This window comes from Urtica dioica, chromosome 4, assembly GCF_054948205.1.
Source record: "Urtica dioica subsp. dioica isolate 48M chromosome 4, U.dioica_male_clone48M_v1_H2, whole genome shotgun sequence".
Classification (NCBI taxonomy): domain Eukaryota; kingdom Viridiplantae; phylum Streptophyta; class Magnoliopsida; order Rosales; family Urticaceae; genus Urtica; species Urtica dioica.
Genome location: NC_142759.1, coordinates 14,228,171 through 14,296,074, shown reverse-complemented (window position 1 = coordinate 14,296,074; position 67,904 = coordinate 14,228,171). Strand labels below are relative to the sequence as shown.

Genomic DNA, 67,904 nt, shown 5'->3' with positions numbered 1-67,904 from the left:
AGAATTTATAGGAAACATACGAAGAAAATTTGGGAAAGAAAGAGCCACACCAAAACGCACCGCCATACAAGAAAAAGGAAAATAGAGAAAAAAAGCAACTTAAACGAAAAAGAATCGAAACTTACTTATTCATTTATATATTTTCAATAAATAAAAAAATGGGTTTGGGGAGTGAAGACGAAGACGAACACAAAGATGAGAGGAAGGAAGAGAAAGCAAAGGACTACAACCGAAGCCGTACCCAACGCCGACGCGGCCATGGATTTCACCAAGTTTCCGACAGCTCAGCCCCAGCCTCACACCGCGGCGTCGTTTCGCGACCGCTTAAAGGAGTTCCTCTCCACAAACGCGGTTCCCACGGCGTCGGAGACGATGACGTGGCAAGTCCCGCTCCGACATTTCCTCTCCGACGGCTCTCCGGTCGCCGTCCCGCTCTTCATCGTCGAGGAAGACGTCACCGTCTCCGACGGCTCTGTCTACTGCGACCACTGCCGCGTCATCGGTCAGTCTCTCTCTCTCTCTCTCCATTATTAAGAAAAAAAATTAATATTTATTTTATAATATTTATAGGGTGGAGTGGTCATCCGGTTTGCCGAATGCGATACCACTTCATAATAAGGCGGGAAAACGACAGCCATCGTTTCCTCCACGGCGTCGTGCACTCCAACGGCTTCGGTCACCTCGTGACCCTAAACGGCCGTCACGGCGGCTCCGTCCATCTCTCCGGCCGCCAAATCATGGACCTGTGGGACCGACTCTCTCTCTCCCTCTCCCTCAGGAAAGTCAGCGTCATGGACGTCTCCAGGAAGCACGGCGCCGAGTTTCGCCTCCTCCACGCGGTGGCGCGTGGCCGATCCTGGTACGGCGACTGGGGTTTCCACTTCGGCTCCGGAAGCTACGCGCTCACGCGCCAAGCCTACCTCGCCGCCCTCCGGTCCCTCTCCGCCTTTCCCCTCCGCGATTTCCTCGCTCCCCGGGCGCGGGACCCGCCACGTCAGCGGGCCCGCCTGAGCTCCCTGGTCTCGCTCTACCGGTCGCTCGCGGCCCCGGCCGAGCTCGCCTCTTTCGGGGACCTCTTCTCGTTCCTGATGGACCTCGCGACCGGGCCCGAGCGTGGGCCCGGGTCTGGCCCGCCGGGCGCGTGAAGGAGGCGATGGAGAGGGTGATGAGCGCGACCACGAATGGGTGGGTCTCGAGGCGGGCTCTTAAAGGGGCGGTTTTCAAGGCGGCCCCGTCGCTGCAGCTTCTCGATCGGTGTCTCAATCACTTTCCAGGGACGGTGACCTCTGACGGAGGCTCGGTGGTTCGGTCCCGGTTCGATTCCGCCTCGGGAGCCGTTGAATACAGGTACAAGGCCTAAACCTTGGGCGAATACCCTTTTACTTGTCTTGGTGGTTTACGTTTTATTTATGTTAGTTTTGGCGACCCGAGTGGGCTTTGGTCAGAATTTGATATTCGTTGACAGAGTCGCGGGCTGAGTGATTTGGTTTCGTGTAAGGATTTGAGACCCAAATCCAACCAGAAACACTCACAGATTTATAGTAGCTCACTCTCTAATCCAGAGCTACTATTATCCAAACTCGGTGGATTTTGTGTACAATTCTCTCTTTCGCTCTACGAAGAAAAATCGCGGCCCCTATATTATGTATGAAATTAGGGCGGACACAAAGCAACTCAACATAGTGTCGGCAATGAATTAGGATCCACAAACCACAGCTCAACATTTAGTTTTCCGAATTTTGTCTGGGGTTGAATAAATTTCCCTTTGTAGTTTCCGCCCTCTTTTGTACTCCTTAGAGTTGCAACTAGTTTTGGGCTTCTCACTTATATCTGTGTGTTCTATTATCGATTCATAACAACATTACTGCTGAATCACCTGCCAGGCTAGAGCCTTTGAATGGTCCGACTTCGAGCAGCGTCACCGTGGATTCGGTTTACCCGTCTGTAGAAGAAGTGACAACCGATCTAAAGTTCTTGTACGACTCTCTTCTTCACCCCGACACCGTAATGGACGACGTACCCCAAACTCTTCGAGACGCGGTCATCGACTCGGCCACCAAACTTCTCGACTGCAAGCAGTTCGTGAAGGTCTACACGCCCGAGAAACCGACAGAGGACGACAACACCACAGACTCGATCCGTCTATGGTGCTCTGTCGAGCTATCGGACCAGCCCAAGGGCGAGGAGGTCATTCCACCGGAGCTGCTCGTCTTACCATCAAACGCAACCGTCGGCGACCTCAAAGCCGCGGCCACCGCGGTGTTCCGAGAAGTGTACGTCATGCTGAAGAGCTTCCAGGCCGAGGCACTGACGGAATACGGGTCTCTGGTCGACGACTCGATGGCCCTGAAATTCTTGGTCGGGTCGGGCGGGTCGGTTCGGGTCGCCGGTAAATGCGGGTCGAAGCACGGGATGGGACGGTTTCGGATGGAGAGAGGTGTGGAGAGCTGGACGGTCAACTGCTCGTGCGGGGCCCGGGACGACGACGGGGAGAGAATGTTGGCCTGCGATGCTTGCGGCGTTTGGAAACACACGAGGTGTGTCGGGATCGCCGGCTCCGACTCGATCCCGGCGCAGTTTGTCTGCTCGATTTGCACGGAAACGTGTTTCGGCGGTACTAATGATGATATTATCCCTTTGGTTTCTGCGTCCACCGCGACTTGCAGAGGAAAAGCAACGGCCTTTGGCAGTCTAGGACTATCGGCTAATTTGGCCTTTGCGTCGGAGGTCCGTTAGTTGCTTTCTATATGGATTGATTGAAGTCATTGTACAGTTTTTAAGTTAGGTGTTTTAGGTTAGGATAGGACACTTTTCTTTCCATATCCTTTTGAGGAGAGTTACGGTAACACTATATTTTGTATTGCTTCGCAGTATAATGGAAATAGAGAAGAAAAAAAATGAGCATGTTTATTGCTTCTTGAGTTCCAACTTTGGTGTGCTTTTATGTTTATTCTATCACTCAATTTCAGTAGATTGGAAACTATTTCCCTCACTGATCGTCGTGCTTTGTACTTCCGGAACGTGTTTGACTGCGTTGCTCAAAGTTGTGTACTTGGCTACGATATCCTTGTACAAGCTTAGCAGTACTTGTACATCTTTGGCCGTTAAATCGCCCGCCTCTGCTTCCATGAAAGGATAGTTTAGCCCGCCTGCATTACAAGTATGTTATATTCCATGAAAGGGTATTTCTCAAGTTTAAGATTTTTAGTACCTGAACTTGTGTCGGAAATTAGTGCCATCTGACCATCATGGTCTGATGGTGATACCGATGATGGCTCCTCTGTTGTTGACTCGCTGGCTTGCCTTGCGGCTTCCATTCTATCCTCAAACTCAGCCTCGTCCATCGATAGAGATTTTGCAGTTAATTCCACAAGAAAGGTTTTCGACGAGACGAGATTTGTGAAATAATAGGCAGACTCGGAAGCAAGTTTTGCCTGCCTTCGGTACAACTGGATGAACCTGAGGTTCGAATGCAACTGTTGAGGATTGGCCTGTTGGAGGAGGTTTAGCCACTCAAAAACTTCAAATGATGTTTTTTTTTAATAATTATTTCTAGTACAAAATCTCAGTTCTTGTTCTGAATGGTGTATTACCAAGAAGAGCTTGCCTTGATGACGACATATATAAGAAGAGGAAGGAAATCATCAGCCCCGGCAACAAAATGCTTCTCTGAAATCGACGCGCTGAGCAACAGATTGTTGATGACTCTGCAACAATTCACGATGCATTTAAGCTTCTCGGCCGGGCATTTGAAAGTATTGATCTTGCGCAGCTCTTTCGCTGCAAGCTGAGGTAAAAAAGAACAAGAAAAATCTATCAAACATTTTATATACGGTTTCGTTTTCTTTTCTCGAATAAGTGACATGTACCAATAGGGAAGACTGTTCGAGAAGGTTTGCCGGGATGTCCAAATGGCCAGGCTTGAAAAAGGTCTGCAGAGATTTGATTTTGCGTAATATTTCGTGGTCCGAGTCCGAATCCTCTGAAGAAGAACCGAATGTGCGCGGAAACAGTTTCGTCATCACGTACTTTTCAAGTGCCTGCGCGAAATAAATTGCAAGTGATAATCTGATAAACCTAAATTATTTTTTTCATTTTTTTTTTGGTGTGGAAAAAGTGACCTCCATTGCAGAATCGATGTCTTGATCGGTGGCGGCGGCCCAAAGAGGATGATCGTTGAAAGCAACTTCCATGGCGGTGAAGAATTCTTGCACTCGTTTCCCGTCGTTTTCAGGATTCGCAGCGCAAAACGAGAAAGACACAATAAAGCTACAACACAAACAACGAGCAATTTTTTTTTTTTTTAGTTGTATTTAGTTTTCGTTGGTGATAAGAAATGAATGGTACCTCTTGATAGAGCGGACAAGATCGACGGAAGCAGGGTTTCTCATGCGATTCAGGAAATCGTAGAACGTTCTAGAATCTGTTGCCTCCATTGGATTCTGAATGTAGAATTTTTTTCTTTCTTCCTTACGAGTTCTGTTCGTTTGTATGTTTTGCTTGGGAGGTGAAAAGAGGAAGCAGAGAAGGTTAGGTTTTACTGATCATGTTTGACCGATCAAGACTGTTAGGTTTTGCACGTGATTTGTCTTCTTTGACTTTGCGTTTAGCTGAGCATTTCCATCTCATAGTATTAATAAGATACAAAGCTTTAAATTATGTGGATATATTGTGCTGTATATTTGTGTCTCTCTCTAAATTATGATGCTCTTCTCTACAAATGGTTTTGCCATTGTTGTTTTCGCTGGTAAACAAATTAGTTTGGATTTCGCTTAATTTGGTTTGGGGTTTCAAATTTGTTTTAGTTTGTTTATTTTCTTCGCTAGTTAGCGTTCTTGAACACTCGCGCAGATGTCTATTGCACCCTTATTTGGGACGAAGCTAGGAATTTCCAGACTGATATGCCATATATTTCATGACCTTCTAAAAAGAAGATGATGAAGATAGTTTAAGAGCTTGAGTTATATATGAGCTTTCATCAAATAGATTTTTTTTAATCAATAAATATCTCTAATATAAACATAAAAAATTTGAACTACATGTGGCTTCGTGCCTAGGCCTAAACCTACCATGCTATGATGTACCTGGATAGACTTGCAACACAAGCAATCTAATCACACTCTGTTAATACTTGGATTAAACAAGTGGATAATTTGTTTCTTCCATTTTAATAACCAGCAGGCCTAATTGATGGGCGAATGAGAATTCAATGAATCGTTTCATTAATTTCACTAATTTAACTTAGCAGTTGCAAATCATGGTACAAGCAATTCACTATAAATCAGCTCCATAGAAACAACTTTTTTGTTTTGGTTCGGCCACATTCTAAAAGTCCTCTTCATTGAATAAGTCTAACAACGCAAGTGCCTGCAGAACAGGATAAAATCCAAAGCAAGTCAAGCATCGTGTAAACTTAGTCTTGGACTAATTAATATATATATTATATATATATCTGGTAATATTGGCAAAAAAGGGTTAGATGAGGAAATTAATACCTCTGGAACAGAAAGCTGGAGGCGAAACTTGGGACCATCGTAGTGGTGCAAAATAGGCCTAAATGCATCTTCTTCTAGAGGTCTGCATTTCTTCTTTGTTTGAATTCGAACCTAACGCCAGTGTGTTATAAATTACAAGCACAGTTTTCAGTTTACAAGAATGTTGAAAACCCATGCAAAGATTTATAAATAAAAACAAATGTATAATCTTCTTCACACCTGTGCTGGGAACCTTGAACCCGCAAGTGGTGAGAACTTGTTGTCTTGCCAAGCCGTAGGGTCTATGTTCGAGCCACCGAAACTCAAAGCCTATTGGAAATAAAAGTACAAATTGTTAACTTTACACATTTTAGTCTCTAAACTAATTTTAGAAAACCAAAATACTTGAAGACATCAAACTCAGAATTATGACTTTACTCATACAGGCAACTTCATCTAGTTATTATTCCATTTATTTATTAGCTCGTAATATAAATTTTTCAAAAAGAACGTTATTTACTCAAGATGAGTAGTAAAAATTAATAAAAATTTCAGACTAAAATTGTAGGAGCTTCTCTTTTCAAGAAGAACCTCAAAAAATAAGAGTATGCCACTGATTGTGACAAGCACACGGTATTCTTTAGTAAAAGGCGAAAGAATAGTTCGCTTTGTGCTTATCACGTGGCTGCTTGATTTTGAAAATTGATAAGTTGTTGTATTTATCTTTCTTTTGTGTAGTGTAAAGCTCTCTATTGTTCCTATGTGGGATTGTTTCTCAGTAACAAAAGTTACAAAACCGAGCAATCCACTAAAGTCCTTTGTCTCTCTCTCTCTGCACTGGAAAGTACTTATGTGACATGTATCTTCCTTCTCATGGAAATTATTTGTAAAGAAAAAAAACATTTGCTGGATATCAGTTAATTCACACCGTAGTGACGAGAAGTTATTAACTTTTAAGCACATTTTAGTCTCTAAACTAATTTTAGTTTTCCAATTTGTAAATCATTTTCACATAAATACGTATAAATAAATTATGAAATCTATCACTTAAAGTAACTTAAACTATATTTAATTGAAACGAAATAAATTAAATTATATTCTACCCCTAAAATCACTATAAAATAAATTAAAACATATAATTTAAGAGTACAATATTGTTTTATCGATATTTTTGAAATTTTTGAGTTATTTAAGTTTGTAAATATATTTTACGTTTAATTTAGGCGTCGAATTTCATTTAAAAAAAAAAAAAGTAGTGTTTATGAAAATAATTAAAATACCACCAAAAAAAAAACTTTGAACATGACTCGTTAAAAAAAATAGTTAATATGGGATCAAAACGTAACTCGCGTTCAAAAACTATCTCTACCAAAAAAATCCAATGGTTTAAAGTTTAAACTTTAAATAACTTTAAAGCAAAAGACAAGGGATTGCATATATATATCATAAAAACGAATTGAGAAGGGATAAAAAAAAAATAAAAAATAAAAAACTCGGAATGAACCTGGAACACTCCATGAAGCTGGTGAGTTGTGTAATTATATAGAAAAAGTGGTAATCCTGGCACTATTGCCCGAACCGAGTCCTTGTACTTTGGAGGAAGCCCTGTCAAAATTTGCGGTAAATTAATAAAGTAATAATCCACACAAACATCATACATCTTATTAGTTATAACATTGAGATTAATTAATGAAACATAATACCAAAGAGTTGGCGGCGAAGATCGTCCTGCATGGTTTCGTTGTTGCACACGAAAATGTAGCCTCCCAATGCCACGTGTCTGGGCAGTATTTCCGAGGGAGGCAGTGTGGGCTTAGTATTATTAGCCACGTGTCGTCTGATCAAACCCACGCCTTTCCGGTGATCTTTATCAGCATCGTTGTTCAGTTCCAGACGATGACGACGATGATGATCATGATCTTTTTCAATCCATGAGGAGTTTTTAAATTCTGAGCTACTAGTATTGAAAAAGCCTTTGCTTGACATTAGACTCTTGTCTTGTCTATCAATACAATTTGGAGTGGTTACTGTATTTGCCCCTCTAATTTAGTCGATATATATACCTCGTCAGTTACGTACTTGCTTTTTGCCTTTCATTATTTCATATGCTTTCATTTATTACTTTTATTGAACTTATTTGAATGAATGTTGTCTATAAAATTTGAATGAAAAGACACCGCCATATATATGTCACAAAGTGGGCATAAAGTAAAAAACTAAACTCAATTATGATTCTCACTTACTCTCTCGCTTTTGTTTGAAATGTCTCCCTCCTATCTAGCACCTTTGTAACGGCCCACTTGAGTAAATAAAAAATATGGTTTCACTACTAGAAATCATGCTTTTCACAGCACATGTTTTCACGGCGTTTGACAAAAAAACGCCGTCAAAACATCATTTTATTTTATTGTCGAATCGTAAGATGACACGTGGCCTGTGAAAAGAAACGCTGTGGAAAACATAAGACAGCGCTTATATATAAGCGCTTTCATTTTATTCCCTCAAATTACAAGAAGCCATGTGGAGAAGAAGCGGTTTGAAAAAAAAAGTTTTGACAGCGTTTATATACAAACGCTGTGAAAAGTTAATTTACAATTATAACTTGACATGTGTAAGTTTCAAAATTTAATTTAATTGTATTTGTTTAGTTTTTGTTTCACAGCGTTTTCCCAATAAAAAATATGGCAGTTTATTCTTAATTTCATTCTATTTCTAAGTATAGAAAAAACCCCTAAATCTGAGTATCTTCTCCATTTCTCCAAATACTCACGTTCTACACGTTCTCCACGGACTCCACCCTCTTTGCTCACTCTTTGTCGAGTAATGTCAAGCCATTGACAACCATTACCGAATCCTCCACCTTGTCAACGACGCCTACGGCCTCTGGCTCACCGCCTCCTGGGTTCTCGACCAGTTCCCCAAGTGGTGCCCCATAGTCCGCGAGACCTATCTCGACCGCCTCTCGCTCAGGTCTCTCTCTCTCTCTCTCTCTCTCTCTCTCTCTCTCTCTCTCTCTCTCTCTCTCTCTCTCTCTCTCTCTCTCTCTTCCCTTCCCTTCCCTTCCCTCTCCGTGTCGTCATCGTCTGCCTCTTCTTCCACTACCGAATCCTCCACCCTGTCAACGACGCCTACGGCCTCTGGCTCACCTCCATCATCTGCGAGATCTGGTTCGCCGCCTCCTGGGTTCTCGACCTATCTCAACCGCCTCTCTATCTCTCTCTCTCTCTCTCTCTCTCTCTCTCTCTCTCTCTTATTCACGTGATTTAAGGATTGTGTTGTTTTGTAGAATAAAAAACTGCATGTTTTATGTGATTTGTTTTAGGTTCCAGAGGGGTTTGATGCGCAAGCCCATGGCTTTGATCAAAAAGCTCCGCAAGACTGTAAGCTTTCCTTCAATAACTTGTCTGCAAATCAGTTCATTGTAATGTTTGTTTTAGGAATTAGGGTTTCAATGAGACTGATATTCACGAGCCCACAGTGTTTGGGTAAGAGAAATGATGCTCTTGCTTTCACAAGCGATAGGTCTTTCGTAGGATGTGCATTTTACCACGAGTGACTTGTTGCTTTGTTTTTTTTTCTTTCCAATGAGACATGGTTCTGCATTGTGTTTAGGATTTTACTATAGTGTAGTTTTCTCATAATTAAATTAGGTACTTTTTGAATCCTACAACCACAACTAAGTGGGTACTTTGCCAAGTCCACGAGGCTCTGAAATTATTGAACCGGCGACTCTTAAGGTCTCAAGAATCAACCTTAACACTATACCAATCCCTTGGGGTTTGTGTTCTAGTTAATCTTTGGATCGCTGATTTATTAGAGAAACGTAAACAATAAAAATCTCTGTTTGTAGATTATCTCTGTATTTGAAAGTAAATGAGTTTTGCGGATGTACTTTTATTATTTCGTTGAAATGGGAAGATGGTATTGGTATTGCTTCAAAAGGGGTAGTATCTTAATAATGCTAGAACTTCATTATATTGCAGTAAAAAGTCGAGCCTTTTTATTTTATTTTGTTTCGTGTGATATAAATGTTGCTGCCCTATGATGATGTGAAACAGAAAAGGGAGGCCCTACGCGTTCTGAAGAAGCCCAAGGATTTATAAGTCCTTACATTCCTAAGAAAATAATTCAACCAAATTAGTTTATCATATATAAATTATCCATTAGGGATATTGACTATGCCCTTGTCGTGCTTATCCACTTTGTTATGACCTATATTAATTAACGAAGGTCAAATATCAAACATATTTACAGATTTAGACACTAATTAAAGTTTACGGGTTGCTGCATCCTTGGTTTTATTGTTATTATTCAATTTATTTTTCTCGCAACACTACATATGTTTTGATAACTATTTATTTTGTCAAGATAATCAAATTCACTGCCTGCAGAACTAACTTGTGAATAGTAATTCGCTGTTTTTGGAACAAATTGGACCTTGTTATATTAACATGCATGTTAGAAATAGAGTCTCTATGCTTAAAACGCAGTGACAGAGCTAGACTACAATTGCCTCTTTCTGATTAAAGTTTTATTCCTAGGCGGCTTAATGACAACAGGCTAAGTGGACCAGACCCAAGGAAACTCGCTGGTATTTCAAACCTTAAAGTCGTGTAAGTATTATTTTACTCTCTCTCTCTCTCTCTCTCTCTCTCTCTGTATTTAATCCATTTGTGGTCGTTTGTACCTTGAAGTCGTTTAAGTATTATTGTACCTCTAAAATGTCTTGATATATCTACACTAGCTGTTACCAAGTTAATCATTTCAGTTCATAGTTTGTTTTTTCTTTTCGTCAATTTCTGTTGTTTGGAATTATTGCTTACATATCAGATAATGAAACAATATATATGGTTTTAGGAATCATATATATCATATATGGCTATGTTCCTTAGTTTGGGTAAAATTGTGATTTAATAACATTGTGATACTTTTGTGTGACTTTTTTGGGAATCATATATTTGCCCTTCCACATCAAAGTCACCACATCAAAGTACTGTGCGAGTCATGGTGCAGTAACTCCACAAAAGCAAAGGCAAAAACAATTGACCTTTGCAACAATCCCATGACCAAGGAACCCAAGCTTCAGGCAAATAATCAATTTTATAGACTTTTTTATTTTTACTGAATTTATCTTGTATTTTCTATGTTGCGTAACGTTTAATCAATATATATACATATTTTTCGCGTTGCAGGGCGCTAGAAGAATAGTGGCCAAGTGGGTCGATCTCGATTCCGAGGCGAGACACTTCACTTCGAAGATTTTGGGCGATCAGATCGACCCTATTCCCGAGACTGTGCCGACTCAATCATCAAACAAAATGCTTTTAGCAATAGGCAAAGGAGCTGGATCTTTTGAAGTTTGGGATTGTGATGTGTAGAACAGTACTTTTAATAAGTTAGGTTCATATGACGCTCATGACAGGTAATACAATTAATGTGGTCGAGGATTGTAGGTCACAGGTTTAGCTTGGGCTTTCAATGGGAAGTGTTTGTATTCCTGCAGCCAGGTATTTAAATCGTTCGTGTTATCCAAAGATAACTCAAAAGATCTTTATTAAAAAAAAAAAAGTGTGCATAAATTCCTTCATAGTGATATCATGAGTTTAGTATCAAACTCTTAGGATAATTTTTTCCGGAGCTGGATTCTGTGCAAGGATGTCCTCTCAGAAGCACCACTTCCTTCATACACTCCTTGTCTGAAAAGCTCAACCGAAGTAAGTCAACATTCTCTCTTTTGTTCTTCTGGAGACACTATATTAGTTTATAACATGTGAGATACGGGTGTTCAGATTTCTGATGTATATGTTTCATGCCTTGGTAATTCGGCTGTAGTTGGCCAATAATTCATTTTGCTTGCTACTTCACTCTTGGTTTTCACAATGGCAATAAGAGCACAATATTGACTTCGTGATATTGTCTTTGCTCTTTCATAATTCTCATTTGTTCTCATCAATATTAGATTCTAAATTAAAATCCAATTTCAACATATATTAATTATAAGCGAGACAATATTCTCTTATAAGAAATTTCCAATATTTGAAATATACAATTCTTATTTTTATTTTTTATTTTTATTTTTTACTTTTTTTTTATGTATTTGTTTTGTTATATCTACATTTTCAGTTTAGTTGTTTTTACAGTAAAAAATTTACAATTTCATTTAGAATAAGAGTTTGCTTATAGTTTTACGATTTCATTTAGAATAAGAGTTTGATTATAGTTTCAATATTCTTGAATGAACATAAAATAACCGGTATATAATTATTCTCAACTCTAACCTAAGATGCTTAATTATTGAACCTATAGTATATTTCTCTTTTTCTCTAAATGTTAATACGTTTCTTATTCAATGGAGTGTATAGTCTCTTTTACTATAAGTGATTGGGTGAAGCTGCTTACTCGACAAAGAGGCTACATAGATCAGATGGATATGTAACTTGTTCATGTACTAGGGGTCAATAACTTGTGAGATTCTATTTGAAGATTTGAGAGGAAGCAATTTACTTTTGAGTTGTTTTATCTTTTCTCTTGTTATGTTACATGGTATGGTAGCAAATTGTGAATTACTTCCATGATGAATGCTATTAAACGTCAAAATGGAAAACTTTCATTTATGAGTATGAATTTTCCATCAATCTCATTTATTGTGCGATCATATCTGAAGCGAAAATGGCCATGGCAGCTCTAAGACGCGAAGGGAAGCGATGCTTCTCTCCGATCCCGTCTCTCCGATCATCTCTCGTAGCCGAGTATGTAACTCCTCTCTGCTTCAATTTGAATATATATAAAAAATTTAGTGTGGTCATTCAATTTAAAAATAAAAACATTTAGGCTTACATTTAGGTTTTCAGATCGCATCTTGCATATCCTTTGAAATCCTTCACCGTCGCCACCGGTGAGCTCTTCATCGGCGTAGCCTCTCGGATCGTCAAGACCACGACGCTCGGCCGAGCTCCAGTCGGAGATAGGATATGGAAGGACGACGAAGTGGTGTGGAAGCAGAGGAAAAAGGACGTTGAGGCGGAGCTACGGAGGCCGGTGGTTAGTTCGCCGGGGTTCAGCTTCTCCGCCGCTGGACTTCTCTTCCCTTACCACCTCGGCGTCGCTCAGCTCTTCATTGAAAATGTCTACATCAAGGTCTGAAACAATTCATTAGGAATTTTTCTTGAAATTCATCTCTGCCATCATATATGCCTCATTTTATAAATCTAGATTGATTTCGTTCACCTGATTACTGTATGCCTCTTCAGGCTTTTTCTCTAAATCGATTAGGTCTTAGTTATGTTTGTGTAATTCAATTTACCCAATTCATCAGAAGAAGAAAAAATATGTAGATTTTGCCTTCCCTTAGGTGAGCTGATTTGTATTGAACCTAGCCTTTGGATGTTGTTTCAATAATCCTTGATATTTATGGGTTTGAGAGTTTCAAGTTCAATAGGTATGCGTTTAAGTAGAGTTTTTTTTTCCCTCACTGAAATTTCTTTATTAAATTTAAAACTGACAACTTGTTTTATCAAATAGTTTTGAGCAGTTCTGTATCAATTTTACAGACGAGAAACCGCAACAACATTTCAATCAGGTATTGAACAGTGATGTTCTCCCATTTTGTATATCTGATATTTAATTATCTATTCTGAGTGTTCTTCTAATTATGTGGTTGTAGCACGTTTTCAAAATGGAACAAGAAGAATACACAAGAAGAGTCATACGGATGAGGCAATAGATGCGTATCGAGAAGAATGGTATCATTTGTCAAATCGACAAATGTGAATGTAAAGTGAGTGTGTTTCCGGTGCATGAATATTCGTATACATGGTTTGATATGTTTCGGTTTAAATATACGGTACAAAGTACGACTAATAGAATTTGATTTTGAAATTATTGAATGGATTATTAAAAATTCGTATTGGTATGTTTAGGTTCGGATTTTGGAATATATATTGAAATTGCGTGCATGAATTTTTTGTAATATTCAAATTTTTATATATATAAAAAAAACTACATTACACAGCGCTTGTAAATAAACTTCTTTAAAATTTATCACCTGCCAAAACGACACGTGGATGGCACTTTTGAAAAGAATAGACAGCGTTTGTATATAAACGCTGTGAAAACTTCTCACCCGCCATGAAGACACGTGGATGCCACGTTGGAAAAGAATAGACAGCGCTTATATACAAACGCTGTGAAAAACATTAAACAGCGCTTATATACAAACGCCGTGAAAACTTTTTCGCCTAAATTCTTACGTGGCTCCTACGTGGCACCACTTTAGACAGCGTTTATTTTAGGCGCCGTGGAATACTTTTAACCTCATGCGATACAACAGCGTGCAAAAAACGCCTTCAATTATATTTCACAGCGTTTAAAAAACGCTGTTAATCAATGTTTTTGTAGTAGTGTTTGTTATTGGGAAATGGCCGATTCTACTACTCATTTCAGTAGTTTGGACCAAAATATAGAGTAGCCTAATTTTGGACACTTTTAGTAGTGTTTTGAGGAGAGATAATAATTTGATACCCGGTTTACCCTTTAAAATTTAATTTTGTTCATTCAAGTCCTAAACCAAAACTTGCTCAATAAGAATTCAAGTACGTCTTGTTTATTGTGTCATCACAGCTCTCTCTCTCTCTCTCTCATCTCTTTTTTCTCTGCGTGTGAAGGACGTTTGAACTTCCTCCATGAGCTGTGTGTGTCTTTGAAGTGAAGCTCAGCTCTCGGCCACCTCGTCATCGTCTAAAAGTAAGCTTATTTCGTTCATCGCCGTCGTCGTCTTCTCTCCTCTTTTTTTTTTTTGGTTTTCGTTCATCCTCGTCGGGTTTCTGAGTTTCTGGGTTTCGGAGAACATGTTTGTTCAACGTCATCCTCGTGCATCTTAAAAGAAAGCTTTTTTATTCGTCGGTCATCTTTGTTTTCGTGTGCTTGTTGTCTGGGTTTTAGGTCTTTGTCGTTCTGGGTTTGTTGGTGCCATTACCCGCCGTCTCTGTGTTGTTTATTGTTGGGTTTGTTTGTGTGTTGTTCTTCGTGTTTTTGGACGTTTGAGTTTTTTTTTCGCGTTCTTAAATTGTAGACATACATGTCTACAGTCTCTGAAATTGTAGACTGTCCCCGTTATACGTCGTTATTGTAATTGTAGATATACATGTCTACAATTCTTGTAAATGTGGACATATCGGTGTACACCTTCAGCTGTTGTAGACTAATACGTCTATTACAACTGAAGTTGTAGACCTATATGTCTACAATTACAAGAATTGTAGACATGTATATCTACAATTGGTGTAATTGTAGATATACATGTATACAAATAGTCTCATTGTAGACATTTAATTTTTTTCATACACGATAATAACAATCAGATATGCGTTTTTACTATGCAGGAATGTCAGTTGTAACAATTGTAGGTATTATAGGTCTACAGTTACTACAACTGTAGACGTCGATATCTACAATTGTTGTTAACTGTAGACTTATAAGTCTACCGTTTATTACAGTTTTTATTACAATTATACATATCAAGGGGGAATTGGCGGCATAAATCATCAAACTCTTTCTCTGGACTCAATGAGAAAAACAATTTGAAATCCCTAAATAAGAAAAGGACCCCAAATTGCTTCTTATTTCTCTCGTCTTCTTAACTTCAAGTCGCGATCTTGCAGTCATGGGAGAGCTTTGCTACTGTGGCATTCCTGTTCGCGAGTGCGCTTCGTGGACAATTTTGAATCCTGGAAGGAGGTTCCACGGTTGCATCACAAAAAAGGTAAGCTCTCGAATCACGATTGTGAATCGCGTCTTTGTTTTCGCCGAAAAGTCACCTCTTTGTGTTTGTTTTCTCAGGAAGATGGTGGGTGCGGGTATTTCAAATGGATAGACCCAGAAATGTGCTATAGATCGAAGCAAATCATTCCCGGTTTGCTGAGGAGGAAAAACATGTTAGAATCCGAGAATGCGGGACTTCGAAGTCAAATTTTCAAGCTGAAGATGGCTATGTTCGTTGTCATTGTCATTGTTGTAGTTTTTTACATGCTCTGAATATGTTTGGTTAGTCAGATAATAGCTGCTCGAATCAGATTTTAAGGTATCTGTTTTAAGGGTTTTGTAATGATGTAATGAAGATGATTTCAATGCAATGCAATGACAATTTTTGGTTTGAACTGATACTTTTGCAGTGTTATGGTGGTGATGAATTTACAATGTTATATTTCAGTGAGACAGGGTTAATGATAGAATTGAATTATTATAGTTGTATGTCTTTTTTACGTCTTGAATGCATTACATGATAGAAGTTGTTCAAATTGTAGACATCATTGTCTACAATTAAACTGATTGTAGACATTTATGTCTACAATTGTGGTGATTGTAGACATTTAATGTCTACAATCAGTTCAAATTGTAGATATATATGTCTACAATCATCACAATTGTAAACATCACTGTACACATATGTAGACACAGCCATAACAAAACAAAAGCATACCGAAGCCATACAGTCATAATAAAACAAAACAAAAGCATACGAAAATATATAGCAATGTTTAGGCATTCAAACTTCAAATTGTCACACAAAACCATACAAAAATATAAAACATAGTTTTAAAAGTAACTTCATAGTTTGAGATTTGAATTCATGTAAACATAAAAATCCCAGCCCAAAGATGTCGGAAACTCGTCGTCAGATTCGTAGCCGGTCGCAAGTTTCACCGCCACATGGTCTCCTCAAACTTGTCCAATGCGCCGAAGAAGATGAAGTTGTGGTTCACAATCTCTTCTTCGGGGACAAATCTTACAAATCCCTGCATATGTCAAGAAAAAAACATGAAACTCTACACAAACAGTCCTCATATCACCAGAACTATATCTACACAAACATGTAATTGTAGACATTTATAGCTATAGTCACTAGACATAAACATCTACAATTCTAGTGACTAGCTATAAATGTCTACAATTACATAAATTATAACCTATGAAATCTTCAACACACAGAAAATGCAAATCAAAGAATTCTACAATCACATAAATAATAACCCAAATTCAGCTTTGCATGCCATCAAAAAGTTACCCAAAATGCTCAAAGTGAAGAAATGTACCTCATTTACAGTTGTTTTTCGTTTTCGGAGCTCAAATGGCGATGTCTCATCTTAATTTGACGCCGGCAATTCAGTGACTAGTTTTGGTTTCTTCACTCGACGAGACGTTGTTGGCTTCTTGGCGGGAGACTTTTTCGCTGGAGAGACTTTTCTTCAGCGGCATCGGACCTTTCTTCGTCGTCCTCGAATTCTTCCGAACCGGCGCCCATTTTTTGGCCGTCATTTTCTACAATTTAGCGTTTGAAAAAAGGTGATTCGTAGAGATTTGAAAGAATAATGAAGATTAGCAACGAACCTGAGATATTTATGAGAGATTAGCAACGAACCCGGAGATTTCGACGACGTGGATGAGGATTTTCCCGATTTCGGCGAAGTGGGTGAGGGTTTTAGAGAGAGAAAGAGTCGGAGGAGAGATGAGAGAGCGTGAACCAAGAAGATGAAAATGGGTTTCATTTGAGTTTTGAAATATTAACTGACGCTATTGTTTAATGAGGTATTTATAAAACAAAAAATAAAGTCAAGGGTAAATATGTACTTGCTCACTTAAGCAACTACTAAAAGTGTCCAAAACAAGAAACTCTATATTTTGGTCCAAACTATTGAAATGATTACTAGAACCGACCATTCCCCTTTGTTATTATAACTATATTAAATAGTAAATAATAGCTTTATCACCACTCTAAATCTCATTTTACATTCAGGCTTTTCTAGGGTCTTTTGAGTTTTAATGCCACATTAAGTCTTACTATTTCTCACTCCCATATTATATGGTAGATTGGCGGGTCTCTATTATAATATTTTACTAATATTAATGCGTCGTTTCGTGTCTTTTTATGCACAAATCACTATTTGTATGAACTCTAATATTAACGACCATATGTATACCTTCAAGTTAAGGAAAGAGATTTGGGAAAACTCAAATTCTTAATTCTCAAACTTCCTTTGGTTGTTGTAGACCTAACTACGTGCGGTGGATTCTTGATTCAATTGTTACGCTTATATAGTGAGTGACATACCAGAAATCTAAGATATCATAGGAAGACAGAAAACAAACACACACATACACACACACTTTTAAGGTTTTGTAGTTAGCTTCATGTACAAAACGCCAACACCAATTTATACCCGCAATAGTAGTAGAGCTTATATACTTGTTGGGTAATCATAGTTACAATAATAAGTCTGAAATTATAGATTTAATGAATAATTTAAATATATCGCTTATAATTAGTAGTACGTACTCCCACTAATGATGAGCTTATTAATTTATCAGAAAACTCATGAAAATATCACAACTTTAAAACGGGAGGGTATTTGAAGCATTGGGGTATAAATGAATAGTTAGATGAATAAAAGTAAATTAAATAACGAAAAGCATTGCATATATAATCTTTATATGAATGGAGAGATTAAAAAATAAAAATTGAAGTCTCAATGAAGTGGTTTACTAGCTTTAGCTTGGGCGATGGAATTAGTCGTCTATCAAACATTGTGTGAGATCTACGGCTACACAATATACGAAGTTTTTATGATATTTATTAATATGTATATAAGCTGGTCTGTTTCCAGGAGATCATATTAATTTTTCTAATAGTTGGATCACAATGGATCCTTTCAAATCAAAGACTAATAATGGTGTATTGTATATTATTCCGAACTATAGACCCGGAAAAGAGAATAATACTCGCACTAAAATATTTTTAAAAAATTATTAGGAGAAAGAAAGCGTGCAACTAAATCCAAGTAAATTGAAGTGAAGCCTCTCTCAAGGTCATAGCAAGCATGTGCCATCTAGTCTTATATATATGTGTGTGTGTGTGTGTGTGTGTGTGTGTGTGTGTGTGTGTGTGTGTGTGTGTGTAAATGCACAAATGAATATATTCATAATACCTAACTAAACGTCCGCTAATATGAATGCCACTAAATTAAGAGATATTTAAAAACTTATACCGTCCAATCAAGGGCGAAAGTCCCGAGAAGGTTTAGCAGCTATTTTTCCAACCCCTTTGCTTCTGGGACAATCAACAGCCTCTAAATAATATTATCATTTCTTTCTTAAAATTTATTGGGATCATTTAACTATTAGTATGAATTCAAAAGAACTAGAGGTTTGTTCTAGCCTTGAACTTCAAGGTGATCGAGACGCGCGTTGGCTAGGAAAGTAATTAATCTAAGGTAGTTAAGAATAAAAACATCACTCCAAATGTCAAGAGTTAGATTATAAATTACTCTCTTCATTTTTTTTAATGAACACTACTAGAAATATGACATTTAGCGACGGAAGTATTAGCGACGATAAAGTCGTCGCTAATCACCATTTTAGCGACGATAATTCCGTCGCTAATTATTTGGTGCCAAAACTTCTAAAGTTTGGCGGCAAAGATAATTAGCGACGACTTTATCGTCGCTAAATGTGTAAATTCGTCGCTAAGTTCGCGGGAAAACAATTAGCGACGATTATATCGTCGCTAATAGTTTGGAATTAATTTCGAAATTTAACGAAATTCAAAGAGGGAAAAATCCCCCCAAAATAATTTAAATGAAATGATTTAGCGACGATTTTGTCGTCGCTAAATGTGTAAAAAATCTATTAGCGACGAGGAAAGCGTCGCTAAATGCCTGGCTAATGAACTGAAAATTTAAGTTGATTTAGCTACGAAATTTAAAGACATTTAGCGACGATTAAATCGTCGCTAAATGTCTTTAAATACCAGGTTGCGACCCAGACCCCTCATTCGCTCCCAAACCCTAAAATCTCTAAAATCTCTCTCTGGTTTCTCCTCCTCCGCCGTGCGCTTCCTCCGCCGTGTGCCGCCCCGACGCAGTCGACGCCGTGTGCCTCCCCGGTAAGTCTCTCTCTCCTCACCTCTCTCTCTCCTCACATCTCTCTCTCTCTCTCCTCACTATCTCTCTCCTGTGTCTGCAGCTCCGCCGCCGCTCCGCCGCCGACGCCGTCGCCGCTCCACCACCAACGCCGTCCTCGTCCTCGTCCTCGTCCACCGTCCTCGTCTTCCTCGTCCGCGTCCACGCACGTACGGTAAGTTTTTTTCTTTTTTTTATAACTTTATATATAAAAGTTGTTATATATAGTTATTTATATTATATAGTTAGTTATTAATTAGTATATAGTTATTTATATTAGGTAATTTAAATTATTTAAATTAAATTAGTTATAAAAAATGAAATTGTATGAATTAGTTATAAATATTTATATATATAACTTTATTTATATATTAGTTATAAATGGTAATGAATTAATTAGTTATAAATTGTTAATTAACAGATTAGGTTTTAAAAATTGTGATATTATGCTTATTTGGGTGTTATAAATATTTATATATATAAGTTATATTTTATATAATTTTCATAATTTAGTATATAGATATAAGTATTTATATAATTAGTTATAATTATATAGGATATAAGTATTTACATAATTAGTTATATATTAATTATTTAGGATATAAAATTGTAAATTAGGATTAGAGATTAATTATGTATATAAGTATAGTAGATTAGAGATTAATAAATTAGGAAATGTAATTTTGTTAATTACGATTAGAAAATTTAAAATGGTTTAAGTTTAGGTAGTTTATGTGAAATTAATTAATTGGTTATTGATTGATATTGACATTGGATTTAATTTTTGTTAGAAATGACTAAAAATGTGAAATTAATTAGTTGTTTAGCGACGACAAAGTCGTCGCTAATTTCCTGTTTCAAAATGGAAAAAAACTTCTCGTCACGACATTTAGGGACGACTTTGTCGTCGCTATAATCGTCGGTAATTATTTAGCGACGAATAAATCGTCGCTAAATAGATTTAGGCACGCACATTTAGCGACGATTAAAATCGTCGCTAAAGAGATTTAGCGACGATTATGGGGTTTTTAGCGACGAAAAAAATCGTCGGTAAATGTTGTATTTGTTGTAGTGGAAACTTTATGATACATATGGTAATTAGAGCTTGATTGTTGGAGTCAAAGATGAAGGAGGGCCCAAGGCAAGTGTGCAGGCCCAAGCCCAATTGGTTAGGAACGCAAGTGAAGATGCCACGCTGGACAAAAACGTCTAGAAGATCTATGAGCAAATAAGTCTGTTGTATAGTCAGTTAGATATGATACTGATATATATACTCTTGTAACAGAATAACAAATTCAATTCAATGAATCAAGACTGAATCTCAAGGTTCTCTGAGATCAGATCTTTTCTCTCAAACTCTCACTTGGTATCAGAGCTCAAGAAATGGCGTCTGAAGGTTTTTCCTCATCGTCATCGGAGATCCAAAGGCCTCTGGTCTCGTCTCACTTTGCTCCTACACTCAGCACTGCGTTCTCTGTGAAGTTGGACAAGGACAACTACTCGGTTTGGAGGAGTCAAGTTCTACCAGCTGTGATAGGTCACAATCTCGATGGATTCATCTTCGGCACTGAGGTCTGTCCTCAAGAATTCCTCGAATCCACAGACGATCAAGGAAAAATCACCAGATCTGCAAATCCGGAGTTCGCACGATGGAGGCGTGGCGATCAACTTCTGCTCAGTTGGCTTCTCTCCTCACTCTCGACGAACATTCTCCGATCAGTCACCAGAATTCAGTCGGCACACGGCGTCTGGAGTGCTCTTGAAAAGCGATTTGTTGTTCGATCCAAGGCCAGGTTGATGCCATTGAAAGCTCAACTTCAATCTACAAAGAAAGGCAACCTCTCGATAACTGACTATTTCGCCAAAATAGAGGCAATCGTGGATGCTCTGTTCTTGGCTGGAGCAGATATCTCTGAGGAAGACCTAATTCTGGCGATTCTGATGGGTTTACCAGCAGAGTACGACATTGTAGTGGCCATGGTGAACAATTGACTTCAACAAGCAAGTGATTGTTCTTCAGAACTATCGATTCAGGAAGTACGGGCTATGGCGTTGGCTCAGGAAACTCGAATTGAACAACTCAACTCTCAGACCACCACAGAAGTGAGCAATGCATCAGGGAACTACACCGGTGCTATGGTTAACTACATCGACACTCGTGGCCGTGGCAGAGCAAGAGGACGAGGATGACGTGGTCGCTCCAATGGCGGTCGCAACTCCAATTCAAGGCCTACCTGCCAGATCTGTGGAAAACAAGGCCACGTTGATGTTGCATGCTGGCATAGGCTTGACGAATCCTTTCAAGGAAGCACTCAGACTCAAGGTGGTGGTGCTCAGCCTCAAAGCGCTCAAGCTCAAAGTGGTGGTGCACATAATTCGTTCAAAGCAGCACTGTTCGCTGGTCCTGACACCGTAGCAGATCCGTCGTGGTATGCTGACTCAGGTGCGACAAATCATGTCACCTCCGAATTCGAGAAGTTGCAGATGCACTCAGCATACTCAGGTGTGGACAAGCTGATGGTTGGCAACGGTAATTGCCTAATGAGGTGTTTGTTGAATTTCACTCTGACTACTGTGTCATTAATAAGGTGTTTGTTGAATTTCACTCTGACTACTGTGTCATTAAGGATGAACAGACAGGCATGTCTCTACTTAGGGGAACCATTGAGAATGGACTCTACTCGTTGAGATTGTCAAAGCGTGGTAATAAGGAGGCAACCAAGAGTGCGTGGCTAAGCTTGGAATCATCTCAAAGCTCTGCTCAAAGTCAAGAGTCCAGTATTGATGTGTCTTCAGTCTGTTTAGGTGTGTCTGTAGCGAAACAATGGCATATTTGGCATAGACGACTCTGTCATGCCTCGAATAAGACAGTAAAAAATGTATTGAACAAGTGTAATGTGTCTCTTCCAATTGAACAATGTGATGAGTTTTGCAATGCATGTCAATATGGAAAGAGTCATTCGCTACCATTTTCACTGTCGCAATCTAAGTCTACAAAGCCTCTACAGCTTATTCACACGGATTTGTGGGGACCGTCTCCGGTGATGTCATCTCTTGGATACCGGTACTATATCCACTTTGTAGATGATTACTCTCGGTTCACGTGGATTTATCCACTAAGGCTCAAATCAGAGGCATTTAGGGTGTTCAAGAACTTCAAGAAGTTTTTTGAAAGTTCTCTCAACACCTCTATCTGTGCAATTCAGAGTGATTGGGGTGGAGAATATAGGGCGTTTACAACGTTTCTCACTGAACCAGGGCCGGCCACAATGATAAGCAATGTAAGCATATGCTTAAGGCCCAATAAAATTAGGAACAAATAAGGCCCAAATTTTTGTATTTAATTGCATAATCTAATGAGTCCCACAAAATATTCATAAGGCCCATATGGTTTAAAACACTTAGGGCTATGATAGGAACCTTATGGACAACTTGTATTGAATTCTATAAGGCCCACCACGAAATTGTCATTTAAAATAAAGAAAAAATGGCCCTCACTTAAACGCTGAAGTTGAGTCCTTTGGTCTTCTGAGTGCCGTTTCTTGCACATCTGTGTTGTGCCGTTACCCATCTGTGTTGTGCGTGACAAAATTAGCTTTTTTCTTTCTTTTTTTTCTTGCTGCACGTTGCACCTTCATTGTGACATGATTGAGCTTCATCAAAGACTTAAAATTTAAGGTAAATTTTGATTCATAGAGTTTTATTTATTAATGTTTTATTTTCATAATCACCAAATTGTTTTTATCTCAAAAGTAGTGATCATTGGAGAAGTTTAGAGACAACAAGTACATTGAATCCAAGATGGGGAAAGCAAAAAAGAGAAAAACACTCATCCATTGACTTCAAGCAAAGGTTTTATCTCTCTAACTTGATTATTTTAAGTGTTGATGATTTAGTTTAGTGCAAGTTTTTTTTTTTTTTTACTTGTTGTGTGATTTAGAACATAGAAAAATCATGTCTTGTCGGAAATATGTTTCCGGTTTTGAAAAACTTAAAAAAAGAAGAAGAGATGAAGAAATGGTTAACGCTCAAAAAGGAGCTCTTGAAAAATTTCTAAAGAAAAATGATCTTGTAATGAATGAAGAAGTGCATGAAAATAAAAATGGTGAAACGGTGGTAGAAAAATCTAGAGATACAATGGGTAATGAAGAAAACATCGGTGATTGTAATGAAATTGAAATTGAAATTGAAGAAGAAGTTAACAATCATACGAATGACGAATATACAAATATTTATGATCCGGGACAATGGAATAATATAGATAATAATTTTAGAGACATGCTTGTGGAAAAAGGTCCAATTAGAGAAAGTGATGTTAGTTTTCCGAAAGATGAAAATAGTAGGCATTTTGCTCATTCTTACTATCTTAGAAAACTACCAAATGGGGAAAAGCATGATAGAAGATGGTTGATTTATTCAAAAGATCTTGATAAAGTATATTGTTTTTGTTGCAAATTGTTTAACATTCATAACAAGAATCAATTTGGTGATGAAGGGACAAATGATTGGAGAAATCTTAGTAAAAAATTGAAAAGTCACGAGATAAGCAACGATCACATAAAAAGTATGAGTTCTTGGTTTGAATTAGAACAAAGATTAGCAAAAAATAAGTCAATTGATAAACATGCTCAAGAAATAATAAATAAGGAGAAGGAACATTGGAGGAATGTTTTGGTAAGAATAATTGCAATCGTGAAAAATTTAGCTAAGAATAATATAGCATTTCGTGGAACGAATGAAAAGATTTATCAAGAAAATAATGGGAACTTTTTGAGTCTTGTTGAAATGATAGCGGAATTTGATCCTGTAATGCAAGAACATGTTCGACGTATTCAAAGTGGTGATATTCATAATCATTATTTAGGACATAGGATTCAAAATGAGCTTATACAAATGTTAGCACTTGAAGTTAAAAGCCAAATTTTGAAAACTATAAAAGACGCAAAATATTTCTCGGTCATACTTGATTGTACTCCGGATTCAAATCACATAGAACAAATGTCTATCGTTTTAAGGTGTGTATGTATGAAAAAAAAAATCCAATAGCCATAGAGGAATATTTTTTGGGATTTTTACAAGTTGATGATACTTCCGGTGAAGGTCTTTTTGGTACACTTGTAAAAGAAATTGAAAATCTAGGATTTGACATACATGATATAAGAGGACAAGGTTATGATAACGGATCTAATATGAAAGGAAAACATCAAGGTGTTCAAAAAATATTATTAGATATAAATCCTCGAGCATTTTATACACCTTGTGGTTGTCATAGTCTTAATTTAGTACTTTCCGATGTTGCAAACTCTTGTGTTAGGGCTATTTCATTTTTTGGGGTTCTTCAACGCATATATTCATTGTTTTCTTCTTCTACCAAGCGTTGGAAAGTGTTAAAAGATAACATATCCGATTTGACCGTTAAATCATTGTCGCAAACTCGTTGGGAAAGTCGTATTGATAGCGTTAAGGCAATTAGATACCAAGCTCCAAAAATTAGAGATGCATTGCTTGAGTTAGGAGAAACTTGTGACGATCCTAAAATAAAGAGTGAAGCCAAATGTTTAGCGGAGTATGAATTAGAAAATTTTGAATTTTTGCTTGGCATGACTATTTGGTATGATATATTGTTTGCTATCAATGTTGCAAGTAAAAGCTTACAAAGTGAGAGTATGCATATTGAGATTGCTATAGATCAATTGAGAGGTCTTATCACATATTTTCAAAATTATAGAGAAAATGGGTTTACAAATGCCATTATTTCGGCAAAAGAGATTGCAAATGAGATGGAAATTGAACCCAAATTTCGAGAAAAACGTGTGATTCATAAGAAAAAAAAATTTGGGGAAAGTGTTGATTGTGGTGAAAAACTAACCCCCGAAGAGTCATTTCGAATTGAATATTTTCTCTTCATCGTTGATCAAGTTATATCTTCACTTACCAATAGATTTGAGCAATTTGAAACATATGCAAATATTTTTGGATTTCTTTTCAATTTCAAAAAGCTAAAATCATTGGATGAATGTACTTTGAAAAAAATTTCATTGAATCTTGAAGATGTGTTAAAATGTAATGGAGTTTCTGACATTGATGGGTTAGATTTGTTTTGTGAATTAAAAGTGATAAGAGAAATTTTGGTGAGGGAAAATAGTACTCCAATTGAAACACTTGATTATATTAAAAATGTGGATTGTTTTCCAAATGCATGCATTGCTTATAGGATATTACTAACTATTCCTGTAACTGTGGCTTCCGCCGAAAGGAGTTTTTCAAAGTTGAAATTAATAAAATCTTATTTGAGATCAACTATGTTGCAAGAACGGTTGAACGGGTTAGCCATGTTGTCAATTGAAAAAATAATGTTATCCGAGCTTGAATTCAAAGATCTAATTAATATGTTTGCATCACAAAAGGTTAGAAAAGTTCAATTTTTATAAATATTTATTTGCTAAATCTTTTCTTTGTATGTTTATCTATTTGTTAGGTATTTGGATCGAAAAATGGACAAGTTGAAGACGCGTGCTCACAAAGATCTTAATAGACATTTTCTCTTTTTGTCTTTTAAGTTAAGAAGATAATATTAAAAATTGTTGTTAAAAAATTGATATTATTACTTTTGAATTTTATATTTATTTATTTTTATAAGGCCTCATTTTAATGTTTCGCTTAAGGCCTCGACAATCATTGGGCCGGCCCTGCACTGAACACGGTATTGCTGCGAGGTATTCGTGTCCACATGTTCACGCTCAAAACGGCAAAGCTGAGCGCAAACACATGAATATCACGGAATTGGGACTCTCAATGCTTGCTCAAGCTAGTCTACCTCTACAATTCTGGTGGGACTCGTTCTCCTCAGCGGTGTTTGTAATCAACACACTCCCAACGAGAGTCCTAGGTGGTCAAAGCCCATTCCAAGTGTTATTCAGAAAGCTCCCGGACTATAGTTTTATGCGCGTCTTTGGCTGCTCAGTTTTCCCCCACCTGAGGCCATACAACTCCAACAAGCTCCAATACAGGTCCGCGAGGTGTTTATTCATTGGTTACAGCCCGGGGCACAAAGGCTACAAGTGTCTCCATGAATCTGGGAGAGTGTACATCACTAGAAATGCCATCTTCAATGAAAGTGAGTTCCCATATTCTAAACTATTTCCTACTACTTCTACCCTAACTATTGACCCTGTTCCCACTGTCTTACCATCCTTCACATTCACTCTAAATAGCCCTACTTTTTCCCCGGAGACAACAGTACAATCTAACCTCAATGACCCGTCTCTCTCGACCTCACGTACACCGTTGCCTAGCCCTATGTGCAGCCAAAATAGTCCCACAACCAACCCTATAAATGAACCTGTCACATGTCCTATTAATGGCATAAAAGTAGTGTTACCTATTGCACCACAGACTAGTTCCAATCCTTTACATGATGACCCACACACGTCTACCAATCCAACATTAGTACCTATGTCCTCACTTCATCCTATGCAAACAAGATCTCGTTCGGGAATTTACAAACCTAAGCTTCTCACTGCCACAAAACATCCTCTTCATTCCCTCCCTGGTCCCAAAGAACACGAGTCTACATCATAAGAGTTGTCCGATCCAAAATGGCTTGGCGCCATGAAACTTGAGCTTCAAGCTCTGCTACACAACAAAACTTGAGCTTCAAGCTCTAGCTCACAACAAAACTTGGTCGCTTGTTCCGCTGACCGCAGCTACGAATATTTTGGGAAATAAGTGGGTGTACAAAGTCAAGTATAACGCTGATGGCTCTGTTCAAAGGTTTAAGGCTCGATTGGTAGCCAAGGGTTTTTCTCAAACACCTGGCGTGGATTTCTCTGAAACCTTCAGCCCGGTGGTTAAGCCCTGCACTATTCGAGGTGTTCTTACCATGGCTGTGTATAACAATTGGGATGCAGTTCAGCTGGATGTTAACAACGCTTTTCTAAACGGCATTCTCACCAAAGACGTGTATATGGCTCAGCCTGATGGCTTCGTCGACAATACCAGGCCGGACCACGTTTGCAAGCTCCACAAGGCGATTTATGGTCTTAAGCAGGCTCCGCGGGCCTGGTTTGATCATCTCCGCGGACACGTCGCTGTTCATTTTCCAGCGGGCTTCGGTCTTCATTGTGCTCCTCGTCTATGTGGATGATATCTTGGTCACTGGCAACTCGGCTGCCACCATTGCCTGCCTCAAGCGTGACCTCAACGCGCAGTTTGCACTCAATGATCTCGGTCAGCTTCACTATTTCTTGGGTATTCAAGTGACTCGTTCCAGCTCTGGTATGTTTCTCTCCCAAGAAAAATATATCGCTGATCTGCTCAACCGTGTCAAGCTGACGGGACTTAAGCCCTGCTCGAGTCCATGTGCTCCCAATCAGCATCTCTCAAGGGAGGGAGGTGAACCAATGGAAGACCCATTTGTGTATCGAAGCGTGATTGGGGCACTTCAGTACCTCACCATAACCAGGCCTGACATAGCCTTCGCAGTGAACAGATTGAGCCAATTTCTGCAAGCTCCGACGTCAATTCATTGGATGGCGTGTAAACGAGTCCTACGCTACCTCAAGGGCACATTAACTCATGGTTTGGCACTTGAACCAAGCAAGAGTTTCTCGCTGACTAGTTTCTCTGACTCTGACTGTGGTAACGATGTTGATGATCGATGGTCAACTAGTGCTTACTGCATCTTCTTAGCTGGCTGCCTCGTTTCTTGGAGCTCAAGGAAACAAGGAGTAGTTGCTCGCTCGAGTACGGAAGCAGAATATCGAGCACTGGCTCATGTGGCTGCTGAAATTCTTTGGATCAAGTCACTGCTTAGTGAGCTTCATGTCAAAGTGACCTCAACTCCGATAATTTGGTGTGACAACATTGGAGCTGCTGTCATGGCTGCAAATCCAGTGTTCCACGCCGCACCAAACATATCGAAATCGATCTTCATTTCATACGTGACATGGTGGTCCAAAAGAGCATTGAGATTCGCTATGTACCCACCTTAGAGCAAACTGCAGATGTGTTAACCAAAGGGCTCTCAGTTCCTCGGTTCCTGAAACTCAGAGACAAACTTCACGTCAAACAATCGCCGTCTCGTTTGAGGGAGGGTGTTGGAGTCAAAGATGAAGGAGGGCCCAAGGCAAGTGCGCAGGCCCAAGCCCAATTGGTTAGGAACGCAAGTGAAGATGCCACGCTGGACAAAAACGTCTAGAAGATCTATGAGCAAATAAGTCTGTTGTATAGTCAGTTAGATATGATACTGATATATATACTCTTGTAACAGAATAACAAATTCAATTCAATGAATCAAGACTGAATCTCAAGGTTCTCTGAGATCAGATCTTTTCTATCAAACTCTCACTTTGATAAAGCTCAGAGTATCTATTCACTCTTCAGAATTCAGCTTAAGATGAGTAAATACAAGAGTTACTATCTTAATGGACATTTTAGGAATCAAACATTAAAAGAGAATAAGAACTACTTGCAAGAGTTTATAAAGTCGTGAGCCACTTTTTTTCCTTGTGTTTTGAGATGGAACTTCATGTTACCTTTACATAGTATTACAGTCCAACAAAGTCCAAACGGGTATAACTGATCCAATATTTGGAATCGCTCAAAGGCAAGTGAACGCTCGAAGTTCTCATCTTTACGGGCATGTTAAAAATTCCACATTTAAAATAATGAGAACTGACAAGTTTGTAAGGTCACCATGAGTCACTCATTGATCAGTGCCAATTAGTTTTAAGATAAAACTTCATAATACTTTACATTGTATCAAAACTCAACAAGCCCTAAAAAAACACTCAGATTTATCTTTTTGAGATGATCTTGAGTGCATGCTAAGAATTCTACATAGAAAAGAGAATGTGAATAAGAAAAGTTTGTAAAGGTAGTGAATTACTCAACTCTTTGTCAATTAATTTCGAGATGGACCGGTGATAATTCACAAAAAAAGTTATAGAGATTATATAAAAAAGTACGACTAAATACAATTCTTTTTTCACTATTCATTATCAAGATTTTTTTTCCACTTTTGTGATAAATATGTCATTAAAAAATTAGTAACAGTATGTCATGAAAACCCGTATTTAATAACACCATAATCATACTAGAATAAAACATTTATAATAGATAATGAATTTTTTTTTCCAATTAATCATACTTTTCCAAACAATCCTAAAATTATATTTTACATATGCATGTTTTCTTATTATTACAACATCAACTAAGTTAATATGCAAGGATGGAAAATAAAATATAGGATATTTATTGCTACAATTTTACAGATTACCACCACCAGCGAGTACAGAAATACCCGGAGATATATATTGAAATTTTGATACGTTTGATACGAGGTAAACTTCATGCATGGAGAGACAGAGAGAGTGGAGACACGCTCTAGAAAACGGAGGTTGGGAAAAGAAAAAAAATATAGAATATAGACATTAGACATATATGTATATGCATATGTGTCCATGCATGATACATGGATAGACAGAAGGTGATGGAGAGACTTAGTTTCTACGACATCTTTACGCATTCCCAGCGGCGTAGTGACCGGCCGTCAACTATATTCATCACAGCCGTTGACATTATATATGATCACACATATATATAGATATATCTCCAATAAAAGTATTGGATACAGTATACGATGGGTTCGTCGAGTAATAATAACAACAGCAATAGCACAGGCGGTGGTAACAGTGGTGGTGTGCCTCCAGGTTTCAGGTTCCACCCAACCGACGAAGAGCTTTTGCATTACTATCTCAAGAAGAAGGTTTCTTTCCACAAATTCGAGATGGAAGTCATTCGTGACGTGGACCTCAACAAGTTGGAGCCCTGGGACTTGCAAGGTATATATATATATATATATATATATATATATATATATATATATATATATATCTAGGAATTTATTTTTCTAAAACAATTTTTGATGTATAACAAAGCAGCAATATTTAAAAAAAAAAAAACCCCAAAAACAAAAAAAGATAATTCTAGATTTTACATAGTTTTGTATGAGTATGGCTTTCATTTTTTTTTTTTTTTTTTTTTTGTAAAAACAATAGAATTATCACTAAATAAAGCGTATAATACACTTTTAAATAGATGTTTCAGCGAATATACAGTTTATTTTTTTTCTTCACATTTTAGTCTAATTAATTTTATATGATTTTGTTCTTATTTTATATCCTCCTAGCTAATTTTGTATATAAAAAAAAATTATTATAGGTTTTACATAGTCTTGTATAAGTTTGGCTTTAAAAAAAAAAATAGAGGTTTTTGTGAAAATAATAGAATTACCACTAAATAAGCTATAATTAAAAATATATACATACACTAAATTGAATTGAAGTTTCAGCGAATATATAGTCAAGAAAATGGTTAGTTGCAACAAATTCTTGTTTTTTTTTTCTTCTTCGCATTTTGGTCTAATTTTCATATGATTTTGTGCAGAGAGGTGTAGGATAGGGTCGACGCCGCAGAACGAGTGGTATTTCTTCAGCCACAAGGACAGGAAGTACCCGACGGGGTCGAGGACGAACAGGGCGACACAGGCGGGGTTCTGGAAGGCAACGGGGAGAGACAAGTGCATCCGCAACACCTTCCAAAAGATTGGGATGAGAAAGACGCTCGTCTTCTACCGCGGCCGGGCCCCACACGGCCACAAGACTGACTGGATCATGCATGAGTACCGCCTCGAGGACCACACCCACGTCGACCTCGACCACTCTTCCCTTCAGGTAAACACACCCGCTTTTTCTAGCTACCCCCCCTAAAAATATATATATATATATATATATATATATATATATATATATATATATATTTTTTTTTTTATTATTAATTTCTTTCTTCTTATAATTTTTCCTCAAAAATTAGCCCTTTTGAATTGAATTTGATTTCTATATTAGCCCGAATTCTAATGTATATCTCTGGCTAGCTCCATCCTTTCTTGTATATTATGTCCAACAAAAACAAATCCAAATTATTCAAATCTACATATCATAAGTACTAGTTTATAAACCTCAATGTTAAAAAGACTAGTTTATGTAGCTCGGTGTTGTTAATTAATTTTGAGATGGAATTTCAATAATTATTAACAAACGCTACTGGCTACGTTCCATACATAGTTTTTTTTTTAAAAAACCTGAAACAGAAAGTAATCCAACTGTTCATTCAATTGATTTTTTAAACAAAATCTTATGTAATTAACCAATTAAAATATTTGAGATTGCTATATAGTCAACGTTTCGTAAATCTTTGATAAATAGTCATAGAGATGACGTGACATTCCTGATTTGTCATTTCATTAAAATAAAATGGTGTGGTATTTACGTCAATTTACGCGTGTAAATACATGGACGTTGCTATTTACTTAAGATTTACGAAACGTGAACTGTAAATATTCATACAAAGATTTTTATTTTTATTTTAAATAAATGGTTATTTAGATTTTTTTTTTTAAATTAAAAATACTTTTATGCATTAAATCTTTCTCGGCAAAAATGGAAAACTTTACATCTCTTATTTAGTTTATATTGTTGATTTAGCATGACTAATATAGTAATTAAGACATGCGAAATGAATGGTACCATATATACAGGAAGATGGATGGGTGGTTTGCAGGGTATTCAAGAAGAAGAATCTGTTCAAAGTAGGCGGATCCGCTAACGAAGGAGGATCGTCTTCCACCACAACTAATTACACAAACACCAACAACAGCATAAACATGAACTCATCGTCACCGTTAAACCACCATCAACATCAACATAATCATCATCATCATCCTCAGTTACTAGTAGACAACAGCACTAATGGTCCGCCGAACATGCAATACTACGACCTGCTTCGCGGCCCAAACAATCCCATGCAACACCACTACCTAATGCCCTCCAATACGTTCCAACTAAACGACAAACCAGACCAGGGCGATAATAATAATAATAATAATAATAATCTGATGAGTAATACTACTAGTGCCAGTCGAGACCACGACCTTGCTCTCCACGCTTACCTGCCACAGCAACACTACTACGCTTCGGCTCCGACAAACAACGCCGCCGAAGATCACGCCTGGAATGCTGACGTGGACGGTGGTGGCGGCGATTCTGTGGTGTTGCTTCACGGCAATAATGGGAACGGCAATATGATCAGCAATCGGCTGTCTTTAGGTGCCACGGCTACTACTGGGGAGATGGACTTTTGGGGTGCCTTTCCTAAATAGAGCACCCCCTCTTCGCTCTCTATCTCTGTATTGATATATATACTTGTTGTCTGATGATTGGGTGTGATTGTATTAATGGTGTTGCATTGTGATTGCGAAGATATTCTCTTATACTATTCTTTGTCCTTGATTTTCTTGTTTCATTGGTCAAATTGACTATGTGTTGATTGTATTTGAATTATAAATTCAGTTAGAAGAGGTTTGGGTGTTGATAGTGATCGTGTTGATATTAAATTTGAATAAAAAGTTATGTTCTGCACTGATGTGCTATTTTGGTCGGTCAATAAATTTCAGAAACTTATTAATGTTATGGGTGTTATAGTTAACCAGTTGATTGAAATTATAATCGAATTTATAAATAGTTAAAGTTGTCTAAAATTATTAAAATAGTTAAAATTTATAAAGGCGTATTATAAAACTATGACCATTTAAAACTTTTTTGACCAAAATTTATTAATTTTTTTCTAGTTTCAAAATTATGACCAAATTTATCAATAAACACAATTTTTTTATTGATATATATTTATCCATAAACATAATTCTACTGACACAAATACCATGATATTCCTGGAATAAATGTACAAATAGCTATAAATAAAGCCTAAAAAACTCGTGAAAGTATGATGTTCGTACAACACGAGGAGTTATGAAGTAGGGTGTTAAAAACCAATACATATATAACAAAATAACAATAGTTAAAAAAAGCACGAGGTTAGAGCTTCAAACACAAATAAATTATTTTCATATATATAGAACAAAAGAATACATTTGATATATTTGGCTTGGTAAGAACGTGAAATACAAACTGAAATTAATTTGTTAGTAAAAATATAATTGCTTCGCGAATAGATGTGTTATGTTAATCACATTGCTTCGTCTCGCGTTGCTAATTAGATGACGAAGTTTCACGTACGGGGTCTTATCATGTTGAATAACATATATTCAATTAGGTATGGATGTACTTCAAAAAAAAAAAAAAAAAAGGTATGGATGATATATTTTAGGAATTAGGGAAAAATTATTTTCTTTCAAATTCATCTCGTATGCACAACATAATCGAGGATGATTTTGCAAAAAAAGAAAAAAAAAAAAAAAAAAAAAAAAGAAGTAAAGGACTGAAATAGCTCAAACGTAAGAGGTTGTGGACCAAATGAGTCAAAAAGCCTATATATGATGCATTACATTTAAATTTTGAATTATTGTTGCAAAAGCACTATCTAAAATAAATAAAAAAATTTCGTTTTCTATGCGTCAATTGAAAAGAAATTAAGTAAATAAATGGCAAATGTTATTTGAAAAATATATACAATTTACAAAAATGTCCTCCAACGCACCACCACATCTCTCTCTCTACAAAAAAAATCTAAAACACAGTTTAGGTCACCTTATTTATAAAGTTTTTCTTCAAAAGGTGAAGATTTAAATTGTAATGGAGTAAATACATTATTATAATTATGTCAAACTTTAATATATATATATATATATATATATATATATATATATATATATTTGAAATTGTTTAGTATTGAGGAGAAAAGAGTTAACAATTTTTTGTATAAATTTCTGAAAAATTGGATGAACACTTGAAAAACCGTCAAACTATCGTGTACAATGGCCACCTACGTATGTGACTTATTGCGGTCATCTACGATAACCTCACCTGCGGTCTTCTATGATTGTCTGCAGATTTCTACGGTATCAAAATTGATTTCATCAAACATAAAACTCAACAATGTCCAACTTCATGAAATCATCATCAAATCCAACAACATTACTAACAATATAACTTGAAAAACATAAAGCTCATCAACAATCCAATATTTTCATATAAAAACTATCATAAAACATAACTAATATCTAGCCTCGTTCCTCGATTTTGTTGAATGTCATGCTCGTGCATTGGAGGAGAGAGAAGAGACAGGTTGTGCGGTGGCGAGTGTGAGGATTGTGGTGAAAAGAATAAACGATGATGACGGTGGCATGCGGTGCTTTGGCCGAACAATCCAAAGAGATAAGATAGAGAGATTGACTGAGGACCGTGAATGCATCTCCAACAACTTGTAAAATTTCATCTCTGCGGACCGTGGTCTCAACATTTGAAGAACGTCCAACTATAACAGAACACAACAAATTTTATATATATTTCAATGTTACTGACAATAATGAATTTAAGTTAAAAGTAGTCACCGTTTTTTTTTTAACTTCTTGACGTCTTTGCTCGTGATGACTCGCTCGCAGGTCCACGAATGCATCATCGGTATTCGATGACCGACATTCTTACTGAAATGTAATCCTATCTCTGGGATAACCTCGTACGTCCAATACTGAATGATGTGCAAATTTCCCGTCAATGTATATTTGGTCTCTTTTTGCACAATATTTTCCTTCCCCAACTTATTCTGGACATTATCATAGTAGTGCGACAAATCGACAGAGAGTGACGCAAAAGTCTCGACCCAAAGTGATATTTCTCTAAGGCAGATTATAGAAGAACGGGAGGTTTTCAACCATATGCAGGTATTTATCTTCGATGCTTTTGTTATGTTCTAGTCCAGTAGATATATCATAACAAAGACACAAAGATCAAGCTTAAAAGCATCGTACGGATCTTGAAAAATGTTGAGTGCTGTTACCAAGATACTAAATTTCACATTTGACCCGTCGTTCAAGTGCTCTTTGATCAACTTATCGTTGTTACGCTCGTTCTATTTATCCGTAGACGGACCACCTTCCATGTTCAAGCCGCATATCAAACGGTACTCGAGCCGTCCAAATCTCACTCGTTCATTTCTCAATCCGAAGTGTATCTCTCCCCCATGTCCTTGGTTCAACCTTACGCAAATGAAGAGCGTGCCGGAGAAAAAGTTGAGCGTGCTTTCCGTAAAAAACGGCTCGAACGGAGTCCCTACGAGCCAATCGTTTAGATCAAGATCCTTAAATTTCTCTTTCACAGTCTTTATGAAACTGTCCCACCATATGTGAATCGCTATGAGAAGCTCTTGTCAAAGAGGAACGTCAATTTGTCATGAAAAACTGGAAAAATATCAATTTTTAGAAATAGCATCGGAGACCATCGGAATTCATCTGAAAGTATCAGAATTCATCGGAGACCGTCGGAACTCATCGGATTTCATTAGAAACTATGTAAATCATGATTTCATCATAACCTATTAGAACTTATCTGAATTCATCGAAAATCACATGAATTTCATCTTAATTTATCGAAAATCATCGGAACTAGACATGAATTTCATCGGAACCTATCCTATTTCATTGGATTCCATCGAAAAAAAACCCCAAATTCGAAACCCTAACTTTTCTAAAATAGACCAAATTTGAACAAATAATCACTAATAGTCACTCTAATCACTATCAAAACTACCCTACAACAATCAAAACATGAAAATAAAGTTGAAATCTTATCTTTTTCGTCATTTTGAGCGCCGAAAGTTTAAAACCCGGAGTTTTTAGCATCGGAAGCTTGAAGAACGTTGAAGGCTAGATGAAGAGCGTCAGACCTCGTCGGAAGCACTCGGAATCGGTCGGAGTTCGTCGGATTTGGTGTGAGAGAGAAAGAGATGAAGAGAGACGTGAGAAGAAAGAGAGAAGAGAAGAAAGAAATGATGTTTATTTGACTTGAGGGGTATTTTTTCCGAAATTAACTCAAAAATCTAATTTTAGATATTTTTCAATTAATGTGTCTAATTATGATATTTCTCTAATTTTGAGATCCAAATTTATCATTATATATAACCTATTATTATGTACTTACTAGAGTAAAACTCAAAACCCTGACTCCATTTTCTCCGTTGCGTATGTCTGGGCACTGACAGTGAGCGAGTGTGTGTGTCTCTTTGTATCGCCTGGGTTTTTAAACAAGAATAGTGCATTTCTCTGTATCTTTTGGACCACCAAAACCCTAGAAGATGATGAAACTTTCTCGTCTCCTTCGAGCTTCAAGGTAACACCCACAGCTTTTTTTTTTCTTTTTTTTTAAGCTTAAGAAAAATGTTCACCCATTTGAGTATCCAAAAATTGGTTTTTTTCAAACGAAAAATATTAAAAAAACATAATTTGAAATTTTACCTCAAAGTCTTGCTCTGTTTCTCAAAAACCCTAGTTGTGTTCACCACACACTAAGCAATATTTCAAGGTGCAACCTTTTGGTATATATGACGCAGTAGAAGAATGAAAGTGAGACATTTTTCTTTATAATTTGCGTCTCCTTGGTGAAACATTTTTGCTATTACATGGGTTTTTTTTTTTTTTTTTGGTAGTAAGTAGTAACCGAAAATTATTACTTTGTTCTATTCTAGCATTCGTTTTCCATTTCATTTTCTGGTGTTGTTACATATTCTTTAGAACATCTGGTTTTTATGTTTACTTTCCATGGCCATGCATGTTTCCTGAACATTTACTTGGCTCACTCATAACAATAGTTTTCTTTTGAAATTAGGAGTACTTTGCCTAAAGATCTCAGTGAAGGCTTAGCCATATATGCTTATAACTCTCCTTCAGGATTTTCAACATTTGGGCACAACAATAGCCAAATAGGTAGTTTGCTCTCTCTCTCTCTCTCTCTCTCTCTCTCTCTCTCTCTCTATAAATGATTGAAGATACAATAGTAATCTCTGTCGGTGGTGCTTTAGTGAGTGGAGACAAGGTTTCAGCCTCTTATAATGTGTTCAAGGGTAAAGCTGCTTTGTGTGTGACTCCTGTTCTTCCAACATTTACTAGATTGGATGTGAGTTTTATTATTGTTATTTTTTTTTAATAAATCTTGATTTTACCACCCGTAATTGATTGGTGTATTCCTGGGCATTGCATAGACTGGATTTGTTGTGATCAGTCGCAAAGGTTCCGTGATGTTGAAGTTCTTGCCTGCCATTGGTGAGCGCAAGTATGACTCTGAGAGAAAGCAGGTAATGCTCTTTGTTATTTTCTCTTCGTGTTTTATTTGTTGTTCGAAAAACTGACTTATGTTACAATTATGAGTTTGATTTGTAGATGTTTGCTTTGAGCCCGACTGAGGTTGGGTCTGTGATTAGCATGGGTTCCACCGATTCCTGTGAATTCTTCCACGACCCTTCTCTTTTATCAATGTACGTTTTCCCCGTAAGTATTTCCCGATTGGATTAGAAAGGTATTGTGTTTGTGTCATTGACCGAGGAAGTCGTAGTGCAGCAACTCCGGGCAAGTTAGAAAGACTCTCTCGATCAAGGCTCACGCAGCTGGTGATGGCTATATGATTTCATTGAGTAATCTCTCTCTCTAGTCTATACATATATATATATATATATATATATATATATATGTGTGTGTGTGTGTGTATAACTCCGTGGTGTTTGGGCAGGTGTTGTAAACAACCTTCTGAAGACGAGAGACAACATCAACGTTCCGTTGACCACTGCAGAATTTTCTGTTATGAAGACAGCTTGCAGTGTATGTAGTTGATAATAATATAGCATAATGAATCAGTGATTAATCTATCTTTATACTAAATGATTGCAAAAGCAAAGTGTGGGGCTTGGTTTCACTCACTCATGGTTTTGGTGATATGAAAAAACGATGGTGCAGTACGTTCTACCGCACATATTGGGATGGGATCGGCTTGTACAAAATGCGGGCTCGCCATTAGACTCTGGAGAAATTGCTTCTTCTCCTCCTAAGATTGATCGGCGAATCTTACAGTCCGAGTGGGAGAAGTAAGAGAGAAAGAAAGAAAGAAAGATAAGATTGAGAGAGATCTCAGCCTCGAGCTGTATTTTTGTGTGCCTTTTCAGCTCGTTTTGTATGAAGTTATGATGAAGAGCTCTTCTGATGCCCTCTCTCTCTCTCTCTCTCTCTCTCTCTCTCTCTCTCTCTCTCTCTCTCTCTCTCAGGAATATGGTCGGCTTCTGTATTTTGTGCTGCTCAACTAAAAACTAAACCATTCAGATTTTTGAAGTTTTGATGTGTAGTTTTCCTTGTTATATATACGAGTCTGTCTGCATGACTATAACTTCTTGTGTACTTGGTTCTGCTTCTGTTAATGAACATGCTCTGTTTTTCTTTTTACTAACAAATGTCTTATCTTTTCATAATGAAAATGTGGTTTATGTGTAGAGTGACCTATATTTCAGTTCTTACTTAATTTTTTAGTTATTTAAGAATCATTCTTTAATCAACCAATTGCCAATTAAATTATAGAATTTGCTCTTACTTTTACTAACTTAGTAGTAAACGGAAAAGTTAAATTTAAAAAATCAATTAGAAATGAATATATGCACCATGCCTGTTACTTATAGAACCTGGTGAGAATTTGTTTAAAAACCCGATTTTTAAATAAAAAAAATTAGGTAAATAGTTAACTAAAACGCTTGACATTGTTATATAGCTAACGTTTTCTAAATTTTAGGTAAACAGCCATAAAGATGATGTGACCTAATAAATGGAACTAGCTATTTACTTGAGATTTAAATCGTAAATATATGAAAGTAGTTATTTACCTAAGATTTACGAAACGTTGACTATCAATATCAAACTTTAAATGTGGCTATTTACCAATTTTCCTAGGATTTCAAAATAATTAATCTAAGTGTCACAAATTTTAAAGCAGTCTTTTTATGTATAATTGACTTGTCTGTGGTGAAGAGGATACGGTCTGCGAACAAAGCATAACACAAAAGAATGGTTCTGGCTTGTTTGACGAGTACTAGTAATCAAAAATGGTTCTGAATTGTTTGCGTGTTAATATGGACCGGTAATTAATATTTTGGAAAACTAGATTAATATTTTAGATCCTAAATATATAAAAGGGATAACTTGTTTGATGTGTTCTAATAATAAAAAATAGGGGCGGCTAGGTATCTAGCCCAAATTGACCCCCTCTATTAAAATTATAGCCCAACTATCACAAAATTTAAGTAAGTAGCCCAATCCACTACCATACAATTTAATATTCCTATATTACCCTTAGTTCAAATAATAGAGCGCAAAACACAATTCCCTCATTCGAAACAAACCTCTCCGCCAAACAAATTTCTTTTACCCTCATTCGCGAACACGAAACCGACGATCTCTCCACTTCCGAAGCCGACGAAGAAAAAATGGTGAGTATCTCAACCTTCAATCTCTGGTAATTTCAAATCCTTCAATCTCTCCACTTCCGGCGCCGACGAAGTAAATTGGTTAGTTAATATTATTAACAATTCTTTGCGATCTCATAAAACACCCAAACTGAAACCCTAGACCTCATCCCCGCTCAATTTTGTGTTAGATTAACCATTAAATTGTAAGTAAATATTATTAACTGAATCCTAGACGTCATCTCCGAACGATTTTGGGTTAGATTATTCATGAAAATGATAAGTAAATATTATTTACAAATCGCCGTTCGATAGTAAATAATATTTACAAATCGCCGTTCGATAGTAAATAATATTTACAAATCGCCGTTCGATAGTAAATAATATTTACCATTTGAAAAAACCAACATCTTGAAGCGAGAAAGTCAATGTCGTTTATAGTGTGATCTATTCTCTTCATCTTTCATAGTAAAACGTGCAAAATGAAAAATAACTGCAGTAATGTTACACATACTCGTCGGCTCGTTCAAATTTGTCCAAATCATAACCTTGATAGTAAATACTATTTACAAATCGTCGTTCGATAGTAAATAATATTTACCATTTGAAAAACAACATACCTGTCTCAGATTTGGCCAAGATCGAGGTCGCCTCGCCGATCTTGACGCAATCGCCGTCGCGGAGCTCGACTCCGGCACCGGGAACGACGGCAAACGCCTGGAGAAGCCATTTCCCCTTCTCCGAAGCGGCGGCGCGTGGGCGATCCTAGGGTTTCGCGCGATCCGATGACGACGGTGCAATGTCGTTTATAGTGTGATCTCCTTGTCGGAGCCTTCTCCTGAGAAGGTGTAGTCGCCTCCGGTCTCGGCGAAGACGGCGAGGAGGATCTGGCGAGGGCGGTGGCGGGGCTCGCCGGTGACCAACGCACAGTGCAGGAACCGAGTCGACGCACTGAAGAGGAGGTTAAGGCTCGAGAGGTCCAGATCGCCGTCGCCGTGTCTCTAGTCGTTCTATCGCCGCCTCGATCTCCTCGTCGGAGCCTCCGCCGGAGAAGGTCCGGTCGCCTCCAGTCTCGGCGGAGACGGCGATGAGGATCTGGCGAGGGCGGTGGCGGGCTGGCGGAGGTGTACGAGAGGACGGAGAGGTCGCGGCTGAGATTGATCGCAGAGGTTTAGGGGCTGAGATTGATCGCAGACTCAATTACCTGGGTATCAAACATGGGTGATATTGGGAAAGGGTATTTTAGGGACTCTAATTTAATATTGGCTATATCCCTAATAAATCCATAGTTTGGCTACTATTTTAATATGCCCCATAGAGAATGGCCAATTGTTAACAAATCTCTAAAAAATAATTGTGACTTGTTTGAAGAGAAATTAATGAATTCAATTTCATCTACAAGTTCTTCTAGTTCTAAATCTAAATCGACATTCATATTATATATATATATATATATATATATATATATATATATAAATAAATAAAGTAGAAGTAAGACCTCTACTCACGAATATTGTTCAATGAACAGTGTTTCTTTTATATTACTTTAAAAAAAAAACTTTAAAAAAAATTGGATCCTAAATACAAATAGTGTTCATTCGTAATTATTTTTTCTTAAAAACTTTAAATATACTTTTTCTAAATCTAAATATTTTCGGAAATGATTTTGGTCACGAGGACGACTGACACGACTCACCCCCAAAAAGTGATAAACACCAAAAATTATTTAAAATTCGTCCAGCTGTCAGATGCTCAATGGATCATTGAATAGCATCTCTCAAATATTTTTCCAATGAGGAAATGGCGGCATAAGTGCCCAAAGTTTTCGGGTTTTTACACTTATGTACCCAATTTTTTTTTTCGCGGCATAAGTATCCAAAGTCGCTTCTCCGTTTCGCTTTTAGTGTTTTGGACGTTAAATGTAAACGGCGAGCCACGTGTCTTCATCCTACAATATCAGAGTTAATAAACGGGAATAAATTAGAGGAAATGGCGAAATAAAACCACCGAAATAAAGACCAGTTCACATATTATGAGAAGAAAAAAAAATACCTAAAACCCTAAATCCCCAAATTTTGGATACTTCTTCTACCTGAGAATCGCTGAAATTAAGCTCATGGAAGGATCGAATTCGTCCTTCGGGAGTCGCTGCAGCACCAAGAGCCGCTGGTCTCCCCGCGGAAGTGGAGAATCGACGACGTCGAGAGCCGTTCGGGGTTGGATTTGCTCTTGTGGTGTAGAAGTCGTCCAGAGGACCTCGTGGACCGATTTGAATCCCGGGAGGAGATTCTTGAGCTGCTACAAGTCACGTGTAAGTTTGATATGATTTGCTCTTGTGGAGATTCTTGAGCTGCTATGTGGACTGATTTGCTCTTGTGGAGATTCTTGATTTCTTTCAACTGATAATGTTTGTTTGATATGATTTTCTTCTCTTCTTATTCAGCCTGAGGAACAATGCAGCTTTTTTCAATGGTTAGACCCAGAAATTTGCCTAAGATCAAAGCAAATTATACCCGGATTACTTAGGAGAGTAAACGAGTTGGAATTCGAACTATCCAGATGACCTACGGGCAGAGAGGAAGAGCAAGCAATTAGGAAATCACAAAGCATGAATTTTAGATACATTTTCGCAGGAATTTTATTTGGAATTGTAATTGGTTTTTTTCTTGGCTGTTAAATCTGTTTTCTTGACTCTCATGTTAAATCTGTTTTCTTGACTCTCATGTTAATGGTAATGAATTTGTTTCCCACAACTGTATTCTTGATGCCCGGCAATTCTAATATGGGTTTGAAGAGGCATATGAATGTGTTAAATATGTAATAAAGCGCTTATGATCATGTTGAACCTTCTGCAGTTATCTCTGTAAGTGTCATCTTATACTCTTTAATCGCATGTGTCTCTCTGGTCTGTATTTGACGATTTGTTGATCATTTGAATCGTTCTAATCGTGTTTTGTTTATAACCGTGGTGCCCGGGTTAGACCAGACTAAGTTTCACGAGGCCTTTACCACTTGACCAACTCACTGGGGTTGAATCGAGGATTGATCTTGAGTTGTGTTATTATTGATGAAGATAACAGCTAAAAAAAACATCTTTCGGGACTGAAATGGCTTTTTGTGCCTTGATATGAATTCTGCAATTCGTAGGATCAAATTATCTATTGTGTTACCTAACATATTTTCATTCCAATCAAAACAGCCAAAACATATTGATAGTACAAAACATCATTCAATCGTCACCATGTCTCAAAAAAAAAAAAACCATAACGCAGCCATTATCTAAAGCCTATAATCGAGTCTTCGCAGCAGCAGCTCTTTCCTGTTGCCTCTTTCTTCTTTCGTTCCTTTTTTGTGTCTCGGCGGTCGGGTTCGTCGAGAATGGTCTTCTTTTCTTCTTTAGAGCCGAGTCCTAACAAACAAACGAGAGGTAGTGTTTTAAACTTGAACTGAGATTAAACTGAACAAACAAACAAGAGGTCAAATAAAAACTAACCTCTACCGATTTTTCATTAAGACAAGTCCTTCTCGAGTGCCCTTGTTGCTTGCAGTTGCTGCACCGGTTTGTTTGTCCTTTTCGAGGGGCGTGAGTAGTTCCTGGCGGAATCTCGTCATGGTGTCTGTTTCTCTTCTTCTTTGGACGCCCAGGTAGACGCTGCTCAAGCGGTGGGTCTATTGGATTGGGACCGGAGTTTGGCCACTTGTCTGGACTCGTCATAGGCGCGATCATGCCAGAGTATGCGGCTACATACTTATCCTTTTTGTAGCAATCATCCACATAATCAAAAGGCTGCAGACCCGATGACCAAATACATGCTAATGCATGTGGACACGGGATTCCGGTCAACTCGAATAGGCGACATGTACATGTCTTACCTATTAAGTCCACCGCAAAACTCTCGGACCCTCGGAACATGACCTGCCCAAATAATATCAGATTCTCAATCAACCAAATCATCTCAGATTATCATTAAATCAAAACAAATACCTGAAATTTTCCGTTGCCTGCGTTGGTTGGCATACAATACTTGGCAGTGTGTTTGTGGTCCTCTATAATCATTATAATACGCTTCCCAACAACATTGACCCATTTCTGAACCTCATTTCTTTTAGTGGCAAACCTACACATAAGCCAGAACCTAATTCTCTCAAGTAGTGTGATGATTGGCTTATCCCTCGCAGGCAGAATCGCGGAGTTGAAGCTTTCACACATGTTGTTCAATAACATGTCGCATTTGACGTGCACTCTGAAAGCTGACTTGCTCCATTGCGAAGGTGGTTTCTTCATTAACCAATCGTATGCCTTCTCGTCCTCTTCTTTGAGTGCTTGCATACGACGCTTGAACTCAGTCTCAGTCGTTGCTTTGGCACAACTCCATAACAGTTGCTTCAAAGTCAAGCTACCGTGTCCCTCGGTTTTGAAATTAGCGTGAAGATGCCGTACGCAGAATCGATGCTCAGCCCTTGGGAATGTATCCGCCAAAGCTTTCTCTAGTCCTTTTTGCCTATCGGTCATCATAGTGAAAATAGAAGTGTTGTGCACATCTAGGTCTTCCCGAAGTAGATTTAGAAACCAAGTCCAACTTTGGGTATTCTCCTTCTCAACAACAGCGTATGCAACAGGGTATTGAGAGTTGTTCGGGTCAATACCTATTGCCGCTAGTAGCATGCCGTGGGTATAACCCTTGATGAAGCAACCATCGAAGCCAAGCAAAGGCCTGCACCCGTCCTTGAATCCGTCTTTACAAGCTTTGAGGCAGATATAAGCTCTCTCAAACACTCTCTTACCATCAATAAGAGTAGTTTTGAGAAGAGTTGTAGAGCCTGTAAAATCACAATCAATAAATTAGTAAATTCATAATTACGTAGTAAATTCACAATTAGATAGAAAATTCCCAAAAATACCTGGGTTAGAACTTGTAAGCTGTTTACAATAATCCTCAAGCACACAGAACTGACTTAGCACCGTTCCCTCTAATATCTCTCTAGCCAACTTTCGGGTCCGATAGAAAGTATGGTCGGTTACAGAACAAAACTTTGTCGATGAAGCAATCTCTTTGAAGTGGTTTAACCCCATGCTCGGATTCAACCTGAACTCCTCAAGAAAATGTCCCGCTAGCCATCGACTAGTGACGTGTTTGTTGTTAAATACGATGCCACAATTGTGCTCATCAACCAAGGTATTCACTCTAACAGTGGAACTGCCAGAATCCCTAAGCCGAGCATACAAAATCCACGGACAACCCAAACCCTCGCATCGTACTCTTAATTTATTCTTGTTGTTACAGAGGTATGTAAATTGTCGATCACTCTTAATAAATTCTTCAACCACAACATGCCTTAAATCAGTCATAGAGGGGAATTCCATACCCAGTTTAAATTTGAAATCAGCGGGATATGAGCGAGGGTTGTACGCTGTCCTCGTCCTCTTCGTCATTTGCTCATCGTCACTGCTACAGATGCTGTTGAGGTCGAACTCGGAAGCCAATCCATCAGACTCTGCATCTCCTTGTTCTACGTCGTTGCAGACGTTGTTAATGTCGGCCCACCATTGTGACTGAGCTCTGGCTTCATCATTCTCAGCCTCCTCGTCTGCATACTCTTCTTCATGAAGACCAAAGTCTGCTGCTTCGTCCTCGTCGGATTCGTCGACCTCAGCCTCTTCTTCAACTGAATCCGAGTCCGGTGGTGCTTCCTCAACCCGCGACGAACCTGCTCCCTCCACCCGCGCTGATGCTTCCTCGACCCGCGACGCGGCTTCGTCGACCAGTGGTGGTGCTTCGTCGAGTCGCGGTGGTGCTTCCTCGACCCGCGACGAACCTGCTCCCTCCACCCGCGCTGATGCTTCCTCGACCCGCGACGCAGCTTCGTCGACCAGTGGTGGTGCTTCGTCGAGTCGCGGTGGTGCTTCCTCGAGTCGCGTCGGTGCTTCCTCGAGTCGCGTCGGTGCTTCAGCCATGGTTTCTGGTTTAGTCGATCTGGTTTAGGAGCGAATTTAGGGATTTTATTTTTTTTATTTTTCATTTCAAAATTATTTTATTTTTCATTTCAAAATTATTTTATTTTTTCATTTCAAAATTCTTTTATTTAAGCAAATCAGTCACAACCGTCCATTTCAAAGACCATCTATATTTAACGTCAAAAACACTAAAAGCGAAACGGAGAAGCGACTTTGGATACTTATGCCGCGAAAAAAAAAAAGTTTGGGTACATAAGTGTAAAAACCCGAAAACTTTGGGCACTTATGCCGCTATTTCATCTTTTTGCAATACTGTTTTGTTTACTGACGATATGTTGATAGCAATACCTAATGCAGCCTTTTAAAAAAAAATTGATATAGAACAGGACTGTTTTGTTCACTCATGATATGTTGATATAAATACTTGATGAAGTTTTTTTTTTTTTTTTTTTTTGGTTGGGCAGAGTTACCGGGTTTCTTTGGGTTCTTCCGGATTCATATCTCAAAGTTCAGAACAAAGACTACAGAGGTTAGCTTTAAGGAAGACTATTTGAACGAATATTGCGGGTTTAATTTGATTGGCGTTTGAGTTTGCGTTATCGTGGTCCTGGTTTCAGGGGATTTGTTTGAGGACGGTAAAGTGATAACGAGACTGCAGCGATAGAGCGCCGCCGAGTAGAAGGTCTCGTCCGGGTACAATAGGCCTTGAAATATGCCAATCTTCTTCTCTGACCTTGTCTCTGTTTATATCTCCGATTTCGCAATGTGGAATCCAATTAGTTCGAATTTCGCAGGCTTTGTTGTAGATTGATTGAGTGAGACAGAGATAGAGAGGATGGAGATTATCCACATCCCAGAGAAGCCTCCAATATCTCCCCACCAACAACCCACCGGTAACGCTGATACCATCTCCATTCATTTTTTTTATTTTTTTTTTATTTTTCATGTGGCCTGACTATGTCCATGGTGTTTTTTTTTTCCTAACCAGTTGAAGTCTTCGCTGCCTCAATCCAGCCAAAGCTCGCACACACTATCATCAGGTTTGTTCCGATTTCAAATTCCGCTTTTTCCTCTGCTTAGTTTTCTAACTTTTTTTTTTCGATGTTTTTCTCTTTAGACGTTTGAACCAAATGGCACCACTCGAGAGCCTCCGCCACGTGAAGCGGGTGCGCAAGAATCACAATTGTCAACCAACACAAGGTCTCATTCTCTCTCTCTCTCTCTCACCGATGGTTCCATATCGATCAATAGCTTTATGTTATTTTGAATCCCTGGATTCGAGTTCCTAGTGTGGCGTGAGAGACAAACAGTAATCATGAACTGTGATGCTGTGAAATCAGTGAAATGTGTTTTCCTTGGCTTGACAGGAAATATCGAGCTTTCGGTGATTCTGTGCGTAGCTTCTTCTTCTCTAGACGACGATGAGTCATCGTGTTACCGTTTTCCACATGATGTGAAGGAATTAGTCGCTACTCACCATTTGGATGTTTTTAGAACAAAAGTGAGTCTTACTGTCTTTCAATCTTTTTTGAGGTTTTTTTTTTCCTTATTGAAAAGATTTTTCCCGATTAGACACGAAACGTTGTTTTTCTGCTTTATAGTTTATAAATTTATATTTTATATATTCAAGTATTGTTTAGGTTTGCAAATATGCTGCAACATCAAAAGAAGAATGGGAAGAACAGTGTAAGCTGTGGCCAACATCATTTCATCCTCCAACCTAGTAAGATACATTTTCCTTGATATTTTTTTTTATATATAAATTTGTCCGAGTTCTCGTACACGCAGAATATAATCCAGTGACTCCATATATATTTACTTAACTTTGTTTCTCCTATTCATCCTCCTACAGTAACATCGAGGGTATTACCGGATTTAGTGATGAGGACTCCGAATCGATTTTCAGCTTCATGAATGAAGCCATTCAACTTGCGAAATCTGGCGTTACTGGTTCGGTATGGAAACCAATTTTTAGCTTCTTTGAATGACAGTAATGTTTTTCTTTTTGGTGTTCCGAATTTCTTACATTACATTTTCACCGATCGCAATTCCAGGTTGTCAATGCAGCGGTTATAGTAAATCCTTCAGTCAAGCAAGTTATTTCTCGAGCATGTGATCAAACTTGCTCTCGGTCCACTGAAATCAGCTGCCATAAACAGCAAGAGACCTTCAATCCTAATCCAGAGGCTGATATCGAAGGATCAGTGGAGAGTCAAACACTCAAGCCTAAAGGTTTTCCACATGAAATGGAGGCATTGTATAGCGGGGTATCTTGTTTATTCCCATGGGGTTGGGCTGAGAAGCAAACAGAATCGAGTTCTCATCATTGGCATCCATTACGGCACGCTGCTATGGTCGCCATTGAATCTTCCGCTGCCAGGGACAGAGATTTGTTCCCCGGCCCGGCTAAGATCGTACCAGATGACTCTACATACTCAGAATCTGTGAAATCTTCTATTCTAGGTTCTCCGGCGAAAAGGCAAAAGACCAACTTTGATAAGGTTAGCTTCACCTAATTTACCGAGACCACCAATCAAGAAAGTAGAATTTGAACAAATGCTTAAAAAGAAAAAAAATGATTTTGACATGTCAGATTTCATCATGTGAATTAGGTCAATGGCGGTGAAGAAGCGGTGGATTCGCATTCTCTATCGACAAGACCGTACCTGTGTACTGGTTACGACATCTTCCTTGTTTGGGAGCCATGTTCCATGTAAGTGGTTTTTCGTGTTTTCCATTTTTATTTGATCTTAATATCTATCTTTCTTTTTTTATTTTTTTGTCCGAATATCCTGATTCCGTGCTGTGGTTCGTTAGGTGCGCGATGGCTCTGGTGCACCAGAGAATAAGGCGTATATTCTTTGCTTTCCCAAACCCGAATACCGGGGCACTTGGTAGCGTCTACAGATTGCAAGGAGAGCGGAGCTTGAATCATCACTACGCTGTCTTCAGAGTGGTGATGTCAAAGCCTGTTTTTTATGCGCCGGAAACACGCTCGTCAGAGTCGGCTCATAATGATCTCTCTCAGGTACACGAGAGACACTTGTGATTGATTCGTTGTGGACTGGTGGTTATTTTGTTTGTACTAATTTATCACCTTTATTCTACAAGGTCAATAGGCTTACTTTAAGTGGTTTGTTTGTTTTTAGTCATATGGCCTGCAATTGAATTATTAACAAAATTATCTAAAGTTCATTCGTCCTCGATGACCCGTCATTAAAGCTCAGACGAATCCCAAAGAGGATAATTTATTGTTGGTTATCTCCTATGAGTTGTTAGTTCTTGACCAGAGCACCATTAAAGAACCAACCGGGTTGTTCATGGTATTCAACCCTTCATTCCATGATTCAAGTGACTATTGTCATGTTATGTTTCCGAATCATGTTTATAATGAAACCAAAGGTATTGAGGTATAGAGAGCTGACACTTACAATATGATTATGTATTCAAATATAAATAATTTACGTAAAGCATGCTGTAAAATGTAAAGAAACAGGTCTTGTTCCCATTTGGTCCGAAAACAGTACCAGGTCTGTGTAAAATTGGATGGGTTTTGGGGAAACCGGACCGGTATCTATTTTCAATTTCTTTTATGAACCAACACAACATAAATTAATTAAGAAAAAATAAAATGTGAAACTGTCCCTGCCCCGTCGGGAATACTCAGCTTTCTGGAATAAAAGCAAATCATCTCAGTAGCAACAGAAATAGAGTAACACTACACATTTAAGACGTAGATCATATTTATATTGCTGTGAGCCTGTGATATAAGAAAAACTATGGACCTGTACAATGGTGTTTAGTTATCTGATGTTTACTCGACGTATATAAAAAATAAACACACATCTCCTCCCAAAAAAAAAAATCAGCAGGGAATTGTAGACGTTTTTGTTGTATCTCCATCTGCAGAAACCAATCAAATCCCTCAAAAAACTCTCCTTCGGCTTTAAAGAAACCGAAGCCAAACAAACAAGGAAAGATTCCAAAGCATCAGTGAATGCATTTGAAGCCGTGGCAAATGCCCAACCAAATCGCAAACAAAACCAAACAGACAAGTGCGTCGACGGCGAGAACGATCCGAACTTGATGCCACCACTTCTTCCGAACGGCCTGCGAAGCAGATCTAACCCTAGAAGCCGAACTCGAGTCCTTCTCTCCCCTTTGACCAGAATGGTCAACCTCCGCAGAAGTCGAGGCGTTATTATTATTATTATTATTATTTCCTTCTCTGTCGCTCGATTTCCGGTGCTCCTCGATCCCAATAACATGATGATGATGATCCTTTGTCTTCCTGTTAGACTTTCCGAGCAGAGGCGCTTTTGTGGAGCTCGTAGAACCCTCGGCCGGGCCGGCCGAGGGAGAAACTCCTCCGTCGGTCCACCGCGAAGCGTTCTCCAAAGAAGCGATGAGGCGGCGAACCACGGGAACAAGCTGTTCGTGAACGTGGACCGAGTTCATGTTCAGCGAAGACCCGATCGAGCCCTTTTTAGCCACCTTCTCGAACTCGTCTCTGAACCGCTCCACGAAGCGGAGGATCTCGGGGATCCCAACATTCTCGTCAGCGATCAGGAAATAGACGTACCCGCCCTCGATCAGGAAACAGAAGGTCCTCTTCCCCGTCGTCTCGAAATACCACCTGTGGAACGGCGGGGCTTTTTCCAAGCACAGAGAAGCTATGTCGTCCCCGTTGTTTCCGTAAGAGTATAGGATCCGATTGTCCCTTGCCACGCAGCAGTAGTGAACGATGTCTTGAATTGAGCCCATCGGGGGATTCGAAGAACTGAATTATTGGTTATGAATCAAAGCTGAGGATGATATGACGATTTTACACGATTGATAGCCGAGCAAGGAATGAGAGGACAAGATCGGTAATCAAATTGCAGATATGGAAGTGGAACGCGAGGAACACGTCGGCCGCGAAATCAAAAGCGTTCAGAGCAAACCAAAGCACTTCTTCGGCTAAATATTCGAAGACGAGAATCAAGTCTCTCATGCCTTCATATATTCCAACATCACGTACGTAACACTGAACATCAAAATAAGAATTATTAGACTATCAATAACCCAAAACATAAAGAGGGCAAAGAAAATCATAATTTAACCAAAGCACCAGTGCAGGGTTTTGCGTAGTTTGCCCATTAAAAAGAAGGATACCAATCTAAAAACACTTGTAAATTGTAACGACTCGCTAAATAAACGCTACATAAAGTATGAATCAGAAAACATCAACAGTATTTCTTCTGGGAAATCGGATATTCAAAGAACGAATTTAGTCAAACGATTGAAAGTCAACGGGAACCCAACTTTGAACTCGTGATTTTTCTTCTCCTTCTCCGATTTACTGAACCCAAAACTAAGGAGTGCTTTTCTTGGTCCATGAATCGACCCGTGATAATAATAATAATGATAACGTAAAAGTCAATCGCCGAGAGTCGAGATAGCTCATACCTGAAGCGAGGAATCGGAGAGATAAAGAGGAGAGAGAGAGAGAGAGAGACGTAAAACGGGAGAGATATAGGAGAGGTGATTAATGCCAAACTGATTCTTTCTTTCTTCTATGGATTTCACATGTCTTGTTTTTTATAAACGCAAGTATATGACGACTATTCTTGATTAAAAAATAAGAAAAGTATGTCGTCTATTAACAAGTCGTACGGGCTATTCAAAAAAAAAATTAACAAGTCGTACGGGCATTCGTGTATTATTAACTTTTGACCAAGTCTCGTGTATTTAATTTGAGCAATGCTGCGTTACTCGCTACTTTGAACTATCCACTCAAGTGTTGACACGTGGACAGATTTGTCCACGTGTCAACACTAAAGTGGGTAGTTCAAAGTAGTGATTAAAGTAGTGAGTGTGATGTAAAGCATTTTCCATTTAATTTAGTCCCCAGTCTTTTTTCCTTTACATATCTTTTTGCGATAATAATAAGATTAAGAACGATAAATAAATGAAGTTATAATTTTTTTTTTTTTTTGCTAGAAATAAAGTCCTAATTTCTTGAAAGCTACACTATAACTATAGACAAATTCCATATTTCCACATAATCTCTCACAAAAATCAACCGATAACACTGCCTTCGTAGCCCGTTTCCTTAAAAATTTCCAGTTTCCACACAAAAAAATAAAGTATAAAGATAAACAGAGTTTTTATGCGAACATAAACAAGTGAATTAAAATTAAATAGTACAAGTACACAGTGAACGGTACAGCAAAATCGGATCCATAAAAAAAAACCGTCATCGAAGCTAACACAATACACGCTTCTCTCAGTTGATTAGAGGAACTTCATCTGATGCTTTGCTCTTCAGTCACAGACACTCCTTAATCACCATTTTCTTTCCTTTATTTCCTTCTAAAAATTACGTGTCCTTCTAGATTACTCCACGGAGTCCACAACCGTCGCTCGACCTGTAAATCAACGAAGAAGATCATAAAACATTGTTAATTAACAACAACAAACAGTCAAAAACCCTAATCGACGACGACGATGATCAAGCTAATGAAAAGTTTTGTGTCCGTGTTTGCCTTGCGGTCCCTTGCGCTCCATCGATTCTCTCTCGCGATCGCCGCGATCCGATACTCCGGCGGCCGAAGGTTCTTCTTCACCGTCGTCGTCTCGGAGCGAAGGCTCGGCATCGCCGAGCTGAGAGGTTTCCACGGCGGCGGCGTTCTCCGGCACGGGACGAGGTTTGGGAGAGGGAAGGAGAGAGAGGCGACAGAGTGGACACGTGGCGCGAGAGGAGAGCCAGTGATCGATGCAGTTTATGTGGAACGTGTGACCGCACGCCGGAATCTGCTGAAGCCTCTCCTCCGCTTCGTACTCTCCAAGGCACACCGAACACCTGCGTTTGGATTCCCAAAATAAATAAATGAAAAAGAAAAAAATACCTTAATCGATGAGCGAGAGAGAAATAGTTCGGTCACTCACTGTGTGTCTCTGATAGAGAAGCTCTCCTTGTAGACGATGATCGGAAGCAACTCTCGCAGCTCTTTCCTCAGCCCGCACTCCATCTCCTAGGGTTTTTTTTTTTTTTTTTTTAAGTTTTCGTCTCAGTGAGTCGAAAGTGAGAGGAGAAGAGTGTTATGAGAGAGTAAAAGAGAGTGATGATTACCGTGAGAGACTCTGTGTGGTTGAGTGAATTCGGCGAGGAAGACGAAGCGGTGGTTCGCATCCTGAGAGAGGACCAATTGACTCGGCGAGGACGGAGATAGAAGACGTAGAAGAGGAAGAGCAAGATGAAAGTGAAGAGGATTGGGACGCAGAACATCACGAATCTGTACACTCTCAGCTCGTTCCACTTCGGAATCGTCTCCGATTCATCGCTGTAATCCGACGACATTTTGCGCTGAGAATTCGCAAACCTGCTTCTGTGAGTGTGAAAGATAAATAGAATAGATAGCGGCGAGAGAGGCTTGGCTTACCTACCCAGAAGAAGCGAAGAACATTCAATGTGCGTTTGTCCGAAGGCCGTGGCGAGAGGTCGGACAAGATCTAATGGGTTTGTCTATACACTGTCGGTTATTTGGTTCGCCTCTCTCCGATCTGATCTATGGTGGGCGTGGAAATGGAAGAGAATCTCTCTCTCTCTCTCTCTCCTCTGTTTATTTTCTTAAATAACAGTACTCTCTGGTCTATTAAGTAATGTGATTAAAGATGAAATAAAAGTTTAACAATGGTTTTGTTTGTTGTTAAGATATTTTCAATCGTCGTCTTCTGCATTTTATGACTCTCCTACGTCAACATCCTGATCCTGACTTTGATTTGATCTTCGATTCCCCAAGCTCTAAAACCACCATCGAAGGGAATGCAATTGTAATTTTTTTTTTTTTTTAACGTTATTCATATGTTGATGAGATTTTAAATAATAATAAAAACTGTAAAATGTGACGTGTCAGGCTCGATGAGTTTTTTTTTTTTTTTTTTTTTTTTTTTTTTTAGGAGGAGGCTTGATGAGAAATTTTAACACATGAAAAATTCGTTACAAAAAATAATGTCCTTAAAGTTTTCTTTATTCGTTGATTGGAGATGTCTTAAATCTTAATCTCACGTTTTACTTTTTACTATGTTTCATTTTTTCACAAGATTTCTTTTATTAAAAGATACTGTGAGGTGAGAAACGTATCGCATTAGTCTAACTAAAAAAAGTAGTAACATTACTCGCTCGTTTAAATACCCATGTAATGACAAATTTAAACAAATATTTCATCATAGAAAAAATAGTGTGGTGAAATCGAGCTCGTCAGTTCGCCCTCCCGCGTCAGCTCGACAGCTCGCCTTCCGCGTCAGTTCGCCAGTTCTCCCTTCCGCATCAGTTCACTAGTTCGCCATCCCGCGTCATCTCGCCCGCTCGTCAGCTCGTCCTTGCTCCTGACTAGCGTGCTTTCCTCCTGACAAGCATGCCTTGGGAGTCCTCACCCCTTGGAACTCATTCCACATGGGAAATTGTCGCATTTATTTATCATAATATTTCCTATGACTTGTTCTCTGTGTATATTTATTTTTCCTCTATTTCCTAGAAGTAGTTATTACATGTATTTATTACACTCTCACTTGTATCCACCATATGTATAAATAGGTGATACAAAATTCATATCAATGTGAAGAAATATTCAAAGTCTCGGAACACTCTCTCTCTTTTCCGATTCTCTCTTTCTTTATCTTCTCTCTAGATTAGACTCTCTCTCTCTCTAAACTTCAACATGGTATCAGAGCAGGGAAAATCGGATAAATGGCCGTGTTTAAATAAATGAGAGAGAAAAATATAAGATATTGTCCTATATTTTCTTCTTATTTAAAGGAAAATATTTAGGAGAACATTTAGGAGAATAATATATTCTCCTTTATTATCTCACTAAATAAAATTATTCTCTATTTAAATAAAAGAATAATATCCCATAGATATTGATCTGATGGATGAGAGAAAAAGTAGGATTCACTAGATGAGATCCAATGGCCAAGATTTAATCCACTAGTGTGAACACAATAAAAGGAAATAAAATATTCTGGAAGATTCCATGAATATCTCCTTTTTACTACTATAAATAGGGGGTCATGAGAAGGCAAAAATAAGCAATTATTTTAAGCAAATTTTGAGAGAAATTTCGTGCAACCTAGCCTCCTCTTGGCCGTGCACTTCTGCCTCCCCTCCCCTCGGAAATTCGTTTCCATTCTTAGTAAAATAAGAGAGAGATCTTGAGACACCTAGTTTCATGATCTAGTGAGATAAAGACTGTGCACACGCATCTTTCTTATTCGTCTCGGAGATTACGTTTCGGAAGACTAAGGTGTCATCACATCGAGTCCTTGAAGAATGAGTTCTTTGTTGGATCGTGTGGAAGCTTGTACGTTCAAGACGAAGACGGATTGTGAAAGCTTTTAGTTCGTGAACCGAAAATCAATGTAAGTACTTGTTTACTCTTGTTTCGGTTGCTTGACTTATATGCTCTCTCATAATATTAATTAACGTAAATCTAGATCTTGTCATATAATCATTGAATTAATTAGCTCATGATTAGCGTAATTAATTACTTTTCCGCATTTATATGGTTATATGGGGGAATCATCCCCGACAAGAAGCAGTCCTCACAGCTACCTACCTCATAAACAGAATGTCATCTCGTGTCCTTGGCTATAAAATCTCATCTCAAGTCCTACTAGAGACATACCCTCACTGTCGACTCATCTCAACCCTACCTGCGAAAGTGTTCGGCTGTTCAGTCTTCACCCATTCTTATGGTCAAGGTAAACTTGAACCAAAATCGCTCAAATGCATCTTCCTTGGCTATTCAGCAACCCAGAAAGGCTACAAATGCTATGAACCCCGATCACGAAAATTCATAGTCTCAATGGATGTATCTTTTCATGAATTCAGTCCTTACTTCGCCAATTCAGCTCGTCAGGGGGAGAATGACGAAAATGACTTCCCAAATTGGCTCATCATAAACCCAGAATTCAGCTCGCCTCAAAATCCAACCTCACCTGTTCCAGAAATTCCCAGCTCGTCCCACAGTCCGACCTCACCTGTTCAAGAAATTCCCAACTCGCCCAGTCCAACTCATGTCCCCAGCTCGCAAGCCTCTGAACACTCTCCATGCGAACTGAATATCACCCAGAGTCCGGTACAAGCTCGCGACCAAGATGTCTCTCCGAACTTGAACCACGACACTATTGAACAAGGTAACATCGAATCTCCAGACTTACCCATTGCAGTCAGAAAACCTGCTCGGTCGTGTGGCCAATATAGGATGGAGGATTACGTGTACTATGGGAACTTATCTACGGGCTACCAAGCCTATGTGGCGAAGTTAGATGAAGGAAAAGTGTCGAACTCCATCGAGGAAGCCCTTCAAAGTCCCGAGTGGCGAGATGCAAGTCATGCCGAGATCCAAGCCCTCGAAAAGAATGATACGTGGGATATCGTCGAGCTACCACCAGGCAAGCGAACTGTTGGATGTAGATGGCTCTTCACCATCAAACACAATCCAGATGGGACAGTGGAGAGATACAAAGCCCGACTTGTCGCGAAAGGGTACACGCAGGCGTATGACATTGACTATCAAGAAACATTCGCTCCAGTTGCAAAGTTCAATACCATCAGAATCCTCCTTTCACTAGCAACCAACTTAGATTGGCCTCTCATCCAGCTCGATGTGAAGAATGCTTTTCTAAACGGCGAACTGGAAGAGGAAGTCTACATGCAACTCCCACCAGGATTTGACAAAGATCAAGGAGCCAACAAAGTCTGCAAACTCAAAAAGTCACTCTATGGACTAAAACAGTCCCCTCAAGCATGGTTCGGAAAATTCACCAATGTGCTCAAACGGTGTGACTACGAGCAGAGTCAAGCAGATCCAACACTCTTCTCAAAAATCTCCACACAAGGCAAGCACACCATTCTTAGTGTGTATGTGGACGATATAGTCATCACCGGAGATGACCTGGAAGAGATCAGGAGGCTGAAGCAAACTTTGTCATCTGAGTTCGAAGTCAAGGACCTCGGCAGCCTACGATACTTCCTCGGCATGGAGGTAGCTCGATCAGAAAAGGGCATCTCTGTTTCCCAGCGCAAGTACACGTTGGACCTCCTCAAAGTAACTGGCATGCTTGGCTGCAAACCAGTTGACACTCCGATGGATGCCAATGTGAAACTTCTAGCTCGCACCAACGAGGCCGCCACCGACAAAGAAAGATTTCAGCAGCTCGTAGGAAAACTCATCTACCTAACTCACACGAGACCAGATATTGGATTCGCATTGAGTATGGTAAGTCGATTCATGAGTAATCCCTCGGAAACCCACATGGACGCAGTCATGAGGATTCTCCAATACCTCAAATCTGCCCCAGGGACTGGTCTCTCCTTCAAGAAAAGACGGAGTCGAGGTGTCGAAGTATTCACAGATGCGGACTGGGCCGGATATGTTCCAGACAGACGATCAACATCAGGCATGTGCACATACGTCTGGGGAAATCTTGTTACCTGGCGAAGCAAGAAGCAGTCCGTGGTCTCAAGAAGTAGTGCTGAAGCCGATCTCAGGTCTTTAGCAATCGGAGTATGTGAAGACATCTGGTTGAAGAGAGTTCTCGACGACCTCAAGATCATCATCGAAGGTCCAATCAAGCTCTTTTGCGATAATCAAGCTGCTCTCAGCATAGCCAAAAATCCAGTCCATCATGACAGAACAAAACATATCGAGATCGACCGATACTTCATCAGTGAAAAGATTGAAGAAAAAATAATCGATATGGAATATGTTCCATCAGGTCATCAGCTCGCCGACATTCTCACCAAAGCCCTTCCTCGAGCGACCTTCTCCGAGCTATGTAGCAAGCTCGACCTTCTCAACATATACAGTCAAGCTTGATGGGGAGTGTTGAAATCGAGCTCGTCAGTTCGCCCTCCCGCGTCAGCTCGACAGCTCGCCTTCCGCGTCAGCTCGTCAGTTCGCCAGTTCGCCCTTCCGCATCAGTTCGCTAGTTCGCCCTCCCGCGTCATCTCGCCAGCTCGTCAGCTCGTCCTTGCTCCTGACTAGCGTGCTTTCCTCCTGACAAGCATGCCTCGGGAGTCCTCACCCCTTGGAACTCATTCCACATGGGAAACTGTCGCATTTATTTCTCATGATATTTCCTATGACTTGTTCTCTGTGTATATTTATTTTTCCTCTATTTCCTAGAAGTAGTTATTACATGTATTTATTACACTCTCACTTGTATCCACCATATGTATAAATAGGTGATACAAAATTCATATCAATGTGAAGAAATATTCAAAGTCTCGGAACACTCTCTCTCTTTTCCGATTCTCTCTTTCTTTATCTTCTCTCTAGATTCGACTATCTCTCTTTCTAAACTTCAACATAGTGTACAACAAAATTTATTATTATTTTGCTTCTTAGCTTTGATTGAGTCAAAAGATTCGAGTTAGTGTTCTGTTTTGTTCTGAGATGTTGCACCTTAAATGGAACCTGCACTTGAAGATTTCTCTACTTTTCCAGGTTATGGTTTTTGTTGAAGATCAGTCATGGAACTTCATCAAAGGTTCGGTTTGTGCATCAGCATAACACACAGACCATTGGATCATCACAGCAAAGGTTGCTTCCTGCACAAGACATCGACGACTGAGATTGGTCGAGGGAGATGTAGTGAGACTGTTTTGTAACTTCTTTTTCATTTTAGTTGTTGTAAACACTTGGGGAAACACTTTTGAGAGAAAATTTGTACGGAAAACACAATTTTGGGGAAAAGTGAGGACGAGTGTGTAACGACTTCTTGATAGTGATCGTGATCTTCTCTTGCTGGATGTAGGCAAATTGCCGAACCAGGGTAAAACGTGTGTCGAGTTATTTTTCCGCATTTGATTTGATTGGTTTAGCTTGTTTCTGGTTTTCTGGCACTGAAAGGAATCTAGGGTTTATCGACTAGACTATGCAAGTTTTTCTACAATTGGTATCAGAGCCATTACCATCATTTCTTTTCGACACAATGGGGATCACAAAGATGGAGATCGAATGGTTCAATGGCAAGGGCGATTTCGCTTTATGGCGAAAGAGAATGAAGGCAATTCTCGTGCAGATGAAAATCTCCAAGGCAATCAATTTCGAAGCCAAACACGCTGAATCGGTCACGGCTGAAGAAAAGACAGAGATGAACGAGCTTGCTTACAGCAACATCATTCTGTATCTTGGAGACAAGGTCTTGCGAGAAGTGGCTAAGGAAAAGACCGCCATTGGCATGTGGAAAAAGCTTCAGAGTCTCTACATGAAGAAGTCACTATCGAGGCGAATCTATCTCAAAGGCATGTTGTTTGGGTTCAAGATCCATGAAGACAAGCCAATTGAAGACTATCTGGATGAACTCAATCGAATCGTGATAGATCTCGCCAACATTGAAGTTGATACCCCTGATGAAGATCAGGCAATACTGATCTTGAATGCTTTGCCTCCCTCTTATGCGAACTTTATAGATGCAATGAAGTATGGTCGATCATCTATCACCTCGGAGGAAGTCCAACTGGCTTTGAAGGCAAAGGCACTGCAATCAAAGGGAGAGAAGAAAGGAACATCTGAAGGGTTGTTTGCTAAAGGTAAATAAGATAAGAAACCCTCCAAGAATTCTAAGAAAGGAAAGCAAAAGGCCGAAGATCAAGAGAAGCCTTTCGCGTACATGTTACAACTGTCATAAGGAGGGCCACATGAAGAAAGATTGCCTTGAAATGAAGAAGGATTAAGGCGCATCTACCTCAAAATCTGGAAAAGCTTCATTGGCAGAAAATGAAGGATATGACAGTTCTGATGCCTTGATGGTGACCTGTGATCGACCAAACACTGAATGGGTGCTTGGCAGTGGATGTTCTTTCCACATGACTCCCCAAAGGGAATGGCTTGAAGATTTCAAACCTGAGGGAGGCATGGTACTTCTGGGAAATGACAAGCAATGTGCAGTTCTTGGCATTGGATCCATCAGACTCAGAAATCGCCAAGGACAAACAAAAATCCTAAAGAAAGTAAGGTACATTCCTGAACTGAAGAGAAACCTTATCTCTCTTGGTGTCTTAGATCAGGCTGGTTACAAGTTTACCTCTGAAAATGGGATCTTGACTGTATCTAAGAAAGGTTTAGATGTTCTTCAAGGTGTTAAGAGAAATGGCCTTTACTTTCTATCTGGTGAAACTACTACTGGTTTGGTTGCTAGTGTGTCCAAGGAAAATTTGTCTAGGTTGTGGCATTTGAGACTAGGCCATGTCAGTGGAAAAGGAATGTCTGAATTGTCAAAACAAGGTCTTCTTGGTACCACTAACCTTAACACTACAGATTTCTGTGAAGAATGTGTGTATGGAAAAGCTTGCAGGGCAAAATTTGGTAAAGGTGTTCACAGATCTGAGGGAATTTTGGACTACATCCACACTGATCTGTGGGGTCCAGCTAAAGTGGCATCTCTTGGAGGCAATAGGTACTATTTGAGTATTGTTGATGACTACTCAAGAAGGTTGTGGGTTTATCTCCTCAAACACAAGAATGAAGCCCTGAGTTCTTTCAAAACCTGGAAAGCTATGGCTGAAACACAAACTGGAAAAAAGGTGAAGAAGCTCAGATCTGACAATGGTCTGGAATATTGCTTTGAGGCTTTTGACAGTTTCTGCAGAGAGAATGGCATTCAAAGGCATCATTCTGTGGCCCACACTGCACAACAAAATGGGCTAGCTGAGAGGTTCAACAGGACAATTATGGAAAGGGTGAGGTGTCTTATGATACACTCTAAGCTCCCAAAGAAGTTTTGGGCTGAAGCTGTGAAAACTGTAGCCTACCTCATCAACAGGTGTCCCTCCACAACAATCAACCTGAAGACTCCCATGCAAATGTGGTCAAGTCATGACACTGACTATCAGAAACTGAAGGTTTTTGGATGCACTGCATATGCTCACATCAAACAGGGAAAGCTAGAGCCTAGAGCTCTCATATGTGTGTTCATAGGTTATCTAGATGGGGTAAAGGGGTACAATTTGTGGTGCCTTGAAGAAGGTCACAAGAGGTTTATAGTCAGCAGAGATGTAACCTTCAAAGAAGAAGACTTTGGTGATAGGAAAGCTGATGCAGATCTTGACAGCTTATCAGGAGAAGATGATCAACCTCAACCCTCAATAGAGATGGAGATTCAAGATGAAGCTACTCAAGATGATCATCCTGTAGCTACACATGAAGAAGCTGATATCCAACACCATCATCAACAAGAGACACCAACACAAGATCAAACTCATCAAGCTGTGAATGAGGGTGAACAGGCCAGTGATGCAGAAGATCAGAATGAAGATGAAGATCAGACCAATTACAACCTTGTCAGAGACAGGGCTAAAAGAGTACCAAAGCCACTCAGAGGTTTGGCTATGATCTTACTCCATATGCCCTCATGATAGGTTCTGAAATGCTTGAAGATGAGCCAAGGACCTACAGGCAAGCTTGTCTCAGCAAGAACAGAGAACAATGGAGTCTAGCTATGCCAGATGAACTGAAATCTCTAAAAGAAAACCAAACATGGACAATGGTTGATAAACCAAGTAACAAGAAGATTGTTGGCTCAAGATGGATCTTCAAACTCAAGGAAGGGATCCCAGGAGTAGAGAAACCAAGGTTCAAGGCCAGACTTGTAGCAAAGGGTTTCTCTCAACAAGAGGGAATTGACTATAATGAGATCTACTCACCAGTGGTTAAGCACAGGTCAATCCGGATCATTCTCTCTATGGTTGCTATTTTTGACTGGGAGCTAGAACAAATGGATGTTAAAACAGCCTTCTTATATGGAGATCTGAATGAAGTCATTTACATGCAACAACCAGAAGGCTATGAAATAGGCAACAAAACTGAAAAGGTTTGTCTCATCCACAAGTCCTTGTATGACCTGAAACAATCTCCTAGGCAGTGGTATTTGAAGTTTGACTTGTTCATGGTGGAGATTAGTTTTGAGAGAAGCCAATATGACTGGTGTGTGTACTTCAAGGATGTAAAGGATGCAGGATATGTCTACCTTCTTCTTTATGTTGATGACATGCTAATAGTAAGCAAGGAAATGTCAGAGATCAACAGGTTGAAGACTCTTCTCAGCAAAAGGTTTAAAATGAAAGACCTAGGACCAGCTCAGGTCATTCTAGGCATGGAGATTAAGAGAAACAGGAAACTCAAGAAGCTTGGTCTCTTTCAGAAGAAGCACTTGACCAAGGTATTAGTGAGGTTTGATATGTTGGAGTCAAAGTCTGTTCTCACTCCTATAGCTCAATATTTCAAACTCTCTGCAAGTCAAAGACCTGAATCAAAAGAAGAAAGGGTGCACATGAATAATGTACCCTATGCCAGTGCAGTGGGAAGCCTTATGTACTCTATGATCTGCTCTAGACCTGACATAGCTTATGCTATAAGTCTAGTAAGCAGATTCATGAGTGATCCTGGAAAGGCACACTGGCAAGCTGTCAAATGGATCCTCGGATACATAAAGGGATCTGTGAACACTGGTATCATCTATGGCTGCAAAAGTTCATCAAACTTCCAGGTTGAAGGTTATGTGGACTCTGATTATGCAGGAAGCATTGATACCAGGAAATCCCTTACTGGTTACTTATTCACAGTTGGAGGTGGAGTTATCAGCTGGAAAACAATCTTCAATCAGTTGTAGCACTATCAACAACTGAAGCTGAGTACATGGCGGTTACTGAAGCTGTGAAGGAGGCTATCTGGCTAAAGGGTCCAGTGACTGAAATTGGTTTCACTCATAAACAAGTTGCAGTGCACTGTGACAATCAGTCTGCTATTCACTTGACTAAGCATCAAGTTTTTCATGAAAGGTCAAAGCATATTGACATCAAGATGCATTTTGTGAGGGACATTGTCAGCTCAGGTGAAGTGAAGATAGAGAAGATTGGCATTGAAGACAATCCATCAGACATGCTTACAAAATCAGTTCCTGGACACAAGTTCACTCGGTGTCTAGAACTGATAAATGTAAGACAGAAGATGGAGAAGACTGGTCCTTAGGGATCAGTGACCTGAAGATCACGATTGCTACATGAGAGTTCAAGACTGAGGTGGAGAATTGTTGAAGATCAGTCATGAAACTTCATCAAAGGCTCGGTTTGTGCATCAGCATAGCAGACAGACCGTTGGATCATCACAGCAAAGGTTGCTTCCTGCGCAAGGCATCGACGGCTGAGATTGATCGAGTGGTTTTTAAAGAGCTGTTGATGTGTATAAATAGAGGGAGATATAGTGAGACTGTTTTGTAACTTCTTTTTCATTTTAGTTGTTGTAAACACTGGGGGAAACACTTTTGAGAGAAAATTTGTACGGGAAACACAATTTTGGGGAAAAGTGAGGACGAGTGTGTAACGACTTCTTGATAGTGATCGTGATCTTCTCTTGCTGGATGCAGGTAAATTGCCGAACCAGGGTAAAACGTGTGTCGAGTTATTTTTCCGCATTTGATTTGATTGGTTTAGCTTGTTTCTGGTTTTCTTGCACTGAAAGGAATCTAGGGTTTATCGACTAGATTGTGCAAGTTTCTCTACAGTTTTTAATAAAAATATTTCAATTACAGGTTCAGGCTGTTCATGTTGTATACGAATTTACTTTATCATGATATTACTTATACGAATCATGAGCTTCACAATTTTCATTCCTCTTTCAAATAATAAATAATTTTATTTATTTATTTAGTGGCTGTAAAAACTTAGCTTTACTATTATATCCTCGTGTAAATCAAACAGTAAAGAGTGAAATAAATTGAGCACATTTTGACTTTTGGTTAATTTAGTAGTGAATGTCAAACTATAAGCATTTTACTACGTATTAATTTTAACGGCAACATTGGCGAATATTACATATCGCCCTCGCATCATATGAGTAGACCAAACTAGGAACAACACGAATGCATAATTTTTTTTGGTTAATTTCGTAGTAAAAGTCAAACTATAAGCATTTTACTATGTATTAATTTTAACGGCAACATTGGTGAATATTACATGTTGTCCTTGCATCATATGACTAGACCAAATTAGTAGCCACACTTATGGTTTTATATGGCTATAAAGCTTCCACTCAAATCTTTTATAATTAGAGAGAGAATAAATTTTATTATTTTAAAAACTGATGCATAATTAGAGAGGAGGCATAAATAATATTTTTACAAGTAATTATCTTGTAGTTTATTTTTTGTATTAAATTTTTAACTTGTTTTTTTTACTCAAACATATTATACACAAAATGAAAGTATAGAGATTTGAATGTTGGTTTTGTGGTGTTTAAGGTATTATATACTTCATTCAACTCTAGTTAGTTAAATATATTATGAAAAAAAGCTCAAGTTAAGTATTTTTAAATTTTAGTTATAAATTACTTTAAAAAAATGTGAACGTAACCTAAAAACAGTTAATCAAGTTTTAGAGTTGAAAAGAGAATACAAAAAATTATTGATTCTTTTTAGTAAAAGAACAAGTAAAAGGCTTCCTGCCACAGCAAACAGCCAAGCAATCATCCCCACAATTTTTTCATAAATATGAGGAATCCAACAATTCAGTCACAAATGAAAATGGCCATCAATATGAGCACGTACAACAAAGTGAACAATCTATAAATATTATGTATATACAGAAAGAGAATATCATTAAGTTCCCTTAGAGGGAGTGTATGGATGAAGTGAAGATCAGTAACCTTTTTTTTTTTTTATCTCAGAGCTGCTCAAACGTCTCTTACTTTTAGCTTCACTTCAGCTCGTGGACTCTGTATGGTGGTTTTCTTTGGGCTTGAAGGAACAACACCGAACTTTTTAACCATTATAGTGAAACACGGTATAAATAATACATATAAACCCGCAAAAAAGAAAGGTGATGCTATAAGCCATCCAAGCAACTGCAAAATAGACAATAACAACGATAACATTTTAGTTTTCCGACACACTCTAATCAAAGGTGTGATCACGAACAGATGTGAGATGTTTCAGAAACAAAAACCTCCTAGTATGCTTCATAAATTATTTTTTTCAATAACACCCTTCTTTACGCGTGTAGGAACCAGCAAGTACAGATGATAAACCCAAACAAGATTTTCCTCTGTATCTCAAGACAAGCACACATATATGTGTGGTTTGTTTTTGGAAAAAAAATTCCGGGATGTCAAATTTTAAACATACCGCGTGAGCGACACTTAGTAAGACTTCGCGCGAAGCTTGACCCGTCAAAACTTTCTTCAAAGCATCGGCCGTTAAAGGAAAATGAGATCCACCGCAGACGAATTCACCGAGACGCAAGAAAGGAACCACCAGGCTTGAAAACCAATAGACATCATTGAGTTCAGGGTCAAAGAGAAAACTACGCTAAAAATCAGCCATACAGATGTGTACAGTTTTGGGATCAAAAGTAAAAGGAAACCATATATTTCTTTTAGTTTATGATCTAGGTTGTATAGCCACAACAATAAAGCATGCAATGTGTATTAAAGTAAAATCAGGGTTTCAAGAGGATAAAAACCTTATATTGCTAGTCTTCTGCTAAAACAAAGGTTTGATCGGCAATCGCATATACCCTTGTCTTAACTTAACAACCACGCACTAGGAAATACATACACGAACAAATATCAATCTATCACCTAAAGACCAAACTTGCACATGGAGACTTGAACACAAGGCCCAACTAATAGAACCCCGAAGAATTAATTGAGACTGCCATTGTTGAATAAATAAATCTCAAAGAAGGACTAATAGGTTTTTTATGCTAAATTCTACACTTCATATTCCATATTCAGCTGGAATTGATTAACCGAACCCAAGAGTTATATGAGTGTGAGCAAACTGCCTACTCAATTGAGTAACATTTTCAATGTAGCTTGAATGCCAAACGGAAAGAAAAGAAAAGAAAAGAAAAAGAAACATAAGCAAACATTTGCATCGTGCGCATTCAAGAAACACAAAGACATTATTCCCTATAAACCAACCCGAAAGAAAGCCTTTACACGAACTTGAGAAAAGCCAGTCCACAGAGGAGTCAAACGTGTGATCGAGAAATACCTTAACTCCGCCGGAGTGGCAACGAAGTTAGTCAGCATAACAGTCGGGGCATGACAGTTAGACCCAAGCAACGCAACGGCAGCTCCGCATAGAAATACCGGAACGCCTGTCCCACCAATAAAAAAACTTCATCAACAACACACTCTAGAATCATAGAAAGACCCATTTCAAATCACCGAGCTCAAACCGATCGAAACAACATGGGGATCAAAAAGAACGAGATGGCATTACCGCAGATTGGAAATATTCCCAGCGTAGTCCCTAGAGCAGCGGAAAATGCCAGCAGCTTCGGTTCTGCTCCCCTGCGTAAATCCAGTCAATACACAACAACAAGACATAATCTCTCAGCCTCTTTTTTGAAAGATTGGCAAATCACAATGCTCTTGTGTTCATTCATTTCTTCTTCTTTTTCTTTTATCAGAAGTTCATTTATTTCTAAGTAAACAACATTTCTTTATTAAAACTGAACTAAGATACAGAGACTGTGATCGACGGTTACCTGCGAAGGATTTGGAGGAGAGGATCGACGACTTTCAAGTGAAGCCAAACGCAGACTGCCGAATTCGCCATCGAGTGAATCGAGGACTAGGTCTTTGTGAATTTCTGATCGGAGTTTGGTATTGGTTTTCGTTATTCAGTATTCAGATTTGAGAGTGAGAGAGCATTTCTAAACAGAAGAGGTGAGAAATGGAATATGGAACGATTGAACGAGTCTCTGTGTTTTTGGTTGATATAAGAAGATTCGTTAATTCTTGGTTGTGTCTGTAGCTGGATCTGGGATTCTCAGAGAGATTGCGAGCTTGAAATTTGGATTTGATCGGACGACAGAAATTGGGAATACGACAGAATTTGTTTTCCGACACGTGATTTAGATTTTTTATTTAATTCATTATGATTGATCGGAGCATACAAGCACGTAATTTACCAGAAACACTCGATCTTTCCCTCAAATCCCACGTCACACATGTAATGACTTTTTAAATTTTAGCCCCTATCAAATACTTTTATTTTGAAAAAAATATACCATTTGACTTGATTCGTAAAAATTCAATATTTGAATTTTTAACAAAATAGTCAAAGCTACATTAACAATTTTTTTTTTACTATTGTTAAAATTTTGTGTATTTATATAAGTGGTTAATCACTCTTACAAAATAAAGGTTGCGTTTGATTGAGATTAAAATACCTTGTTTTTTTTTTAGAAAAAACTAAACTGCTTATCCGGTATTTGGCAAAACTGTTTTTACAAAAAACTTCAAAATCGATTTTAGATTTTGTACATGAGATGGAAAAGCTAGGATTCTTAGCATTTGGAAAAAGTGTTTTTAAGTTTGCTATACAAATTACCGTAATATCATCGTACAAAGTGTTTCTAAGTCATATGTATGATATTTTAAATTCTATCTACCTTCGTAAATTGTGAGAATTTTTGTACCATAATACATAACTTTTCTCTCTGCCTCATCTTTTTTTTTTCTATCTAAGAGTGAAACTTGTTAAAAAAATGATTTGTGCATTTTATTGGAATGTCATTGGCCGTTAGAGTCCAATAGTAGTTTGTCTTGTTACGTTATCTTTTTTCTCTTTGATTTCTTTTTAGAAAAAAATATTATTCATATATATGCATATAAATAAACATATTAATAATTATTATTTAACTTTTAAGAACATATATATTTTAGTATTTTTACTATAATATATTTATTTTACCAAATGCTAAATCAACTTTTGTTATCAACAACAACTGTTTTATAAAAAGTTTACCAAACACCAGTTTTTGAAAAAAAACTGAATCTAAAAGCATTTTTTTTATACAAACTATGCCAAACGAGACCAAAATCTTATTGTCAACAAAATTATTGAAATCCATTTTAACTATATAATTTGATTATTTTGTAAATCTATTAATTTCAATTGTTTATTTAGTTATAACTTCTATTTTTATTTGTACTTTTGTATCTCCTTTTTTTTTCTCTTTTTAATATTACATCATAAATACAAAATAAAATATATTAGACATTTAATTACAAATTATAAAGATAATTTTTAACTTCGTGATATATAAAAATTTTACATAGAGGAGATTTGTTTTTTGTTCGTAAGATTTGTTGAGACTCTTTAGAAAGACAAAACGTAATGAAAGTTGCAAGGGCTTAATCATGGGAAGCACCAGACTTCATGTATCTAGCCTATTTT

General features: G+C 38.5%; 9 protein-coding genes, 1 long non-coding RNA gene, 1 other non-coding gene and 1 pseudogene across 16 annotated transcripts in view; 6 read left to right on the top strand and 6 right to left on the bottom strand.

Annotated features, from left to right (window-relative positions):
* Window positions 1-2,907, top strand: part of LOC149400700 (PHD finger protein At1g33420-like) — a 2,962-nt pseudogene extending 55 nt beyond the window's left edge. The window contains exons 1-3 of the transcript XR_016296704.1: window positions 1-502; window positions 571-1,347; window positions 1,884-2,907. The exon at window positions 1-502 is cut by the window's left edge and continues 55 nt beyond it. The product of XR_016296704.1 is annotated as a PHD finger protein At1g33420-like (transcript). The remainder of the gene's footprint in view (window positions 503-570; window positions 1,348-1,883) is intronic.
* Window positions 2,892-4,468, bottom strand: LOC149400699 (vacuolar protein sorting-associated protein 9A-like). The gene is made up of 6 exons (XM_089613220.1): window positions 4,348-4,468; window positions 4,122-4,269; window positions 3,870-4,040; window positions 3,594-3,787; window positions 3,212-3,459; window positions 2,892-3,149 (listed from the first exon to the last, which is right to left on the bottom strand). The coding sequence occupies exons 1-6, from the start codon at window positions 4,434-4,436 to the stop codon at window positions 2,956-2,958; spliced, it is 1,044 nt and encodes a 347-aa protein (XP_089469346.1). The 5' UTR covers window positions 4,437-4,468; the 3' UTR covers window positions 2,892-2,955.
* Window positions 4,469-5,028: 560 nt separating this feature from the next.
* Window positions 5,029-7,499, bottom strand: LOC149400697 (B2 protein-like). The gene is made up of 5 exons (XM_089613195.1): window positions 7,178-7,499; window positions 6,979-7,079; window positions 5,715-5,804; window positions 5,496-5,606; window positions 5,029-5,367 (listed from the first exon to the last, which is right to left on the bottom strand). The coding sequence occupies exons 1-5, from the start codon at window positions 7,458-7,460 to the stop codon at window positions 5,326-5,328; spliced, it is 627 nt and encodes a 208-aa protein (XP_089469321.1). The 5' UTR covers window positions 7,461-7,499; the 3' UTR covers window positions 5,029-5,325.
* Window positions 6,044-6,161, bottom strand: LOC149400698 (U5 spliceosomal RNA). Its single transcript, XR_016296852.1, has one exon. It is a non-coding gene; the product is annotated as a U5 spliceosomal RNA (small nuclear RNA).
* Window positions 7,500-11,906: 4,407 nt separating the features above from the next.
* LOC149400696 (uncharacterized) lies at window positions 11,907-13,197 on the top strand. The gene is made up of 3 exons (XM_089610484.1): window positions 11,907-12,223; window positions 12,326-12,611; window positions 13,138-13,197. Exons 1-3 carry the CDS (start codon window positions 12,144-12,146, stop codon window positions 13,195-13,197), a joined length of 426 nt encoding a protein of 141 aa, XP_089466610.1. The 5' UTR covers window positions 11,907-12,143.
* Window positions 13,198-14,135: 938 nt separating this feature from the next.
* On the top strand, window positions 14,136-15,477 carry LOC149400695 (uncharacterized). Its single transcript, XR_016296401.1, has 3 exons — window positions 14,136-14,216; window positions 15,134-15,234; window positions 15,312-15,477. It is a non-coding gene; the product is annotated as an uncharacterized LOC149400695 (long non-coding RNA).
* A 14,591-nt stretch (window positions 15,478-30,068) lies between these two features.
* On the top strand, window positions 30,069-32,845 carry LOC149400694 (uncharacterized). Its single transcript, XM_089610483.1, has 3 exons — window positions 30,069-30,270; window positions 30,875-31,161; window positions 32,025-32,845. The coding sequence occupies exons 1-3, from the start codon at window positions 30,069-30,071 to the stop codon at window positions 32,643-32,645; spliced, it is 1,110 nt and encodes a 369-aa protein (XP_089466609.1). The 3' UTR covers window positions 32,646-32,845.
* A 3,583-nt stretch (window positions 32,846-36,428) lies between these two features.
* On the top strand, window positions 36,429-38,646 carry ATWHY2 (WHIRLY 2). 2 transcript variants are annotated; one of them, XM_089612402.1, is made up of 8 exons: window positions 36,429-36,606; window positions 37,102-37,199; window positions 37,295-37,389; window positions 37,475-37,567; window positions 37,653-37,747; window positions 37,830-37,903; window positions 37,999-38,087; window positions 38,223-38,646. In XM_089612402.1, the coding sequence occupies exons 1-8, from the start codon at window positions 36,572-36,574 to the stop codon at window positions 38,352-38,354; spliced, it is 711 nt and encodes a 236-aa protein (XP_089468528.1). In that variant the 5' UTR covers window positions 36,429-36,571; the 3' UTR covers window positions 38,355-38,646. The 2 variants fall into 2 exon arrangements, with proteins under 2 accessions (XP_089468528.1, XP_089468527.1); XM_089612401.1 differs by having other exon boundaries at window positions 37,653-37,760; window positions 37,825-37,903.
* Window positions 38,647-46,082: 7,436 nt separating this feature from the next.
* EMB2820 (Cytidine/deoxycytidylate deaminase family protein) lies at window positions 46,083-48,929 on the top strand. 3 transcript variants are annotated; one of them, XM_089612020.1, is made up of 11 exons: window positions 46,083-46,197; window positions 46,286-46,350; window positions 46,463-46,561; window positions 46,657-46,708; window positions 46,786-46,868; window positions 47,009-47,169; window positions 47,309-47,391; window positions 47,521-47,623; window positions 47,723-48,169; window positions 48,281-48,381; window positions 48,486-48,929. In XM_089612020.1, exons 3-11 carry the CDS (start codon window positions 46,504-46,506, stop codon window positions 48,715-48,717), a joined length of 1,320 nt encoding a protein of 439 aa, XP_089468146.1. In that variant the 5' UTR covers window positions 46,083-46,197; window positions 46,286-46,350; window positions 46,463-46,503; the 3' UTR covers window positions 48,718-48,929. The 3 variants fall into 3 exon arrangements, with proteins under 3 accessions (XP_089468146.1, XP_089468145.1, XP_089468147.1); XM_089612019.1 differs by having other exon boundaries at window positions 46,286-46,361; XM_089612021.1 differs by having other exon boundaries at window positions 46,286-46,561; window positions 47,036-47,169.
* Window positions 48,930-49,317: 388 nt separating this feature from the next.
* LOC149400691 (phytolongin Phyl1.1-like) lies at window positions 49,318-51,272 on the bottom strand. Its single transcript, XM_089612022.1, has 2 exons — window positions 51,117-51,272; window positions 49,318-50,694 (listed from the first exon to the last, which is right to left on the bottom strand). Exon 2 carries the CDS (start codon window positions 50,430-50,432, stop codon window positions 49,659-49,661), a length of 774 nt encoding a protein of 257 aa, XP_089468148.1. The 5' UTR covers window positions 50,433-50,694; window positions 51,117-51,272; the 3' UTR covers window positions 49,318-49,658.
* A 485-nt stretch (window positions 51,273-51,757) lies between these two features.
* On the bottom strand, window positions 51,758-53,493 carry LOC149400690 (RING-H2 finger protein ATL7-like). Of its 2 annotated transcripts, none has more exons than XM_089610958.1 (5): window positions 53,097-53,493; window positions 52,783-53,016; window positions 52,599-52,684; window positions 52,196-52,512; window positions 51,758-52,078 (listed from the first exon to the last, which is right to left on the bottom strand). In XM_089610958.1, exons 2-5 carry the CDS (start codon window positions 53,008-53,010, stop codon window positions 52,047-52,049), a joined length of 663 nt encoding a protein of 220 aa, XP_089467084.1. In that variant the 5' UTR covers window positions 53,011-53,016; window positions 53,097-53,493; the 3' UTR covers window positions 51,758-52,046. The 2 variants fall into 2 exon arrangements, with proteins under 2 accessions (XP_089467084.1, XP_089467083.1); XM_089610957.1 differs by having other exon boundaries at window positions 53,093-53,491.
* A 10,620-nt stretch (window positions 53,494-64,113) lies between these two features.
* Window positions 64,114-66,572, bottom strand: LOC149400689 (uncharacterized). Its single transcript, XM_089612290.1, has 5 exons — window positions 66,208-66,572; window positions 65,940-66,010; window positions 65,709-65,814; window positions 64,836-64,968; window positions 64,114-64,555 (listed from the first exon to the last, which is right to left on the bottom strand). Exons 1-5 carry the CDS (start codon window positions 66,276-66,278, stop codon window positions 64,385-64,387), a joined length of 552 nt encoding a protein of 183 aa, XP_089468416.1. The 5' UTR covers window positions 66,279-66,572; the 3' UTR covers window positions 64,114-64,384.
* Window positions 66,573-67,904: the final 1,332 nt, after the last annotated feature.

Excerpts from the sequence above, each read along its gene's own strand:
- ATWHY2 (XM_089612401.1), top strand. The coding sequence starts at position 36,572 with ATGATGAAACTTTCTCGTCTCCTTCGAGCTTCAAG. Across the intron at positions 36,607-37,101 it reads CGTCTCCTTCGAGCTTCAAG|GAGTACTTTGCCTAAAGATC; the intron begins GTAACACCCACA and ends TTTTGAAATTAG. Across the intron at positions 37,390-37,474 it reads CAACATTTACTAGATTGGAT|ACTGGATTTGTTGTGATCAG; the intron begins GTGAGTTTTATT and ends GGCATTGCATAG.
- EMB2820 (XM_089612020.1), top strand. The coding sequence starts at position 46,504 with ATGGAGATTATCCACATCCCAGAGAAGCCTCCAATATCTCCCCACCAA. Across the intron at positions 47,170-47,308 it reads TGGATGTTTTTAGAACAAAA|GTTTGCAAATATGCTGCAAC; the intron begins GTGAGTCTTACT and ends AGTATTGTTTAG. Across the intron at positions 48,170-48,280 it reads AAAAGACCAACTTTGATAAG|GTCAATGGCGGTGAAGAAGC; the intron begins GTTAGCTTCACC and ends CATGTGAATTAG.
- LOC149400699 (XM_089613220.1), bottom strand. The coding sequence starts at position 4,436 with ATGGAGGCAACAGATTCTAGAACGTTCTACGATTTCCTGAATCGCATG. Across the intron at positions 4,041-4,121 it reads ACATCGATTCTGCAATGGAG|GCACTTGAAAAGTACGTGAT; the intron begins GTCACTTTTTCC and ends TATTTCGCGCAG. Across the intron at positions 3,460-3,593 it reads ATCAAGGCAAGCTCTTCTTG|GTTCATCCAGTTGTACCGAA; the intron begins GTAATACACCAT and ends TTCGAACCTCAG.
- LOC149400691 (XM_089612022.1), bottom strand. The coding sequence starts at position 50,432 with ATGGGCTCAATTCAAGACATCGTTCACTACTGCTGCGTGGCAAGGGAC.
- LOC149400690 (XM_089610958.1), bottom strand. The coding sequence starts at position 53,010 with ATGTCGTCGGATTACAGCGATGAATCGGAGACGATTCCGAAGTGGAAC. Across the intron at positions 52,685-52,782 it reads ACCACACAGAGTCTCTCACG|GAGATGGAGTGCGGGCTGAG; the intron begins GTAATCATCACT and ends AAAAAACCCTAG. Across the intron at positions 52,513-52,598 it reads TTCTCTATCAGAGACACACA|GTGTTCGGTGTGCCTTGGAG; the intron begins GTGAGTGACCGA and ends ATCCAAACGCAG.
- LOC149400689 (XM_089612290.1), bottom strand. The coding sequence starts at position 66,278 with ATGGCGAATTCGGCAGTCTGCGTTTGGCTTCACTTGAAAGTCGTCGAT. Across the intron at positions 66,011-66,207 it reads CTCCTCCAAATCCTTCGCAG|GGGAGCAGAACCGAAGCTGC; the intron begins GTAACCGTCGAT and ends GGATTTACGCAG. Across the intron at positions 64,556-64,835 it reads TACTAAGTGTCGCTCACGCG|TTGCTTGGATGGCTTATAGC; the intron begins GTATGTTTAAAA and ends TCTATTTTGCAG.
- LOC149400694 (XM_089610483.1), top strand. The coding sequence starts at position 30,069 with ATGGGTTCGTCGAGTAATAATAACAACAGCAATAGCACAGGCGGTGGT. Across the intron at positions 30,271-30,874 it reads GGAGCCCTGGGACTTGCAAG|AGAGGTGTAGGATAGGGTCG; the intron begins GTATATATATAT and ends GATTTTGTGCAG. Across the intron at positions 31,162-32,024 it reads TCGACCACTCTTCCCTTCAG|GAAGATGGATGGGTGGTTTG; the intron begins GTAAACACACCC and ends CCATATATACAG.
- LOC149400697 (XM_089613195.1), bottom strand. The coding sequence starts at position 7,460 with ATGTCAAGCAAAGGCTTTTTCAATACTAGTAGCTCAGAATTTAAAAAC. Across the intron at positions 5,805-6,978 it reads AGCTTCATGGAGTGTTCCAG|GCTTTGAGTTTCGGTGGCTC; the intron begins GTTCATTCCGAG and ends TATTTCCAATAG. Across the intron at positions 5,368-5,495 it reads TCCAGCTTTCTGTTCCAGAG|GCACTTGCGTTGTTAGACTT; the intron begins GTATTAATTTCC and ends CCTGTTCTGCAG.
- LOC149400696 (XM_089610484.1), top strand. The coding sequence starts at position 12,144 with ATGGCCATGGCAGCTCTAAGACGCGAAGGGAAGCGATGCTTCTCTCCG. Across the intron at positions 12,224-12,325 it reads CGATCATCTCTCGTAGCCGA|ATCGCATCTTGCATATCCTT; the intron begins GTATGTAACTCC and ends TTAGGTTTTCAG. Across the intron at positions 12,612-13,137 it reads TTGAAAATGTCTACATCAAG|CACGTTTTCAAAATGGAACA; the intron begins GTCTGAAACAAT and ends ATGTGGTTGTAG.